Below are 70,811 nucleotides of genomic sequence, written 5' to 3'. Positions count from 1 at the left end.
GCAGCAAGCGACCCACCAAATGTTGAATGCTGAAAATGCTCTTCACCAGCAGCAATTGCAGCTCCAGCAGCTCCAGCAGCAGCAACAGCAGCAGCAGCAGCAGCAGCAACACCAGCAGCAGCAGCAGCAGCTGAGTGATCAGAAACAGAAAACACAGCAATCACCACAAGCTTACCAGGTGCAGGTTCCCCCTCACTTGCGTGAGAAATTTGGATTCACAGATACCAGCATGAGCACTTCCTCATATCTCACTTCCAGTGGGGACCACCAGCAGAGTGTGCTAGACTGCAGCTTTCTCGAAGGCACTTCAAAGCAAGCTGCTGACTATTCTCGGTTCCAACAAACCCAGTGGGACCAGAAGCTTATGGGTGCACAGATGGGTACATATGGTAACTCCAGCATGATGTCGTCACTTGCTGGCAAGGAAAATTGCATGGGAAATGAGAGTAATCGTGGAGGTGCAGGTGACTTGCAGAATAATGCAATTTTTGGTGCAAATGTGGATGCATCATCACTTTTGTATAACTTGGTTCCCAATATGAGTTCTAGTGCCTCTGAGAGCGATGTTTCCGGGTTTGCAGGCCCGTCTGCGTATGCTCCTCAACAGTCCCTGTATGGTTGCATGGACGAATCGTCAAGCTTGTTGCAACCTACAGGAGAGAATGAATCCACCGCCAGGACATTTGTCAAGGTAAAAAATAAATGTTTGTCCATATATACTTTCCCTTCTCACATTTGACCTTTTTGGGTGTCAGTCAAAACCTTCCCCAAATTCTTTGTTGCATTTTAAGTTCTAAATGCTGTATTATCTGATATACTCTTAAATGTTTGATCCTCACCCTATTAAACCTCTTGTCGTGCATGACATGTCCACTAGGTTGTTTTGTCCACAGTAACATGTTCTTTTGCATACCTATGATCGCCTGGAGCAACCGTAGATGGGTGAAACTAGAAAAAAAAAAATAGATTTGTGTGGGGGGGGGGGGGGGGGGGGGGGTGGAGGGGTTGTTGAAACGTAAAATGTATAATATGTGCCAGCTGGGATTTGAATCCAAGTCTCCACAATTACAATGTGGAACTCTTAACTGCCATACTACAAATATACATTTGATATTTCATAAGAGGGGGGGGGGGATGAACTATATGAAAACTTAAAAGAATGATATTCAGGTGTCTGGAACATTTTTTTCCCACTCTTTTTTTGGCTGGTGTCTGAATTTGAACCAATATATGATGAATGCAGGTGTACAAGTCGGGGTCGGTGGGTAGGTCACTGGACATCAGCAGGTTCAGCAACTACGCAGAGTTGAGGGAGGAACTGGGACAGATGTTTGGTATAAAGGGTCAGTTGGATGACCCGGATAGATCAGGCTGGCAGCTTGTATTCGTCGACCGAGAGAATGATATTCTTCTCCTCGGCGATGACCCTTGGGAGTACGCCCCCCATCTTCTCTCTCTCTCTCTCTTGAAACCTTGGCAGCGGCTGCCAAGAGTAATTTTTATTAAGAAGTGAGGCTATGGTACAATGCATAGTCCAAATAGTCTAAATAGTCTATCTGAACCAAATTTTATATTTTTTAGAATTTTTTTTACTGTTTTTTAGGTAGATATGAATCACTACTTTTGAATGGTCTAGAATATTTAGATCAAGCGATTTTCTACCAATCTAAAAAATAGTAAAAAAAAATATGAAATTTGGTCTAACACTAAGTACATTTTTGAAAGGAGATCCTATTGAGCGGTTCAGATCGATTGTTTGGACTTTGAAAATGCAGATATCCTTAGTACAGAGTACAGACCAATATGCACTGTACCATAGCCTCACACTTTTCAGTAAATAAAACACATCATCCACATCGAATCAAATATCTTTCTCTCTTGTAGTTGCTGAGCTAGAATCATATTAAATTTGCAGGTCATTTGTGAATAGTGTGTGGTACATCAAGATACTTTCGCCGACGGATGTGCAGAAGATGGGTAAGCAAGGAAACAATCCCCGTTAGTCACGACAAATCCAAGATGCCTTTCGATAAGGTAAAGATTGTGCTTTAAAATAAAGGTGGGATGTGCGTCTTCTGATAATACCCCTTGTTTATGTTTTATTGATTTAATTAAATATTGTTACTTTCGTTGCAGATTCTACGACATTGATGTCAGGATACTAGCAGTTTGATATTTTGATAAGAGTTGTGGAATCTGCTTGTATGTGTTGGTGGCCATATGCGTTCTCGCAAAATGCTCCCTTTTACTTTTTTTGGATGTTATATTTTGTCCGTGAGATCACATGAAATTATGATTTTTATGTTGTTAGCGATTATTATTAGCTTCTTGACAGATATGATCTTTATATTTAGGTGCTCCTATTAACTCTGCGTATTTTGGAGGCCCGGACTCGTTGTTTGTCTACTATGATTATGTAGTATATATTTGTTCACGGACCATTGATAATGGTTTTATATTTTTCTGGAATTATGTTGCTAAATGCAATGCTATCATGATGCATCCTCTTTGAATATTAGCAAGTCCGATATGAATTGCAAGAGTGCAAGACAAATCAGAGTTCAACTGAAAAAGCTTTCCAAAACTTTTGTGAGCCATATTCTTTTGTTGTTTGAATGAGATTATCAGTATAGGGTGCATTATAAAGTCATCAAATTTGGTTTGATGTACGGTCAGAATTGTTTGATTGGTATTAAGATTCGTTCGGACAATTTGAGAATTTAGGCATATCTAATGTGTACAAGTTTTGATGTAGATCGAACGGTTCTGACTTAACATCGGACTGAATTTGCTTCGATATCCTCGGACCACCCCACTCGTGGAAATTTACTGTAACCGTTTCTCCTCTTCCCCTTTCTGTTTATAATAGGTATAACTTTCTATATAGTCGGTCATTTACCTATGTAGCGTATTGTGTTCTTCTAGTTGGTTTGTATCAGCCACGCTGGATCCGAAACAAAGTTATTGTTTTTCTTCAAATTTATATATGCTAATAAACCACGAAAACGTTCAACATTTCATTTCTAGAAGAGATGAAGAAAGAAGGGCGGTTGAGTTCATAAAAAACTTGGAAATATATTGCGGGACCCAGTTTCAGAGAGTTTCTCTCGGTGTACGTTGTAGAAGAACTGAGCAGGCCAGTTCAGGGGAGATTCAGACTTGCTTGTTATACGAAGGACGGTGCTTCTTACAATTCTGGAGCTCTTGAGCGCTTTATATTGTAAGCCATGAAATTCAAACCTCAAGTTTTATCCCTTTCTGCTTCTAAGCCAGGACTCTCAAGTTTTGAGACCAATCTAATTTTCACATGATGTTGTATTGAAGCAAGATTGTTGGAGACATGATTATCTCAAAATTGCACCTATCACAGTTCACCTTCTGTGTCTCAAAAAATTGCATCTCACTCGTGTAACAGTGAATGATGCTTTTGTGGATAAGCTTTTCTTTGGTTGTCCCATGTATCCTTGAAGAATTGTTTCTACACAATTGTAATTTGAACATCGATCTACAAGGTTTATTCTGGCAAATCGAAGAAGTTGGTTCTCCTTGATTGTGGGAAAACATGCCACCAATGAGAACATTTTCATGGAAAAATATGGCATCTCTAATGAATACAAGAGTTGAACTTCCCACTTCTTATTATGATGATGATTTAATTGATGTTGGGTTCAAGCTCCTCACCAATCTTTCAAATATTACCAACCTAGATCTTCAATTAAGCGATTCTCAGGTTAGGCCGTTAGGGTACTTCTTTTCCTACCACTATTTTTAGTCATAGTTAATAGTTTATATTTCATTGATTGATTACTCAGTTATGGGACCTTTTAAGATGACAAAAATATAATTTGAGACAGAATGGACCGTGTTATGTATAATTCATTAATCAAGGAATGATGTTTTAGTCTTGTCATTGCAAAAGGAATTGGGTTTTCCTAACCAAATGGAAAACTAAAGATAATCTATTTATTTTGCTTATGGCCCATGCTATTCTGTTTTGTATTTAGATATTTTTTTTCCAGCATCAGGTGACCTGCAGAATCTTGAGATTGTTTTGTTTCAAATTTTCATTTGTTTAAAAGGATACAATTGTTCAAAAGATTCAGTTTATTTGGTTTTTAACCGAACCAAAATATTTTGGTTTAAATGGATCATTTTGGTTTAGACTTTTTAAAGCCGACTAAACCGAACCGACCAATTTATATTGGTTCGACTCTAATATTATTGGTGTTATAATGATTTCATTAAACCAAATCGAACTTCAATTGTTGTGTATGACAATGTATTATTTTCGTTAATAATAGTACAAATAGGTTTATTTCGGTTTGAACCGAACAAATCAAAATTTACCTTGGTTTGTTCGGTTTGGTTCTTAATCGGTTGATAGGTTTAATCGGTTCAGTTCGGTTCGGTTCTATTTTTGAAAATAAAAAAAGTTTAATTTGATCATTTTACTTCGATTTGAACCTAATAGACCGTATGAACAGCCATAGATACAACAAATTATATATGTACTATTGGAGTTGATGTTTCTCCAAGACATAGTTTTATTAGGTTTTTTTTATTGGTTCCTTCTGATAAGATTGAACTTTTATTCATAGGGGTGTTCATCGGTTCGGTTCGGTTAAAATCAAATTAAATTAGGCAAACTAAAGTTATAATTCAGTTTCAAAAATAGAACCGAACCTAACCGATTTAGCATTGCAACCGAACTGAACTGAACCGAACCAAAGTTTTATTTCAGTTTGGTTTGTTCGGTTCAAACCAAAACATATTAATTTTTTAATTTAAAGCAATTGATTTATAATAAACCGAAGTATATTAAGAAATAAACCGGGGTATTAAGAAATAAACCGGGATATTGAGAAATAAACCGAATTGTTTAAATAATTGATTCAGGATTAAACTGGGGGTATCAAGAAATAAACTGGTATAGTCCATATCAAATTCATAATATATAAAAGTTTGGTCGAGTTAGGTTATTTTGGTTTTGAAAATTTCCAAACCGAACTGAAGCTAAGTTATAATTCGGTTTTAAAAAACAAACCAATCCAAATCATTAAACCAAAAAATCCGAACCATTTGATCCAAACTAATTCGGTTCGGTTCAAAACCGATTAAACCGGATCCAATGAACACCCTACTTAATTATATATTGCTATTTTGTATGAAGGGATTGCTTGAGAAAGAAATTCCTAATTGCCCAAGCCCAATCTTAAACAACTTGAAGACCTTGACACTCGGGGGTTGGTGTATGAGTAGTGACTTTGAGTTGGTTGTTTTTTTCCTCCGTTCGCCAAATCTACAGAGGCTCACGATATACAACTACGATGTAATTTATGTTGCATGTACACATGCACAAGAGCTCAATGAGATACATTCACACAAACCCACACGCAACCACACATACTCTCAAATATTTTATAGTTTTTTTCAGAGATAAAGAATAAACACTTTTTTTTTTTTTTTTTAATTATCACTGCCCGTAGGCTAGAATAAACACTTGATAGCAATACAGAGTTCAAGGTTAAAAATATGGTTAAAATTAGATATGAACATAAATACTTTTTGTCAGGTTTTTGTACGAAACAGACGCATTATTAGGGATGGATGCAGGATTTTTACGTGGGTAGAGCAAGAGTTAATAATCGAGTTTAAATAGATAATCATATTCAAATTCATTAGATAATCGGGTACTAGGTTATAGGCTGTCTAAAAGAAAGAAATAGCTACAAGAGCTACAGGCCATCGAATATCGGCAATGCATTTCTCCTACTTTTTTTTTGCATTCTTTAATCAAATCAATGGGCCAAAAGTCCAGAATAGTCGAGATTTTTTAAAATGTCACGCAAGTATGAGATATCACAGAGGATGCGAATTGGATTTTAATTGAGCCAAATTTTTATATAATATACAAAATTTGATATACAATGGGCTATATCTCTTTTAATTGGGCTGTCCAAACAGATTTGAATTATTCAGAGTAGAGCAATATTAATTTTTAAGGTAGAACAAAGACTCAAAACTCAGTCTTTGTAAACTTGTTTTGAATTTTTAAGAAGAGCAGTTGCTCTACCTTGCACTAAAATAGATCCAACACTGCACATTATTATGTGATACCTACATTATTTGAGACCTTCTATGATCAGGATCCAGTAACTAATTTTTTTTTTCGGGTTTTCTTCATATATGCTAAAGCCAATAAGGAAATGGAGCCAATACTCCAATGGGAGCAGCTTGAGTTTGTGAAGATCATAAAATGGATGAAGAACAATGAGATGGTTGATCAACTGGTCAACAAATTGCATGACCATGTGAAGACCATTGGAAAAATTATAATAACAAATTGGAATCCGAGTTTTGAAGGTTATGTTGGCTGAATAGCTGCTTTTTATTTTTTATTTTCATTTTGTTGTCGTTGTTTATAAAGAGAAGGGCTAAAATACTCCATTGTTTCATGCTTCAATCATACTCCAATATTTTTAAATTTGATTTTAAAGCTCAAATAAAAGATCTGAACCACTCAACATGATATTCGTGTTAAAATGTGATTAGAGATCAAATTTATATATTTTTTTTGAAACTAGATATAAAATCAATGTTTTCGGAAAATTTTAGAGCACATTGCTGGTGTCATTGAAGAACAATCTAGAGCAGCAAATATTGAAGAACAATCTGCTACACCCGTCGTTCCTCCTCTCTCTTCTCGTACGAACTTTGATGTAGATCAGACGGTTTTGATCGGACATCAGACCGCACTCAATTCTCGGTCCGTGTTGATGTATTTTGCTTTTTAAAAAAAAATAAATTAAAGGATAAAGGTGCACAATCAAATTCGGTATGATGCATGGTTGGCTTCGTCCGATCAGAATCAAAATTCGTGCATACTTTATCAGCACGATTCTTAATGTTGTTCGTACGAATTGATGCAGACCAGACTGTTCTAATTGGACATCAGATCGCCCCCGGATTCTGATTTCGTGATGTATTTATTTTATTTTTTTTACCAAAGGATAAAGATACACAATCTAACTAGCATTTGAATCTAAGCGGCTTCTTGTAATTTCTTCTTTGGAGCGAATCTACAGATACGGGAACATCAAGTTGGCAAGTTTGTAAGTTGAACGAGTACATTTTGTCGGAAAAATGATAGATAACTTGCTCCAATTCCTGATCAACTCAGACACTTGCCTCGCTGGTCCCAAATTGTAGGTGTCATTTGTCAATTCTACCCTTGCATGTGGAAGAAATCAAGAAATTAATACACTGTATACTGATCAATCAATTAAAATGATGAAACAATTATCAGCATCTAGCTGCTCAACAGTTTCACTTAATAAGAAAGTGCAAAATTTATTTGTTGGTCCAAAAATCTGCTTTACAAAATAATTATGTCTAATATGACTAAAATAATGTTTATTTTGGAAAAATTTGCACATGCAGTACCAATTGAAATTTTAAAAAAGAGAATCCTAAATTTATAAAAATCGTATGCATTTCAAATTGAAAATAGTTTATATGAGCAGTGCCCAGTACTAGTGTACTTCTGTATGGCTCTTTTTGTCTTTCTGTTTTTTTTGTACTTGTATGTTGCTCGCATTAATTGTATGGTTCCTTTATTTTAATGGCATGGAAATGCATCTTGTTTGCATTAATTAAATATACGGGTATTTTAGTAAGGGTAGATGATAACAGTACCTCCGCTACAGTATCTACAGGGGGACCATCGAAAATTAAATATGAAAAAATAATTTTTTGCGGGGATCGCAAAAACTCTACAATTCGATTTTTTTCCCTAAAATATTAATATCTATGCATAGAAGTATTTATACCTATGTACGAAAATATTTATAGCTATGAGGTGAACAATTATTTATTGTGCGGGTACTGTAGTGCGAAGATAATAGTACCCGCATCACTGTACCCGCACTGTACTCGGGGGGGGGGCACCGAAAATTAAATGCAGAAAGATAACTTCCTACAGGGACTACAAAATATCCACAATTTTAATTTTTTTTCCATATTATTAATATCTACGTAATATTTTCTTTCAAATGAGATCCATGATGACATACTTTCAGACTCGTCGTCGTGCAAGTATTTATATCTCGCCGTACAAGTATTTATACTTATACTTGCAAGTATTTTTTACATATGACATTGAAAGTATTAATATCTAAGTATTGAAAGTATTTATACTTATACATTGAAGTATATATACGTATGAGGTAAACTATGTTTGTTAGAGGAAGGCTGACACGGGGATGATTGAAGAACTCCAAAAAGGATAATCATAACAAGTCACGCATCAAAGTATTAATTTTTTTTAAGTGTTAATATGTTATTTTCTAAGTATTTATGACTACGATTTTATATATGACACTAAAAGTATTAATATTTAAATACTAAAAGTATTTATATATATGCATTGAAGTATTTATTCCTATGAAGTCAACTATTTTTATTAGAGAAAAGTTGACGCGAGAATGAGTGCGGGGATTGTAAAAGGAAAACTATATAATTATTGGGGACCATAGATAAATGATGCTGCTGTAATTTTAGAATAATAATTAGTTGAGACTATAATTAGTGGGGACCATAATATATTATTTTTCTAAGTGCGGGTACTGTAGCACGTTACTATAGTGCGGATACTGTAGTGCGGGTACTAAAATGATTATTCTTTAGTAAATATACAAATTATTTAGTATGAAATGCAAATTGACATTTCAGGTCTTAAATAAAAAAAAATCAACAACTATGATGATGAAAAATACCATAAAAAAAAGCAACCTTAAGGATATATTTTTTTTGTAAATATACAAAAATGCAAGAAGAGAGATTGTGGTGACAGAATCTAAGAAAAGGTATAGATAGCTAAGTGCAGTTCAATTTAGGTGAATTTAGAAGAAGTGCATTAGAAAACTACATCTAACTTTCCCATATAATGATTGGTATTGCTGTTAGAAAACACTTGCTATTTTCATAAGAGGAGGGTTCAAATGCACCCAAATTTTTGTGCATCCAAATGCACCCTATCTTTCAAAAAAAATTTCTCCGTTTTCAAAGTCCGAATAGTCAATCCGAACCGTTAGATGCGATCTATATATTAAGATGTGCTTGGAGACCAAATTTTACATTTTTTTAGAATTTTTTTACTATTTATTAAGCCACTTTGAAAAATCGCTAATCCAATGGTCCATAAAATGTAAAATCAGCGATTTTCAAAGTGGCTTAATAAATAGTAAAAAAATTTCAAAAAATGTAAAATTTGGTCTCCAAGCACATCTTAATATATAGATCGCATCTAACGGTTTGGATTGACTATTCGGACTTTGAAAACGGAGAAAAAGGATTTGAAAGATAGGATGCATTTGGATGCACAAAAATTTGGGTGCATTTGAACCCTCCTCTTTTCATAAAACCGAGCAATATGCAGAGAAATGTTTGTTTTCCCTTTGTACTACTCACTTATACTTTATTCCACCGTACCGATATTTGCTCATGAATCACGTGAAGTATATATATATACTACGACCTTCAAAAAAAAAAAAGTATAAATATATTAACAGAGGTATTTTAGCTTCATGCAGCATATGAACAATGAAGTCAAAATGAAAAAAACAAATGATATATGCTGCATGAAGTCAACAGCACTATCAATATTTTTATTGTCTTTGTCAAATGCCAATTGGATCCCTGCTCCTGATTGAGACTTGCTCCTTTTTTTTATGATATAATGATGAATAATTCTTTTTACATCATGCAACTTCATAGTGGGAATAGGATAACGCATATTATTTTTATAATGAGTTTAGTGATTTTATTCTCCGAGGAACTAAGAAAAGAAGAAATTCAAGAAAAGGAGAAGAGAAAGAGAGATTCGGACCTTGGGCTAAATTTGGGCTTGGGCCTTGGATTGAGATTTTAATGAAGAAATGAAAGTGAAAAGTAAGATCAAATTGAATTAGTCTTGGGCTGATGTTGTTGTTATGCAGCTAGAATATGATTAATGGATAAGCCGATTGTATAAATTTAAAAAAAAATTAAGTGATTAATAAAAGACTAAATAAAAGTGTGGCTCGAATAGTCGGATTAAAATTTAAAACATACGGCAGAATATAAAAAAGGATTATGGAAAATAATCGTTCCAAATTCCAATTGATTTGACGTTGATAAAGCCCAAATTAAAAATATTGCATGTATTTCTATTTTTATGAATTTGTAAAAGATAGTTGTTCCAGTATCCTTGTATGAAACTTTTAGTTGGTGCAAATGATTATTAAAAAAAAATTCTATTTTTATAAAAGGTTCTATAATTATATTGTCTCGTGTTTTATTTTAATTATAAATTAGGAAGATAGGTATGAGTGTGTTATTCGTGAAATTGACTCAGCACTACATAGCTTTTGTTATATTACGAAATCGTTACTATAAAATTTAAATGATTTAAAAGCAAGAATCAAAAATCGTGTTAACAAAATAGAAGTTTAAACCTTAATTAATGCCTCTCTAAATAAGTAAGTCAAGTGTGAATCAAAACCGCGTTGAAATTTCGAGATTTTGAGACTTTATAGGCTCAGTGCGTCCGCACTGGTGGTGAGTGCGGGTGACTGACCCGCACTAGCCTCTGTTTGCCTTAGATTGTTTTCTGAATTTCTCCTCAGCGCGTCCGCACTGGTGTGAGTGCGGATGGGTGATCCGCACTGACTCCAATTTCTCTTTTTCTCCAATTCTGATCAAGTCCCGAGTGCGGGTGACCGACCCGCACTGAAATTGAGTGCGTCCGCATTACACTCAGACTTTTCCTTGTTCAGTGTCGTTTTCATGAATATTTGACTAAGTACTGAGTGCGTCCGCACTGGGGTATTCTTTTATGTGTTTTCCAAGCTGCCGAAATTATGCCAAGTGTTGAGTGCGGGTGATCGACCCGCACTAAAAATGAGTGCATCCGCACTCGTGTATATTTCTGTGTATTTTCAACTGCTGAAAATCTGTCCAAGTACTGAGTGCGGGTGGCCGACCCGCACTGAATTGAGTGCATCCGCACTGGAGGTGTCTTTTTAACCAATACCAGATTTTCTTTCCTTTCTCTCTCTTCCCCTTCGCCCCTTTTCTCCATTTTTGGTGATTTTCACCCAAGATAGAAGAAAAAGAGTGAGAGAGTTTCCTTTCCCTCTCAAACCCCCGATTGTTGCGAGAAATCGAAGTTGGAACCGAGCAAGCGACCGTAGATCTCTCCTAGCTCTCCTATTCGGTATTCCTTTCTCTTTCCGTTTCTCTCTAAAATCTCGGATTTCTCGATTTCTCGGGTTTTCATTTTAAACCCGAGATTTGTGTTTGAATTGCTTGTAGACTAGCTCCTTGAGCTTCTTTGATTGTTTATTTACCGATTCTTTCCCCGATTTCACCCCGGTTGCAGATTTTGATTTCTAGGGTTTCGTGCCAAAACTGAAATTGGGCATAATCGTGAATTGATTAGTTTAATCCAACCGATTAGACTTGTAATCGGTAGGGTTACCTCTTGATCTTGAATTGCTAGAACGTTTAACGGCTAATTTGAGGTTTTGACCAAATTAGGGTTAACCACTCGGTAAATTGAATTGTTGCGGAAACCAAAATAGAGAACCGGTACCTAAATTGTTACCAAATTGGATTGTATATGGTTTAGAGGACCTAGATGCAAATATGAAATTCTTAAGTGGAAAAAGAGGTATAAGAAAGATCGGTACCAAAGTATACGGTATGGATTAAGGGAAGTATAAGCCCTAATATAACTCGAGTAAACATCTCGATTGTGAACCGATGTTAAACCAACTATATGTGTAATATAGGCGTAGGCTCGGTTGAGCAAGACCTTGCAGGACATTTCGAGACGTCTGAACCATAACTAAGCGGTACGCTCGTCGTAATCAGGTGTGGGATTCTTGGACTTGTTTGATATTTCATTTTCAGGAATTAAATTGTTATTCGTTTGTCATGTTAAATGTCTGATTGTTGCATCATTGAATTGCATAAATCATTTGCATAGCCCAATCAAATTGAACTTGAATTATTGTGAATGAAATGATTTGCATGCTTGTATGGTTGCCATTTGTGTCGATCTATTATGATCTGATTTTGATTGAAAGTCACCACGGACTATGTATGTGAGCGAATTTACGAAGTTGAGCTGTATAGCTGACTTGGATCCGACGAATTGTGTGTGTGAGCGGATTTACGAAGTTGAGCTGTATAACTGACTTGGATTCGACGAATTTGCAAGGTTGAGCTGTATATCTGACCTTGAGCCCCGGATCCTTCTAGCGCTTTAGGTGAACGACACTCAGTTTTCCCAGTACCGGTTGGGACGAGGGGTGAGTGATTGTATTGATGTGTGATTTGGAGTCGTGGGGTGACATGTGTAACGTCTGTGGCTCGGTGGCATTCTTCTACGTGTTAATGCATTTGGACGGTCAATTGAATGTTACGAACATTGGAATGATTCCAAAGGGGATTTTCTTTATATGACTTGAACCAGACCTTAGTAAACGGTTAAGCCAAGCGATTACAGATGAGTGTCAGATAAAGGGTCCAGCTCGGTGGAACGTCTGTAGGTGTCAGTAACCCTACGGACGAGGGTTTGATAAAGGGTCCAGCTCGAAAGAACATCTGTAGTTGTTACAAGCCCTAATGAGTCGAGTTAAGCCAAATATGTGTTGTGTTTGAAATTCATCTTGGAAATTCCGTTAATTGTGGTTCATTTGGTTGAATTGTTGTCGAACATATGCATTCTTTTATTTATGAATATATATCTGTTTGAATTGCTTTTGTATGAATTTCATTTCTGAATATGGAGCTTGATTGCAAGTCCAATAATCTAACTGTGGCAAATTGGCACTGAGAATTTATTCTCACCCCCACCCTTCGGGTTACCTTACAGGTTCTGGTGCGTTTGATTTCAGAGAGACACGCGAGTAGCAGGACGTTGGTAGTTTACCTTATATGACCCTAGAGATATTTTGTTGTATAATTCTAGGTTTAGCCATTTGGTTGGTATCCGGATGAGATACTTTGTTGTATTATACTCTGACCAGACTGTATACTCTGATTATATTTAGAAACTTGTTTTATATTGCTTATTGTCTGAATTGAATTGTTAATTGCCTTGTAAGTATACACGGTATTGTATGCTTACGGCGGGTACTGTTACGACCCGTGGCCGCGGGGTGTGACAGCTTTCCTTCAATATATATAATATATCTACGTGGGTCTCTTTATTTTTTTGTTTGATAAGTGTTTTTATATATATTATCTGTAGGGGTTAAAATGGATAAGTGGGTTCCATGAATAAGTTTAAACCCGATTCCTGTCATTTTCTGACATAAATTCTGCCCCTGACAGCACATCCTCTCCTTTCTCAGTACTAAAGAAACCATGGGGGCTGTTCAGCTAGACGGGATTAAGCCTCCTTAAGGCTAAACGAGCCTCCTTTAGCTTTCTTAGCCGCTTAATCCTGCCGAACACCGGTTCCTTAGCACGGATTAAACTTACCTCCTTTAGCTTCCTTTTGCCCAGATCTTAATCCGCTGCCCATTTCTTAAGGCACCATCCCCCATCCTTTAGCTTTCTTAATCCGTTGCCCCTTCCTTTAACTTACCGAACACCGGTTCCTTAAGCTTCCTTAGAACTTAATCCTAACTAGGATTAAGGGGTGTTGCCGAACAGCCCCATGGAGACATGCGTGTTGTCCAAAAGATGAAAATACACATGGGCCTGTGTACCGGTTTTAGACGTGAACTTAGAAGAGTTTAGAGGAAATTCAGACTTATTTGTTATACGAAAGACGGTGCTTCTTACAATTCTCGAGCTATTGGTCGCTTTATATAGGAAGCCATGAAATTCAAACCTCAAGTTTTTTCCATTTGTTTCTAAGCCAGAACTCTCAAGTTTTGATACCAATCCAATTTTCACATGTGCATCACTGCATGATGTTGTATTCAAGCAAGATTGTTGGAGACATGATTATCTCAAAATTGCACCTAGCACAGTTTACCTTCTGTGTCTCAAAAAATTGCATCTCATTTGTGTAACAGTGAATGATGATTTTGTGGATAAGCTTTTCTTTAGCTGTCCCATGTATCCTTGAAGAATTGTTTCTACACAAACACAATTGTAATTTGAACATCTACAAGATTTATTCTGGCAAATTGAAGAAGTTGGTTCTCCTTGATTGTTGTCTGAAACAGTGCTTGAAGACTTCTACTCCTGTCCTGCTTGATTTGGAGATCAGGGGCTGCGGGCGAGTGTTACCAGTTGCATTGGTATGGGAAAACATGCCACCAATGAGAACATTTTCATGGGAAAATACGACATCTCTAAAAAAATGCAAGAGTTGAACTTCCCACTTCTTATTATGATGATAATTTGAGTGATGTTGGGTTCAAGCTCCTCACCAATCTTTCAAATGTTACCAACCTAGATTTTCAATTAAGCGAAATTAAGCGATCCTGAGGTTAGAGCAATGTTTTAAAATGCAGTTTTTATGTGGTATGCAACTGCATATGCGGGAATTAAATATGCATATTTTAAATGAGAATTCATATATAAGGAGGGATCCAATTATATCTTTTTTTTTTGTGACACCGAATTACATTATCTATTTTTAAAGTTTTCAAATTCCAAATAGTCAATCTAAACCGTTCAACATGATAAATATATTAAATTGTGCCTGTAGATCAAATTTTATATTTTTTTGATTTTTTTATTATTTATTAAGTATTTTATAAAATCGTTGTTTTTCATACCATTGAATTTTTGTACTCATCTTAATAAATAGTAAAAAAAAATTCAAAAAAAATAATAAAATTTGATCCGCAAGTACATTTTAACATATCCATTATGTTGAACAGTTTGGATCAATTGTTTGGACTTCAAAAATAAAGGGTGTAATCTGGTGTTACCAAAAAAGGGTATAAGTGGATCCTCCTCTTCATGTCTCTCTCTCTATATATATAGGAAAATGCTAATATGTTACGCGTAGCATAGAGGGCCCCTGTGCAACGGCTTAATATTGGAGTTTTCAAAATCCTAACGGTCGATCCGAACCATTGAACATGATCTCCATATGAATATGTACTTGCAAATCAAATTTTATATTTTTTTAGAATTTTTTTTTTACTATTTTTTTAGATAGGTATAGAAAACCAAATTTTCTATTTTATATTTTTTTTACTATTTTTTTAGATAGGTATAGATATGTAATTGCATTTTGCGGATTAGACTAGCATTATTAGATCTAGTTCTCCAAATTAGTATTCATATTCCAATCTTTATTTTATTTATTTAGTTCGACAATGAACATATGTGTGAGATATTTTGACTCAATAAATACATGTTATCTTTATTTATTATAGAGTTTATGAAAAGATATTAATTTTGCAATAATAATAAATTATATTAGTACTTGCTGGTAGGTATTCTGCCCACTTGGTAATTAAACAGATCATTAGAGCGGTGCAAACGGATCGGATATTATCCGACCGTATCCGAATTTGTATTCAAAAATTTGATGCAGATATCCTATATTTGAATATTCGTACGGATATGGATACAGATATGATTTTAAATTTTAATTACTCGTATCTGAATAATAGATATATACTATATAATTTAATATATATTATGAAAAAAATTATGTTATTTACTATTATAAAAGCGGATATTCGTGTCCGTATTCAATTAATATCTATATCCGTTTAATATCCGATCTTTATCCGTATCTAGAAAATAAAAACGGATACGGATATGATTTTACCACTATCCGATCCGTTTGCACCCCTAAAACATGATGATTAATTATTGATGGCCAAGTTCACTCTCCAGATTTGTTTTCCTCTGGTCTCTCGTCTACTTCTTTCCGTGTACCTCTTTCCTACCTTATACATCCCCATTGACGCAGGACTATCCCTCAATTCTTTCTCTCTCTTTTTCTCTTAAAATGCCAGGGGTGGAGTTGACGACGGGAGGGTGGATCGCATCTGCCGTAATTGGCAAGGTGGTCGATCTGGGCCGCTCCTACCTCAGTGACAACTATGATCTACACACCGGGACCAAAGTGATGCTCGAAAAGTTGGTATTTCAACTTTCCAATATCCAATGTGTGATTGAAAAAGCCGAGAAGCGAAAGCTTACTAACAAGGGTCTGGTGAATTCACTGGAGCAGCTCAAAGATGCGGCGTATGTGGCAGAAGATGTTTTCGATGACTTTGAGGGGCAGAGGATTCGTGAGAGTATCAAGGGAAAGGGTAAGGTTAGTGAAATTGCTTCCTCATCTGTTAAGATCGTAAAAACTCTTATTTTTTCTGATAAAGATTTGAAGAAGCTCAAATCTGTTGTGAAGAAGCTCAAATCTGTTGTGAAGAAGCTTGATGAGCTGGGCATGGGGGATTACGTTAAAACTGCACAATTAATTAATAGTGTTGAAAATAATGAATATATGGATAATAGTGGTAGGGAAACAAGCTCCAAATTAGCCCCTGATGTAGTCATATTTGGCCGGAATAAAGAAATAGAGTTGATCTTGGACATGATATTCAATGTTCTATATGGAGATTTTTACCGCCATCAGGCTTTGGATGATCCTCAATCACAACACGGAGATGGAGAAGGGAGCAGTAGTTTTTGGGTGTGGGATAGGATGAAGAGTTTTTTAGGCTGGACTATACCTGGGAAACCAATGGATATTCAGACAATTGAAAAGGGTGATGCGCCAGAACAAAGTAGAAATAGATTAACAACGATCAAGAGTTTTTTAGCAGAACCTCATTCCATCTATGGAAAACTAGCAGTCATTCCCATTGTTGGTGTAGGTGGAGTTGGGAAAACTGTTGTTGCTAAAACGATCTACAACGCTGAGAGAGTGAAAGAGCATTTTGCTTTAAGGGCTTGGGTCTATGTCTCAGAAAATTGTGATGCTAAGAAAATTATGCGAGATATATTACATTCTTTGGCAGGTGGTATCACTGACCCATCGATGAATTTGGAAAATGTTGGAAATAAGCTTCAAGAAACTATCACAAATCATAGAATCTTACTTGTCATAGATGACTTGAGGGACCTGACAAAGCTCGAATGGAGTGAGCTGGTGTCTGTGCTAGTTTATGGGGAGGTAGGAAGTGTTGTTATTGTAACCACCCAGAGCAGAATCATTGCAAACACAATAAGAACTTTGCCTGACATAACATTGGATGTTTTACAACCAGAATCATTTTGGGAACTTTTTCAATATTACGCGTTTGGTGGTTCCAAATTAGGGGAATTACTGTCAAAACAACAGGAAGTGTATAACTTGAACCTTATTGGTAAAAAGATAGCTAAAAAGTTGCATGGATTGCCTCTAGCAGGCAAGGTTATTGGGACCTTGTTGAGTAACAAGTTAGAAATAGAATTTTGGAAAGATATTCTTGGAAGCGATTGGTGGAACATTGAAGGTGCACGTGAGAACATCCTTCCATCTATTGGTGTTGGCTATAATTATTTGGATCCTGAGCTAAAACAATGCTTTTTATTTTGTTCCATATTTCCCAAACAGTATGTATTTGAAAGGGAAAGATTAATTCAGATGTGGATTGCACAGGGCTTTATTCAACCCTGTAAAGAAGAGACCGGTAGGCTAGACAAAGGGGAAATCAGATTAGAAGATATAGGAAGGGAGTGGTTTGGTAAACTGGTTGACAGATCCTTATTTCAGCCAACATTCAGTGATGGCAAGTACCTCATGCATGATCTAGTGCGGGAATTAGCAATTGCTCTTTCTTCTAGTGAATTTTGTTTCGTTAAAAGTGACGATCAGCATTTCCCATCTTTAGCCCGCCACTTGGGCATAGATTGTGATAGTTTAAAGGTAGAGTGGAACTGCAAGGAAAGAACAAGAGTACGGACTGTGATTTTATTTGGTAATTGGGTAAACTGCAGTGACAAATCAATTAGCAATATCTTTGCCAAATACAATGGTCTACGTTTGTTGGATATATCTTATATTGAGCTTGAAAAAACTACACCTATTGATGTCGCTTGTCAACTATCACACCTCCGATTTGTGGATCTCTCCTTCACGGGTATTAAAATGATTCCTGAGAAATTTTGTGAGTTATTCCATCTTCAGGTGCTAGATGTGCGAGGCTGTAAATTTAAAAAGTTACCTGAAGGAATGAATCAACTTGTAAACTTGCGGCATTTGTATGCGAGCTGTGATACTATTTCTCAAATATCCTGTATAGGGAAACTAACCAAGCTCCAAGAGCTTGAGGAATTCCGTATAGAAAAGCACAAGGGGCACAGGATCAGTGAGTTGATGGACATGAATGAAATCAGCGGGCACCTTCTTCTAAGTAATCTCAACAATGTAACTAGCAAAGACGAAGCAACTAAATCTCAATTAGAAAAGAAAAAGTACCTCAAGAGTTTAGAGTTGAGATTTGAGTATGATGGCTGTGGACCAAGAACCGAGGTGAATATGGAGGTTCTTGATGCCCTAAAGCTAGCCTGCAGTATAGAAATTCTAAAAGTTGGGGGATGCATGTGGGAATCTTTTCCACGTTGGATGTTCTCACGTCATCGTGATTTTTGCAATATGAAGGTTATTCATGTATATTCTTTTTCGTTAAGCAGCCTTCCTTCTTTTGGAGAGCTTCATTTTCTCGAAATTCTCAGCTTTGATGATTTACCATTGATTGAAAAGGTCGGGTCGGTAGTGAATTTTATGGCCGCTCTGATGTGGCATTTCCATCTTTAAAGGAGTTGTCATTCTCTAGAATGTCATCATGGAGAGACTGGTTGGATACAGAGGATGGAAAGATGAAATTTCCGCACCTTAAAAAGCTCCACTTGAAGAAGTGCAGTCTACTGGAGAAACTGCCTCCGGATACCTTTACTTCATCAGTTGTAGAGCTTATATTGTCAAAGTGTCCTTGCCTTTATAATATTGAAGCAGTATTGGTACAGATGCCCTCCCTTGCTCACATGAGCATAACTCAAGTCCAATCCAGCCGTTTGTCTATAGATTGTACTCCCTTAAATTCCCTTGAGGTTATGCACCTTACAGATATCGAAGAACTTTGCTTTGATGGAGGATTAAAGTCCCTTGTTAACCTGAGAAAGTTAGTAATAATAAGTTTTGTAATTTTGAACTCCTATGAAGTTATACAAGAAGAAAATGATGAGATTTCTCAAGAAATTGATAAGCAACACTTGCAATTTCTAACTTACCTGCACCTGAGCTATAAAAAATCTTTGCGGTTCCACCCATTAACATCCCAGAGACTTCCAAGAGTACTAGGAAGGTTGTCATCACTGCGTACCCTTTTGATAGAATACTTACCTACAAATATATATACGAGTGATGAAGAAAGTTGGTTCAACCAATTAGCATCCATGGAAAAGCTTGAGTTTCGTAATTGTTCGTGGCTGAGACGGCTTCCTTCCCAATTACATTTGCTCACTTCCTTGAAGAAGCTACGCATTTATGATTGCCCTATGATGTCTTTATTACCGGAAAATGGTTTACCACAAAACCTTGCAGCACTATACATCGACAAATGCCGTAATCTAATAAGACAATGCCAACCCAATCATGGGATTGAGTGGCATAAGATATCTCACATTCCATTCCTCTACTTCGATGGAGAGCTGGTAACAATATAAGTACGGGAGCAGGGGGTTCGGATAATTAATCGATGCACACAGACCAAGTTTGGTGCTATGGGCATCTAGATCGCCCGATCCTGCATCAAGGGATCAGAGATGTCGGATTTTAACTAGATGAAGCGCTTCTGTAAAATTAAAAAATAGCCGTCAGCAAAGGGAGCCCCATCTCTCGTTATTACCTCTGCTCTCATCCTAAAGATCCGCCTCTGCGTCTTCTCCTTCGACTATGTTTCGTCCACCAGTGAAGATGCCTCCATCCCTGTCCAGCCTGTTCTCCGTCTCATTCCTAATTCCATCGACTCTTCTCCGCAAAGAACCCTATGTGGTGAAGGCGACGGCCGTTTATCCATGCACCAGGTATCCTTCTCCCTCTCTTTTCCTTGACCTTCTCCCTCCCCTCCTTTGGAGTTTAATTTTCTTCTTAATTTCTTCTCTTTTGGATTTGGAAATAAGGAAATCAATATTTCTTTCTCTTTGTCGGTAGTCACTGAATATTAGTATTTTTGTAAAAATTAATGTTGACATTTGATCTTACTTGACTTTTGGCCTGCTTGAAATTATTTAGAATGAAACAAAGCTATATGAGCCATGCTCTCTTCTGTATGGATTTTCTTTCATCATGTCATCAAATACTGCAGGTATAATTGAACTCCGGTATAAAACCATTCTTTTATTAGCCTTTAAGGTTTCACAGTTGCAACTTGTTTTCCTTGTGAAAATTAACTTAATCATTTTGATCAAGTTTGTTTATAACAAAGTTTGCTGATATGACCTATTTCAGTGCTTGTGAGACATGGCTAAGGTGAAGATAAAGCAAGAGGATGATCAAGTCAGAAACGGAGGATTTGGAATCAATTGCCGGTTTATTTGGTTAATTTTAGGTCACTTCGTTTAATGGCTGCTAGGTCCAGGTTTTATTGTTTAACCATATCAGATATATTTCCGGGAGTAATGTGTTCAACTATATTATTTGTTGTTTAAGTCTGGTTCACAATTTTTGTTTTAACTTTTGTTCAGTGTTTCTGTTGATTTAGGGTTTTAGTTTGTCTCATGGATTTGGTCGGACTGGTACTCTTTACTGTGTCCTGAGAAGTTGAAACTAGACTTCTGTTTAATTTTGATTAATAATCAAAATTAGAAGTTGAAACTAGACTTCTGTTTAATATTGATTATTAATATAATGTTTACAGCATTGATTCCAGGGGTGAATCAATTTGCATTCACTTTGTCAAAGCATTAGTTTGCACAAATTCTATAACTTTACATGGTAAGATAAAGCTTTGCTGCCTTATCTTACTACCTGACATACGAATCAATTTCCTCTCTCTTTGCTGATACTTGGCAGAATAAAGCTTGATACTATTTTTTATTCTGGTGTTGCCTTGTGTGCTTGCCAATTGTCGTAATCGTGCAAGTGTTTCCCTCTTCACTTAAATTTATGGTTTCCTTTCCTTACCCTTCTACTGCTTATTGAATTTGATTGATATTTAACAGGCCTAATCAGTTTGAACCCGATTAACATTAGCAATCATCCCATCCCCGATTTTGCTTGCTTTAACTGATTTGAGTTGATCTCAGCTATGGGTGTTGAATTCAAACCTTTCCAAATATCAATTGATACCCTTGCTACCTTCTAGCCTGACACCAGTTCTAAACTGTACTATACCAATAATGTTATCATTCTCACTGGTACCACTGCTCTGATAGTTCAGTATGCTATCTTTGCTGCCTTACGACTTGATACCTTAGTCTAAGCCCTTTTGGGACCTCTTTGTACATTCACATCAGCATTTACTGAGATACTGGTCTACTGTTACGTTTTTAGGGAATAATTTGTAAAACAGTCTTAACTTAATGGTCTGTTCTATAAAATCCTGTGCTGATAGTCATTTACCTTTGTCAGAGGGTTTAATTTGAAAGGTTACATAAACACTTATGCTTCCGGGCTCAGATGGAAAAATTTGGGAAATCTTTAATGTGCCTTGCCTTTTTCTGTGGAAGCCTTTTCTGTTGGGCCAGGGCTCTCTTGGACTCTTGGTAAATTTAAAGTAAAAGACATATAAAGAAAACTAGACTTGGGCCTTTGTTTTCCGGGGTCTCGGAAATAATTGTTTGAGGCCGAGATTAGATTTGTGAAATTTTGTGAAACTAGACAGTTAAATATTTGATTAAAACTCAAGTGGATAATTAGATAATTTATAAATTATGTCATTTACTAAATGGGTCCAACAAAATACAAACAAAATTTCATCAAATTATTATATAAATGTTGAATAGATTTGCATATCATCTAGAATAACTAAAAGTTATTCTAAATAAATTTAAATTGATAATACATACGCACATCTAGGACATTGAAAAATACATCTGAACCTGATGAAATGGTTTTTTTTCAAAAGTAGCAGATTACTCATGAGAGTAAAACAATTTGGTTTGATTAAATTAGTTTAAAAAATATCTACCAGTCTCAAATTCATTCACTCCACTTGGGATAGAACTCTCCGATCCTACCATGCTCCTACCATACCTATTTGCTCGGTATGAAAAGTTTCTTAGTCGAAACCAATATTCTTGGGAGATGGTAATGAAAAAAGCTAATCCCATTATCGTAGAAGAGAAAAACAAATAGATTGAATCTTCTACGATATGTCATGAAGTATGTTATTTCCTAAAAAAAAAAATTAATTGAATATATATATATATATATACACATATATACATACAGAAGTTGGCTAAGATCAAAGTGGTAGTTCTTGAGCTTTGATGCTACCAATTCGTTTTTTAATTTTTAAAGTTCAAAATGTCAATTTGAACCGTTCAAGTTGTTCTCCATATTAAATTGTTCTTGGAGACCAAATTTTATATTTTTCTGAATTTTTTTACTATTTATTAAGTCACTTTGAAAATTGTTGATCTAACGGTGGCTTAACAAAACAGTAAAATCAGAAGCCACTGTTGGATCAGCGATTTTCAAAGTGGCTTAATAAATAGTAAAAAAATTTAGAAAAATATAAAATTTGGTCTCCAAGCACATATTAATATGGAGAACAAGATGAACGGTTCAGATCGACTTTTTAGATTTTGAAATTTTAAATTTGAACCAGTAGCACTTCGGTCCATATGCCACCGAAAGCATATTAGTCACTATATATATATATAGAGAGAGAGAGAGAGGTTGGCTACTCTACTTCCATAAGCATATGAGGGTATATGCTTACAAGTCATTTTTTCGTTTTCAAAATCCAAAAAGTCGATCTGAACCGTTAGATGTGATATCTATATTGAAATGTGCTCGGAGACCAAATTTTCTATTTTTCTGAATTTTTTTACTATTTATTAAGCCATTTTGAAAATCGTTGATCCAACAGTGGCTTCTGATTATATGAGTAAGGCTACCATACATTGCAATGCATAAGTATTTTTGTACATTGGACTATAAGTCACCGGATTCAAAATCCAAATAACTGATCCAAACCGTTTATCTTGTTCTCCATATTAATATGTGCTTGAAATCAAATTTTATATTTTTTGGAAATTTTTTAATATTTTTTTAGATTTATTGAAAATCGCTGTTTTTTATGGTCCATATTTGTCTGAAAAACAATGATTTTCAATAAATCTAAAAAAATAGTAAAAAATTTCCAAAAAATGAAAAATTTGCTCTCCAAACACATATTAATATGGAGAACAAGATGAATAGTTTGGATCGGTCATTTGGATTTTGAATCCGGTAATTTATAGTCCAGTGTACAAAGATACCTATGCATTGCAATGTATGGTAGCCTTACTCTATATATATCTCTTCTCTATATTATGCATCTTAAATTAAATTGGCTGTCCAGAAACTGCAATGGCTGTGATTGATTAATCTAAATTCGAATTGAATCTGAATCCTCCAATCAAATAATCTGTCTCATTTTGATTAAATACATTCTTTATATGTGTAGAAGTCTAAATTTAGTTAAAATTGTACTCGCCACATGTAGCGCCACACATATTAGCACATATATTTCTATTCTGCAACGTCAAATTTGGATAAAAGATCGTGCAGATGAAATCTAACGTGTAATTTTTTCGCTGGAAATCGAGCGCTGTGCCTCCTCTTCTTCGAGTGCGTATACTCTGAGATATCTGAATTTTTGCGTGACCGACATGTCCGGTGCCTATTCGGTAAGGTCATGTTTGGTTGTGGAGTAAATTTAATCCGGATTAAATTTCTTACTCCAAGCTAAGGTGGATTAAAATAATCATGTTTGATTGGAGTTTGGTAGAGTACGCTCATGAAGAGAGAGAAAATTATAACATTGGATTCTGCAGGAACTACAGGTGGAGTAAGTTACTCCACCTAGAGAGGTGAAGTAACTTAATCCGGATTAACTCAAATGTTACTCCATCTTATTCTTTCAAATTTACTCCTTATATTTGATTTCTTAATGATGGAGTAAAGAGTTTACTCCACCACTTACTCCACAACCAAACATGACCTAATAGCGTAGGGGATGAATTCGGATCCAGTGTAGTACCGCACAAGGGAATCTTTTAGAATGATTCCCTAATTGATGGATCCGGACCGTTTTTTTAACTTGGCACAAATCTCAAAGCTCAAAAATACTGCCCTCTATTACGACCCGAATCTCAAACCGTAAAGTGATGGTGATCCTCTATAGTACTACAGAGGATACGGATTCGTAGGGGATTGTATTATTTGTGCTTTGTGATTCGTGTAGAACTTATTTAAACAGTCACAATTTTTCGTAAAGTCACGCAAAGTATGAGATATCCCAGAGGATATGAATTCCTCTTCTTCACATCCCTTCTCTTCGTTGCGCCTCTTTCTCCTATGTTGCTTTTTTTCCTCCCTTAGCACCTCCTTATTTCTCTCATGCGCCTCCTGCTCCGTTGACAAGTCAGAAGAAGTCATACTGACGCCTCTTTTTTCTCTTACCTTCCAATCCCTCCTGCCTCTCTGCCTCTCTGCCTCCCGAGTCCCGAGTCCCGAGTCCCGACCCAAACCCTCTTTGCCTCCCCGTCTCACCGCCTCTCTGCTCACCTCAGAGAAGTCTCCTCTCCAATCCCTCTCTCCGCTATTCTCTGATCAGACCACCACGCTGGTGGCACTTGCTCTGATAGGAACGAACGGAGCGCTCTTCGATTCCGTCTTGTTGTCGCTGCCGGCACGGTCTCCGCTCGGGAGAGGAGACCACTGAACGTGGAAGGGAACTTCTTCGTGGTGAGAAGAGCATAATCTGTCTTCTCTGCTTATTCTTTCAACAAATACTGGTATACCAGTAAGACGAGCAGAACCCTAATCTCAGTCTTACTGATGGATGTCTCATGTATGTACTTTTCTCTCATTTTTATCAAGATGAATTGTTTCTAGACATTCAAATTGATAAATGTTTCTTGGTAAAAGTATGGCGCTATCATAGGTACTATGAAGAGGCGGTTATTGAAAGATGAAAGAGAAAATGGAAGTACACCAAAGATTGTGTGACTTTTACCAAAATTACTGTCAACTAATGATTCTTACCTCTTAAATTCTAAGGTAACTTCTCAATTCCTTTTTTTTTCTATTGCACTGTGTTGTAGTCAGCGGTGGCCCGACTGGGGTTGAATTTACTGGTGAATTGAGTGATTTTATCATGTGTGATGTGTGCGAAAAATACCCACATATCAAAGAGCATATCAAGATTACTCCTATTGAGGTACATGCATTGATTTGCTCATTTCTCTCTTGTACCTTGTTTATGTTTCTCAAATGTTTTGGTAATCCAAAATTATTATTTTACTCAGGCAAATGAGTTGTTGGCACCGTTTACCCCAAAACTAAGGCAATACGCAACGAACCACTTGAGTAAGGTAATCAATTATATATGATACTTTTTGTTGCCAATTTTTGTTATTAAAATTAATATCATAGTATTATGTGATATGACTGTGCTAATAAAATATATCGTGATATGAAAGAGTCTGGTGTTACCATTATGAAAGAGATAGTCAAGGAAGTGCAAGAGGAGAAAATACTTCTAAAGGATGGAACAGAAATACCGTATGGTCTACTGGTGTGGTCCACTGGCATGGGGCCATCTGAATTTGTGAACAACCTTAATCTCCCAAAATCTCGTGGAAGGTTTGTGCAATAGCATGATAATGCAAAGAGTTATCAAATATTGAAAGATTTACATATGATCTTAATTATTATATAAAATCTCATGATGCATACAGGGTTGGAATAGATAAGTGGCTGTGTACCGTCAGCAGAAGATGTATTTTCAATTGGAGATTGTGCCGGTTACGTTGAACAAACTGGCAAGCAAGTTCTTCCTGCTCTTTCTCAGGTTTGTTGTTATCCATTTGCTCTGTCATTAATTTACAAATATACATTAATCTTTACCCCTTCAATCGGCAACTATAACAGATTACTACATTTATGCCCTAATTTTTTTTTTCGAAACTGAAGGGTTTAATCTTTTATAGTTTTCCACAATTTAACACACACACTTTAAATTTACAAATTAAGGCAATCAAAATATCTATTTTATGAGTATATAAACAAAATATATGTTTACTGAAATAAAAAATTATAGGTGGCTGAGCGACAAGGATTTTGTGCCAGATGAGTCTGTGATGAAGGTTAATGAGATCTTGATCGATAGGGAGACGATATAGATGCTTACTGCACTCGGCATGACAGATCTTCCAGGGGTGGAAAAACAATAGGTGGTTCAAGCTGCGCCAAGTACGGTGATGGTGGTGGCTGCAGAGACGGGAATTGAAGAAAGACTGATGAATTAACGGTAGGCTATTTCAGTCGTGTTTTATTTTTAATTCAGTTTTGGTTAAAACCTGAAAGTCATTTGATAGACTCTGTTTTTATTAAGATTTTATTTTTGTGAGTTTTGCTTGTTTAGACCTTGCTGTTAATTGGGATAAGAAATCTTTGTTATAAACAAAAGCAAAAAAATTGGTAGATGATAAAAGGGGATTTCTATTGTTTAGGTATTGTCCTTTTCGTTTCATGGGTTGCCTTTTCTTATTTATTCTGTTTATTACCTGTTATTTAGATTTAATGCTACATTGATAAATTGTAGATTTTGAATCTTTGCAGTGTATGAACACGTTAATTTATATTCTATGGCATCATTAATTCAGTTTCAGAATTAAAGCATGTCTTCTAAACTAAACATTTTGGATTAAAAGATACGGATACATGGAAATTGTTGTCAATAGTGCATGGCTTTTATCAAGTAATTGTAAAAATTAAATCTCTTTAAGATTTAACATAGAGAAATTGGATAATTTACTTATATGTATCTTTACTATCTTATAGGGTTCCAGAACAAAGCTGAAGGATATCCCGAATGGTACGGAGTTGTCTCCTGTTTAAAAATACACATTTAGATCACTTTTTATGATAACCTAATTTGCATGCAATTGGAAAGACATAGTTTCATGAATTTTTGATATTACCTAATTTAATTTGTTTCATTTCTATTTGGCGCTTTACCTTAAGTTTCTGAGTAGGAAATTTATTGTGAATTTTTATCAGTTTCTTTCAAGTTGTAAAAAAGAAAGGCCGACGAGACACTCCATAATCGTTATTCCTTATTTGCCTTAAAATTGACATTTTTATAAATAATTTTCCTACATTTCATAATATATAGCTTGCTCTCTTAGTCCATTCTAACATGGGTTATAATAGCAGTAAAGGGGTTTCTTACATTACTATGTAATATGTACCCATGATGCATGTAATATGTACTCCCTTGCTATGGAAACTGGGGCCAAGCAATTCAAGCTTGTACAAAAGCTGGGGTATTGTGATAAAGATGAAACATTGTGACTGATATATATGCAGCAATTCATCATTATTGATTCTCGCTTAAGAACTGATCCTGGAATTATTATGCTTATGCTCTTTGTGAGGGCTTTACTATCCGGATTAAGAAGACGCTTAAATTTGTTAAGTTGCTTTTGACAATTCAATGTGACTACAGTTGTACTGTGCCTTTTGTTTTCCTAAAACTAGAAGGATGAAGCTGCTTTGGGCATACATGCTGCTATTTTTTTTTCTGACAAATTATTCTGAAGCTTAAAAGAGTTTAGTCGTGATTGCTTGTACAAAAATGGTTCTATGTTGGTACCATGAGACATCTTTTCCTTTTTTCTTTTTTTCTTTGTTTTTGTGTTTCTGTATTGTCAGAGTTATATGTGTAGAGGTGTTTTTTTTCCTGATATTTAGTTCGTATTATTTACTACAATTCATTCAAAGTTGGCAAAGACTTCTTAAAAAATGCATCTTTAATTATTTATCAGATTTTGCTCCGTGTATATAATTTTTAAGTAATATGGACTATTAGGACCTACATAATGAAGATTCAGTTTTCATTTGCATGATAATTGTGGTTGTAGTGTCAAATTTCTTAATTCTTCATATTACCTATATATATGCTTCAACATGCAACAGAAAGAGAGCATTATGTAAATATGCAGTTGAAAACAACATATCATCAGAATACATGGCTATACTCCCCAAATAAAAACATCAAATATAAGAATTTAATTGTGTACTACAAGTCTACCCTTCAAAACTGTTGTACATCCGATTCGTCAATGTTGAAGAAAGCTACGGTCAAATATCACAAAACTTAAAAAAATTAATATAAATAAAAAGGTTTTTTCATATTCTATTCAATCTTATAACATATTCCCGTTGCAACACACGGGTACGATATTAGTGTGTGTGTGTATAAAGAGAGATAAGTATGCGGTAATATGCGGCCGTATATAGATCAAATTTTAATACACTTGGTTAGGGTACTTCTTTCCTACCACTTTTTTAAGTCATACTTAATACTTTATATTTGATTGATTGATTACTCAGTTATGAGACATTTTAAGATGACTAAAATGTAATTTGAGGCATAATGGACCGTGTTATGTATAATTCAGGAATGATGTTTTAGGGTATTTTGGCTGTCTCTGTGTCTGTGGGAAAAAAAATTTACTCAGAGTGAATTTTTTTTTCCACGCGCACAGTGTTTTACCCATTCAAATTGAATCTGAACTCAAACACATTCCCGTTTCTGCCTGACAGCCAAATAGACTCTTAGTGTTGTCATTGCAAAAGGAATTGGGTTTTCCTTACCAGATGAAAATCAAAGAGTATCTATTCATTTTGCTTATGGCCCATGCTATTCTGTTTTGTATTTAGATTTTTTTTCCCAAGCATCAAGTGACCTGCAGAATCTTTAGATTGTTTTGTTTCAAATTTTCATTTGTTTAAAAGGATATAACTAAGGGGTGTTCAAACGGTTTGGTTTGTTTGGTTTTTAACTAAACCGGAATAATTCAGTGTAAATGGACCGGTTTTTGGGTTTAAATGGATTAGTTCGGTTTAGACTTTTCAAAACCGACTAAACCGAACTGATTCATTTATTTGGTTCGGCTCTAATTTTATTGGTGTTATAATGATTTCATTAAATCAAATCAGACCAAACCAAACCAAATTTCAATTGTTGTGTATGACAATGTATTCTTTTCGTTAATAATAGTACCAATAGGTTTACTTTGATTTGAACTGAACAAATCAAAATTTACTTCGGTTTGTTCGGTTCATTTCTTAATTTGTTGATAGATTTAATCGGTTCGATTCGGTTCTATTTTGAAAACTGAAAAAAAATCAATTTGATAATTTTACTTCGGTTTGAACCGAACCGACCGTTTGAATAGCCCTAGATACAACAAATTATATATTGGAATTAATGTTTCTCCACTGCATAGATTTATTAGATTTTTTTATTGGTTCCTTCTGATAAGGTTGAACTTTTATATATTGCTATTTTTTTATGATGGTGCTAGAGAAAGAAATTCCTAATTGCTCGATCTTCAGGATCCGATAACTTTTTATGTGATACCTGCATTATTTGAGACCTGTTTCTATGATTAGGATCCGGTAACCTTTTTTTTTTTTCTTCAGGTTTTCTTCATACTAAAGCTAATAAGGAAATGGGGCCAATACTCCAAAGAAAAGTCAAGACACAAGGAATAAAAGGTGCTTTGTTCCAGCGGGAGCAGCTTGAGTTTGTGAAGATCATAAAATGGATGAAGAACAATGAGATGGTTGATAGATTGGTCGACAAATTGCATGACCATGTGAAGACCATTGGAAAAATTATAATAACAAATTGGAATGTGAGTTTTGAAGGTTATGTTGGCTGAATAGCGCCTTTTTTTGTTTTTAATTTTGTTGTTGATGTTTTATATCTGACCAAAACTCTTTGAAATGTTATATCTTGGTACATTTAATTCGATAGAGCTAGAATCATTATTGTTGTACTAAATGTTTGGTGATTATTAGTCAGCATATTTTGAAATTTTTACAAATAATATAAAGGTAATGGAGGATGAATGAAAAATTAAAACAATAGAATCGTAATAAGAGTGGAGAAAATACAAATGATGGAATATTCTCAAAACTCGAAAAGCGGATTAGACAAGCATTATTTAGATTTTCAATCACTAGTCACTATGGAGCCTAAGTGAATCCAAATAAAATTTAGGGACATAATTGAAAAAATGATTCTCGTTTGAAATACAAAAAAGAGTAAAGATGTTGTCCCCCTTGAATCTGTTCCCTATCTGTTCCCCTAACAACCTTTCTTTTTTGTTCTCTCATGTGGTCAAAACCCACCCTCTTTAATTTTCTCTTAGAAAGAAAAAAAAATTCAACACAACTCAAAACTCACCCTGTTCTTCTCCTCTACTGCTCGCCACCATCTACCCACGCCGACAGTTGTGATGGCAGTCGAGATCCGGGGAGGCGAGCGTGGTGCACCGTCAAGATCCGGCGAGGAGAGCGTGGTGCACCGTCGAGATCCGGCGAGGAGAGCGTGGTGCACCATTGGAGGAGGTTTATGCTAGCCCAGCGAAGGTTGTCACAGTGCAACATATGAATACTTCATTAGTTAGATATGAATACTTCAGTTGTTAGATATGCATACTTCATGTTACATATGAATACTTCTTGGAAGAGGTGGGATGAGAGAGATGAATCTGACTTTGAATTTTGAATTGTATAAATTATTTCGAAAATGTATGAATACTTTGTAATCGTCAGTATGAATAATTCTTTAGTTAGATATGAATACTTCATTGTTTTAGATATGCATACTAGTCTGTTGAGAATATTTCTTGGTCCTAATCTGGGCAGGTGTGAATATTATTAGTGTCAGATGTGAATATTGTTAGTGTCATGTGTGAATACTTCATTAGTTAGATATGAATAGTTATATATATGAATATTTTATTTGTTAGATATTGAGTACTTCATTAGTTAGATATGAATACTTCATTTGTTAGATATGCATACTTCATGTTAGATATGAATACTTCTTGGAAGAGATGGGTGAGAGAGATGAATTTGACAATGAATTTTGAATTGTATAAATTATTTTGAACATGTATGAATACTTCGTAATCGTCAGTATGAATACTTCTTGGAAGAGGTGGGGTGAGAGAGATGAATCTGACTTTGAATTTTGAATTGTATAAATTATTTCAAACATGTATGAATACTTCGTAATCGTCAGTATGAATACTTCATTTGTTTAGATATGAATAATATATAGTTTCGCTGTAGTGGTCCCCAATCTTGGCAAATGTCGCTTTCAGACGATTGCGGTCCCCAATCCAGGCTATCACAAGACGTCAATGGTCCCCCTGGTCGTTACTGGTCACCTCTAGCTTGTGTTTACATATGATGAATGGTTCTGATAATAAGTATGAATACTATAAATTCGTAGGTATTAATACTATACGTTTTGACTATTAATAAAATAACATTAATCTTGCTCTTTGGTGGTAGTTAGCACGTTTTAACTATTTTTTTGTCTTTTAGTGCGGGAGACAGATAGGGGACTGAAGTAGGGGGACTGTTAGTCGATCCCTACAAAAAAAAGTAATTAATTTCATGTTCCGTAACCCGATTGATCAGGTCAGTTCAACAGAATTCGCATCCTCTGAGATACCTCATATTTTGCGTGACTTGTTGGAAAATATCAACCAGTCAAATACGTTTTGTACGAATCTCAAAGCTCAAATAATTCTGGCTCCGCGCTATCCCCGAGTAGCGTAAAATATGAGTATCACAGAGGAAACACACTCAGTTCAACAGGTAATACACCATCCGGACCAACACCCAAAGCAGGAAATATATTCACTAATTCAGAGTTTCGGTGTACATAAGCCGAGTCTTTTTAAAGGTTCTCGATTATCTCTCAATCTCCACCCTTGTTCTACTCTCTCCCTATCCGGCCGCCCCTTTGTTATATTTTCCATTTTTCCGATCTGCTTTCTCTCTCCCCCATCTCTCGACCTAATTTGGGGATCCATTGAGGAATTGTTTTCTTCTCAGGAGTAATTGTACACGATCTGTCGGAGACCTAAATAAAGATTGAAGGGGCGTGCTCGGAACCGATGGAATCAGGCGGAATCCGGCCTCCAGCAGCGGCTGCGGCTGCAGCTGCGGCGGTGCCGGTGCAATTGACGGCCGAGGAGGAGGCGCTCAAGAGAAACACGGACTGTGTTTATTTCCTCGCTTCGCCTCTCACATGCAAGAAGGTTTTTATCTTTTTCTCTTGTTCAGTTTTTTTTTGTTATCCAGATTCTTCATTACTACTAGGGTTTGCCTCTTTCTACTTGGTTTGTAAAATATGTTATTTGCTTTAATTACTTCAGATTTGTTAAATTTCAGCTGTCTTGATTAGTATTAGGGTTTCTTTTAACTTTTTTGTAGCTATGTTAACCTTTTATATGATCGATGAGTAGTCAACTGGAGATGAATCCAGTTAGAAATTAGAGGTATAGAAATAAACTTTTAGGAAGGAGATAAATCAGCTTCTAGCCCTCACATAGAATGATTTTCCTGGGGTTCTTCAGTTCAGTTAGGTTTTATTTGACAATTGGTCTGTTTTTAGTTCTCTCTCGATGTGCTTTTCATTTCATTCATGTATGTAGCACAGCTTGAACAACTACAACCTTTAGCATATTGCTAAATTAGTTGTTTGAAACAGTGATGGATCATATTATCAGCTCAAAATTTTGATACCTTTATCCTATTGCTTTCTGTGTTAATAATAAATCTCTGTGATAGATTTTTATTAGCTGTCAGATAGTAATCGATTTTAACAAAGGTTAGATATTAAGAGATTTATGAGATAATGAAAAGATTTAGTCTTTTCTCCCCTTATTCCTCTCCTCTCTTCCTCATTCCCTATAATTCGAACACCTATATTTCTCCTCTCTTCTGTCTCTCTACCCTCTACCAACTCTCGCTCCTGTACCTGTTTGGACATTAGTTCCTCCCTCCTCCTTTGTAGTTATCTCTGCCAATACATCTCACCTCTCTTCGTCCTCCAACAAGAACCTAACAGTGACAATCTCTCTCTCCACCCACTGGTTCTCTCTCACCCCTCCAACTCTCTCTAAGCATGGGGTTCTATGTGTCTCTCTCTAAAGATTATCTTGCGTGACAGGTCATTTCTGAGATGGGTTTATTTTGTTATTTGGGTGGGTTCTTATCTGATGTGGATCAGATCAGAGGGTAGATCAATTTAGATGATAGTTTGGACGGCAGTAATTGCTAACAGTTATGGTTCTTACTGGCAGCATTCTTAATTAACAGCTGAACTGCATGGGGTAGACTACACTACTGCACCAGCGTTTATTTTTCTAGAATCAGGGATTGATTTACAATTTTCTGCGTTTCATAATTTGTTCTTTCTTTATAAAAACCTGTTTCCTATTTTCTTTCATATGGAAAATATAGTAGGCATTTCACCTGCTATCCAAAAAAAAGGAAATTAAGAGATTTATAGTTGAGATTCTGATAGAATCTGTGGAATTAATTTTTTTTTGTTGCATCATTTGTGGCAACATTTACAACTGGATTGCAATTTATTCAACAAGATTTATTAATATTTATGATTGTCCTCTGAACTTATATCTACCTTGTCACTTTTTTTTGCCCCCCCTCAGGGAAGTGAATGTGAGTACCGACACAGCGAAGGAGCAAGGATGAACCCAAGAGATTGTTATTATTGGCTCCATGGTCATTGCACGAACCAAGCATGTGCCTTTCGCCATCCAGTAAGCCTCTTTCTTGCCCACTTTGCTTTTACATTTAATAATCAATGAGGAAATAATTATATTCCTAGTTACTGTTATATAATCTTACTCTTTAATTTTCAGCCGCTCGAAGGTCTATTTGGGGCCGTGCCAACTCCAGCAGCACTACCTCCAGCTACTGGATATAACCCACCGACCAAGCAGGGCACCCCTTGCTATTACTTCCTTAAAGGCAACTGCCTAAAGGGTGACCGATGCCCTTTCATGCACGGGCCACCTTCATCAGGCACAAATGCTGTCCAACGACAGCCTGCTAAAGTCTCTGCCGCCCCTCCTATTGTCCCGTCTCTTGGGACCCACAGAAAAGAACCATCAAATCCTTCTGTCATTGCCAGGCATAATGCAAATAACACCAAATTCACACAAGGAAACCCAGTATCCAATGCCTCTAAGCCTGTTTTGAATTTTAATGGACCCAATGGGGCAGCACCAGCTATTACAAAACCAAGGGCTGCTGTTAATTTATCAGTAAATAATACACCCCAGCTTCCTAATAAAACATCAGATGAGGACCAGCTCAACTACCCTCATCCTTCGAGTAGAGGGACCCCAGTGCAAAACAATGACAGGTCTGACGATGGGCCCCAGGATAGCAGGGAAGGTGATGAGTTTCTGGGTGAGTCATCTCCAGGCTTTGATGTTATTGTGGATCATGATGAGGAAGGTTCTAGATACATGCCTCCAAGTGAAGATGATTTCCGGAGGGCATATGCTGAGATGTACCCTTTAGATGATTATGAGATGATGTCCAGGTATGAGAGGGACCGACATGGACATGGAGTTATGTCAGAGCAGGAGTACGAGCCTGAGTTTGATCCTGAGGCGGATCGTTTTGTCGGTGGATACAAGGGAAATAATGATCAGTATGATAGGAAGCGCCGCAGGAGGGATTCCTCTTCTGAGCGTGCTCTGGATCAGCAGCCTATAAGAAGACGGTCCCAGTCCCAGAGAGAGGATGCTGCTGGAATAATAGGTGCAGAAACTGGGGGGATCAATGGCCCAGATTTACGCAGCCGACTAATGAATAAACAAAGAAGGCTCAATGGCTCCAGATCAAGATCCGATGTGAGCCCTGACCAGCGAGACGATGAGCATCACCGCAGTAGCCACCACCGGCAAGATGAGAGAGAGAGACATCTGGAAGAGCGAGACCGGTACAGAACTCGAGGTTCAGACCGTGCTGATCTACTTGACCGGGGAGCAGCTGTACATGGAAGGAGCCGCTTGGAGGGCAGGATAAAGATGCCTCTGAGACCTCCGGTTGAAAGGTCTGATTTTATGCATGAGGACACGGCAATGGAGCGAAGGAGGCACCTGAGAGGCACTGCTAGGGTTTCACCCGTGCCGGTCGATATTTCCTCGAGGCGTCCCCATGACAGAATTGGACGGCGATCGAGTGATCGTGAATTTGTTGGTGGCCGGCTGGGCTCGAGGAGGGATAGGGATGAGGTTAATTTTTCTGGACCAAAGAGTTTAGCTGAACTCAGGAATGCAAAAGCTCCTACTGATAATAAAGTGTCAGAAGGGGGGGTGAAGGACAGTGCTGTGGATTTTGAAGGCCCAATACCATTCAGTGAAATTCTTAAGAGGAAGAGAAAGGTGACCGGCAATGGTTCATCATCAGAGAATAAAACCCTCAATGACGGTTCTAGCCCTAAAGGTGGTCCTAAAACTGATGTAGAGGTAGAAGAAGGGATGATCTCTGAAGCCAATGACACGAAGGACGAGGTTCAATTCACATCTAAAGTGGACGGTGTAGATGAAAAAGAGCTTGAGTTGGATCAAGAGATGGAGGAGCCATCAAATTATTACGAGAGGGAGGAAGGAGAAGAGTACAGGATGGAGGATGAAAATGCATATCAAGAGGAAGGAGAAGAAGAAGCAAATGAATTTCCCGAGGGAGAAGAGGAATTAGAGGATGATGATGAGCAAGCTTTTGCTAGAAAAGTTGGTGTCCTGCTATCTTAGATATTAACTTTTTTATTTCCATCTTCCTTTTTAATTTTTCAGTTATAGGTGTAGAACTTATGCTGTGTTTGGTGTGCGTGCATTTGCTCGGGGAACAATTATTTGGCTTATTTATAAGGGAGCACTTGAGGGCATTTTCGTCCTTCTCAACATTCTCTTTTCTATAGCCTCCCGTCTATCTTCATTTTTTTTCTTAAGATTTCAAGTGCTTATTTATTCCCTTGATTGACAAGGTTATGTTTTTCTCCAAGTAGGCTAATTGCCAAATAAATAATTTTATTAAGGAAAAAGAAATTGAAAATACGAAATTAAATAATCCCGATCTATTTATATATCGATAAAACTTAAAAGTCATCTCTTTTTTTGATATTTTATTTATTTATTTTCTATTAATAAAAAATTCGGGGTGTTTTATCCTAGTCATAAGTCTTCTAAGAGTTATCGGTACAAGTCTTTTTGGTGCAATTGAGGAGTGTTCAGAGCTTGAGATTAACTGAACGACTTCTAATTGCGACTTAATTTAGGAATAATCATTAAAAGTTTTAGAGTATAATCAGTACGACTGTACGAGATAGAAGTTCGATGGTTACATATTGATGTTTAGTGCCGGCATTGTCGTGTTAATGAATAGAGTCGGATGAATGTACTTTTTGTATGGTTGCGTTTGGATGGAGCAAGAATAGTACTAGCACGAGAATATCATTATTTTTTTGAGCTATTCGATATTTGAATGAAGCAAGAGTAGCATTAACTCACTATTCTTTGTTTGTCTTATATGGATTAACTCACTATTTTACTAATCTAATTAAAAATTAGGTTAGCCACTAATCTCAAACTTGAAATTAGCTCTATTATTGTTCTATTTGTTTAAAATTAATTTTATTCATACTTTATTTTATTCATTGTATTAATCTTACCATTTTATCCGTTAAAATTAACAAATAGAAACAAATACCAAATAACAGTGAGGCTATGGTACTCTGCAATGTGCGGATGAATCCGTAATATGGATTCATATTTATCATTTGAAAGTCTAAACAGTCGATCCGAACATTCAACATCATCTTCATATCAAATGTATTTAGACATCAAATTTTACATTTTTTAAAGAGGTAGAAATCACTACTTTTTTATGGTTCAAAATTTTTATATCAGGGGATTTTTTACCATTTAAAAAATAGTAAAAAATAATCTAAAAAATGTGAAATTTGGTCTTGAAGTACATTTTTATATGGAGATTATATTGAACGGTTTGGATTGATCATTTGAACTTTGTAAACAATAATATTGATGCATAGCGCAGACTGTTATGCCAATGTAAAATACCAAAGCCTCACTCAACAAATAATTATCAAATAAATTGATAATTTATATAATCTAATCCAAATATAGCAATAAATAAATTATTTGAAGGACATCATATGCATAATATAATACAATATATAAATATAATTATTAATTCATTATTTTTAAAAGAATATAAAGTACTTTTAAATAAATTATATAAATGTTGTACACATCAATCTCGTCATAAATTATTAATTAAATAACATTATATAAAATATTGTATATAAATCAATATCATCATACCGAAGACGACAACAATATATTGCATAGTTGAATGTGAATAGCAATTATTAAAAATAATTTATATACAGGAATCATCCTATAAAGTAAAAGTAATGAATATGAAATAACTTTTATATATACGTTTACCTGATAAGCCAATAATACTTTTCTTATCCATACTCTTATCTCTTTATTTTTATTTCATCAACTCTCACGAAGAGAAAAACTTTAGCGTCCTTGAAGCCAATTGCTAGAAACGCAACTCAATTTCAACGATAAACACAAGAATCAAATCAATTTTATTAAGGGTTAATTTCTCATGTATCCTTCAAAAATTGTTGAATTTCTTATTTATCCCTCTACTCTTAGTTATATCTCACATATTCCTCAATTCTTATTTTTCTTTTCTATTTACCCTTTGAATTAATAGCCCACAATCAAATACTATTTTATTTATTTATTTTTCATTATACCCTTATTCTTTTCCTTTGATTTAAATTTTGCAAAGGGCACCATTGTTGTGCATACTCTTCATTTCATCTAAAATTTTACTATTGAGTTTTTGACACTGAGATATGTTCATAAGGATTTTTGACACTGAGATTTGAATGCACAGAGATATATTTTGGTGCTTAATCATTAATTCATTTATGTTCATTATAAAGCAGTGGTGGAGCTGGAATCATACAACAGATGCAGCCAATGTTTCAATTTGAATTCCCTTGTTTTTCTTCACACACACACACAAAAAAAAAGTGCTGAAATATACCACAGCACTGCATTCACCCCGCCACTGTTTGGATGGTTCCAGTTTTCTTCACCATTAATTGTGAATTTTTTTGTTATCAATTCATTTTTGTGTGATTATGTTTTTTACTTTTTTTTTTTTTTTGCTTTTCCTTGTACGATTTGTGAAATATATTTTGTAAGATTTTGTAAACGAAGCATTGGTTGAAATTTGAGAAACCCAGTTGCAAGCATAGTGACAAATAAATTATCCGGGTTCAATTCGGCGAGATCAAAAATTCGTGATTCGGGTATAATTCGGGTATAATTCGGGAATGATTCGGAATTATCCGGATCAGAAATCTCAGTCCTGCAAGGGAGCAAAAAAATAAAAAACCAAAAAAATAATTGTTCTTGGAAAAATTCAGGAAAAATTTGTGAATAATTCGTAAAATTCGAGAAAAGTTCGTAAAATTCGGGAATTATTCGGGTTTAATTCGGTCAAAGTTCGGTCAACCAAATAATTCGGTGTTCGGTTCGGCATCACCCTAATAAAGAATTAAACGGATATAATTCAGATATAATTCGAGTATTTTGTCACTATGGTTGCAAGTTGACTGAAAATGCCATGTGGAACTTTTTTGTGTGTTTCTTTTATCTGTAATTAAATTGTAATTGTCTTGATGAATAGTGTAGCTGTATGATATGGTATCTTGTTTTTTTTTTGTTTTTTTTCTAATTCTCTGTTTATTTCCACATGAACACAACAACTTGTAATTTTCAGACAATTATTATGAATGCAGTGCTGTTAGGGGTGAAAATGGAGCGGATAATGCTGATATCATATATTAATATCCACATCCGTCGGATAATGAGCAGATACGAATACGGATAGTAAACGGATATCAAAATTCAAAACCAAATCCGCCTTAAACGGATACGGATACGGAATGATAGTCCACGGATACGGATTCGAATACGGATATAAAACGAATAATGGTCGGATAATTAAGATACATGAACTTCTAAGATACAAATATTAATGACAACTATAAGTTAAGATATATGAATTATGGCTGTTCTTATTGTTTATTTAATAATTAATATATTGTTTTGAACAACTATAACAAAAAATGTTTCTGCATTACAAAACTCTTCACACACTATAACATAGAAGATACACAAGAATAAAAAACAATTAATAAAAGCCTAACGGCAAGTGTAAATTGATGGGCCATGAGCCCATCAACATTCCAATAAAAAAGAATAGAATATATTCAAAATATTTCGGACTGTGCGGACTACAATACTTAGTCCCACAAAAAAAAAAAACAGCTTGAGGGAGCACTATATAAAGTCATCCACGTGCTTACTATTAAATAGTTGGAGAGAACAGAGGACGATAGATTGCGCTTTTGAAAGGCAAAGCGGATCCGAAATGGGAGGTAGCACAATTGGCGAGTTGTTATACTCAAAGGTCGAGAATTCAATTCTCTCTCACGAACTTTGGTAGCTACTACCAAGTTTTCAAAAAAAAAAAGGCAAAACGGATCCGGGTACATCAACTCAACTCTGCTTCACAGATTCGCGGATAATGCGGATATCCGCTCCATTTGTGGCGTCGGATCCATATCCGGATACTATCCAAATCCGTTTATCCGTATCCGGATCTCAACCGGATTAGGAGCGGATACGGATAGGATAATCCGGTTCTGTTTTCACCCGTATTCGGATTAGGAGCGGATATGGATAGGATAATCCGGTTTTCACCCCTAATTGCTGTGGTATTTCAACAATTTGTTTTTTTTGAAGAAAAATAAGGGAATTCAAATTGAACCATTGGCTTCATCTGTTGTATGATTCCAGCTCCACCACCGCTTTATAATGAACATAAATGAATTAATAATTAAGCATCAAAATATCTCTACGTGCACTCAAATCTCAGTGTCAAAAACCCTTACGACCATATCGTGTTAAAAACTCAATAGTGAAATTTTAGATGAAATGAAGTCGTGAGGATGCAGAACAATGGTGTCATTTGCAAAATTTAAATCAAAGAGAAATAATAAGGATATAATGAGAAATAAATAAATTGGATAGTATTTAGTTGTGGACTATTAATTCAAAGGGTAAATAGAAAAAAAAAAAGATTTGAGGGATATGTGAGATATACCTAAGAGTAGAAGGGTAAATAAAAAATTTAACAATTTTTGAAGGGTACATAAGAAATTAACCCGTTTTTAGTAATATCTTAGCAAACGGATACAAATGGCAAAAGCCACAACTGTGTAGAAAGTAGAAATCAAGAAATCACAATACACTAACCCAATACAACTGGTTGACAATAATCTAATCTCGCTATTCAATCTGGTGACGACAAATCAGCAGCTATGTCATCGATCTGTGACTGGTCTGGATTAAATAATTCTCTTCTTTTCTCCAGTCCTACTCTACTTGTATTCTCCCGTTCTGACGTGCTGGTCCCAGTATGCAGAAAATAGCTTGAGAGGTCTGATTTATTGAGGGGGTCCCATTATACAGAGGTGGATGTATTAATTCTGCTTGCCCGTTCTTCCTGCCCGATTTGATATTTGTTGCTGTTCTTTGATTGATTACTCGAGAAGCTTATATTTTCCGTAAACAAAATCATTTAATTTAATTTTCTTTGATTTTTATTTCTGTTCCTTTTCTTTGTTGTACTGTTGTTTACTCTATCTAAGATATTATTACACTAAGCATAGGCAGATTTGAAGAAAAACGTAGACTTAAGTATGATTTAGAACTAAATCAACCAGATATCGTAATGTTTAATTTTAATTAGGTTGAATTAATTTTGGGATTACTTAAGGCAGTACATGAAAAAAAATGAAACATGAATTTCATCATCATCTTTTTAAAAAAATTAAAACAAAAAATTGGATCCGTACTCTATTGCACTTTCATATAATTTTGGCTGGTATGTGTGTAGTGGTACCACAATCAGTTCAACTAAGTTAAAAAAAAAAAAAAAAAAAGTGTTTGCATGAACTATACAATTCAACTAAGTTAGCAGCAGTAATGAATGCCAAAAAAACAATTTAAGCGATGCCTTAAGCCATCCAATTCCAATCAAACAAGGAATAACTTAGGCCGGCATAAGCTGGAATAACCAGCTAAACTAGTAGGCTTTGCAGTTTTGCACTATTATTTTGTTAAGCGACTTGGTCACCACTGTTTCTCTTCCTTTATCCTAAAACCCTAGCACACCAGTCCGGAAAAGTTTCTTTCTTTCCGTGAACCGAATGGAGGCAGTGAAATTGGTCTTCTCCTCCGATACACCGCCACTATCGGTCCTTGCCGCTGCAAAGGTTGCCGGAGTTAATATCTCTGTCGATGCCGGGGCTGTCCCTTCTGGCTCTCCGCCTGAACTGCGCTTGTCATCTGGGTTGGTTTTCCTTCCATTGAGCTATCTTGATCTTGTCTTTCAATTGCTAAAACAACATTTCTTATGTTCTTAATCTTGTATTAATTTGAGGATTTGCAGAGTGAGTTTGCATGGAGTGAATACACTTCTGCGTTACATTGGGAGGGTTTCATCTCTTCCCAATCTGTACGGGACTGATGCTGTCCAATCTGGACAGGTTAGGTTATTCCATCTTTACCCAATTGTTACAATTTAAACATCACTGATTTAATCCATTCATTAAGTAACTTACTAATTAATGTCAACTGTTGTAGATTGACCAATGGCTCGATTATGCACCAATCTTCTCAATAGGTTCTGAATTTGAGAATGCATGTGCATATGTCAACAATTACCTGTCACACCGTACTTTTTTGGTTGGGTTCAATTTCACTATTGCTGATGTTGTGATTTGGACTGCTCTTGCTGGTACTTGATTCTCTTTTGGCATCAATACATTGCTTACTTTGTTTGTATGCCATACAATTTTAAAGATGTTTGACCAGATGTGATACTTGATTATCTTTAAATCAGGTATCGGTCAGAGATGGGAGAGCCTGAGGAAGTTGAATAAGTATGAAAACCTGGTGCGCTGGTTTAATTCCATAGCAGCAGAGCATAGTATCTTAAATGAAACAGTAGCTGCTTTTGTAGGAAAAAGAGGCATTGGCAAATCACCTGCACCAAGCCTTAAATCAAAAGAGCATCCCCCGAAGCCGTTAACTGATACGATCAATTATAACAGCAATTCATCCTTTGAGGTTGACCTACCTGGTGCAGAAGTTGGGAAAGTTTGTGTGCGATTTGCTCCTGAGCCAAGTGGCTACCTCCACATAGGCCACTCGAAAGCCGCACTTCTAAACAAATACTTTGCTGAACGGTACAATGGCCGGTTGATTGTGCGGTTTGATGACACCAACCCTTCTAAAGAGAGTGAGGAGTTTGTCGACAATCTTTTGAAAGATATAGAAACCCTTGGAGTCAAGTATGACAGAGTGACCTACACATCAGACTACTTCGACGCTCTTATGGCCATGGTTGAAAAAATGATTAAGCAAGGGAAAGCTTATGTTGATGACACGCCGAGGGAGCAGATGCAGAAGGAGAGAATGGACGGTATTGAGTCGGCTTGTAGAAATAACACGGTAGAACAAAATTTTGCAATGTGGAATGAGATGTTACGAGGAACTGAGAGAGGCAAGCAATGCTGCGTCAGGGGAAAGCTTGACATGAAAGACCCAAACAAGTCAATGTGTGACCCAGTTTACTACAGGTGTAATGCAGACCCGCATCATCGGGTCGGGTCAAAGTACAAGGTGTACCCAACGTATGACTTTGCATGCCCATTTGTGGATGCGACCGAGGGAATAACTCATGCATTGAGGTCGAGTGAATACCATGACAGGAACGCTCAATACTACAGAATTCTAGATGATATGGAGCTAAGGAGGGTGCAGATATATGAGTTTAGCCGGCTGAACATGGTGTACACGCTTCTCAGTAAACGCAAACTTCTCTGGTTTGTGCAAAATGGTAAGGTTGATGGCTGGGATGACCCCCGTTTCCCTACTGTACAAGGTATTGTCCGAAGGGGCCTTAAAATTGAGGCACTCATCCAGTTCATTCTTCAGCAGGTCAGCTTCACTTCAGAAATCTGTCTGTTTCAATGAAAAAGATGCTATTGTTTATTTATTTTATTAATTTTTTGCATTTTAGGGTGCTTCTAAAAATCTAAATTTGATGGAATGGGACAAGCTGTGGACTATAAACAAGAAGATAATAGACCCAGTTTGTGCCCGACACACAGCCGTGATCGGGCAAGACCGGGTCTTACTGACCCTGACAAATGGTCCTGACAAGCCATTCGTACGTATCATACCGAGACACAAGAAGTATGAGCCCGCCGGCAAAAAGGCAACAACCTTCACGAACAAAATATGGCTGGACTATACTGATGCGGCAAACATTTCTCAAGGGGAGGAGGTAACTCTAATGGACTGGGGCAATGCTATTGTGAAGGAAATAAAGAAGGATAGTAATAATAAAATTGTGGGTCTGATTGGAGAGTTGCACCTGGAGGGTTCTGTGAAGAGTACCAAGTGGAAGCTAACATGGCTTCCTGATACTGAGGAGCTGGTGCACCTTTCATTGGTCGACTTTGACTATTTAATAAAGAAGAAGAAGGTACCTTTCAATTTTTGACAGTGTTGGTTATTTATTTATAAATCATATGCAACATTTTGCAGTATTTGCAAACAACATTCAACATCTCTTGTATTTGCAAACAACATTCAACATCTCTTGTATTTGCAATTGTTAAGTGTAGGAAATTTACTGCTACCGTAGCAGGGTGTCCAAATTAAAAGTTCAATTTGCTTATTTTTTTTTTATATCTGTTTGTAAAAGAACATGTTAAAGTTTGCAACATAACCGTTAATATTTTGTGAATTTGTCTGAATATTGTTTCCTAAGCCAATGCTTCAGTGGTAGCTGCAATTACTTTTGAAATGTATGTTTAGAAGAAGTATGAGGAATTTTTATTATTGTTTGGAAGCGCAATAAAGTAGAGCATTCTATTAGCCAGAAAAAAAAAGAGAACTAATTTATTCTTTTATTATAGTCTATGAGATTCTTTAATTATTGTTTATTGACAGCTGGAGGAAGGGGAAGATTTCTTGGATAACCTCAACCCAGTGACACGCAAGGAGACCTTTGCACTGGGGGATTCCAACATGAGAAACCTCAAGCAAGGAGAGGTTATCCAACTGGAGAGGAAGGGCTACTACCGTTGCGACTCCCCTTTCCTCCGCAATTCCAAGTCCATTGTACTCTTTGCAATTCCTGATGGAAGGCTGCAAACTTCTCTTAATAACTAATCAGATTGGTTAACTAACTCTTCACTTAATTTTGTTTGTTTCTGTTGTTCATGATTTTTGAGGATAGCACAATCTGTATTTGAGTTGTAAGTTTTGTTCAAGTTATAATTAATGATGACTGTTCTTGTTGTTGAAAAAGTACTTGGGATATATATGTGAATGCATGTAGTCCTAAGTGGATGTGAATGGATGTGTGTGATATGTATGCATATAACAACATACTAGATCAATGCAAGACCTACGGGCATTTCATCAAAAAAAAAAAAAAAGGAAAAAAAGAAAGAAAGAAAGAAAGAAAGAAAGGAATATACTATATAGTCAAGTGCTGCTTCTGAAATCTGAGAACATTACATTTTAGGTTTATTAAAAATTCTTGTTTCTTTTCTTTCAGCTTGACATGCATGTTCAGTAAACAATTTAAGTATATACTAAATGGGAGCCTCGCATTGCTTTGGAGGTGAATGGAAATATCTGTATGCAAGTTATATACAACAAAAATTAATAAGTTGTATCGGCAATTGCTTTGGAGGTGAACGGATACATTTTTTCAAGGAAAAAGGAAAAACATAATGCATCCTTGTGAACAAATAATTCAGGCATCAGATACTCGGCATCAGTTCATGGGCAAAACCAACTTTTCAAGTCGAAGAGCAAGGTACAGTTTTTTCTGTCACAAATCTCTACTTTTTTGTTTTCATTAGGAACAAAACCAACTTTTCTTCAATTTTACAACTTATCTCTATTTATACGTATAATGTATACAAGCAATTGACTAAAATTTCATCTCATTTACTAGATTTATTTGAAACTCCATTATTACAAGAAATACCTTTCCAGGGGTAAATGAATAATGAGAAACCAATGGTGGTATGCAGACACAAATTTAACTAATTTATAAATTAGAAAACATGAAGTTCAGATCAAGATTACAATATGAAATGGAAATGAGATCACAACACAGTATTCTATATGAAAAGGGTACATGAAACTAAACATGTTTGGCGATATATGTAACGACTAATTTACCAATGTGCCAAACAAGGTCCATTATTACGGGAACCACAGCTGTAATCAGAATCGGACAGAGCAAATCTGCGTAGTACATTATATAGGAGAGTGCATATGGTAACCATGCTGCCAGACTCTTCCTAAGTGAAGTCTCTGGTAGTTTATTTGGAAATAGTTGCTTCCAACCTTGCCTTCCAGATATTACCCGAGTAGTTAATAAATGATCTCGACCAACTCCATCGTATTGAAATACAGCCGCTCCAACAATAATAATTCCAAGCAACTTGTTGACAGGAGCTAGGACAACAAAAATTGCAAGTGTAAATGATATAACAGTGCACCTCGATGCCCAAATCATAAACCGTAGAGATGTAGACACAAATTGCTTCTTCAAATGAGGTTTGGATGAAGTTACTCCGCGGTTGAGGAGTCTCATTGTGCTATGAAAGGCACAAATAAAGGCTATGGTATCTGAGACGAGAAATGCTTTGAAAGCATATTTGTCTGCTAGAGTTGGCGTGCCAGATTTGTGGTGATTGTCAGATCGATAACCTCCTGGCAAGGTAAACGCAGCAGCGAATGTTGCTGTAGCAATGAGTACGGAGCCTAAACCAATGGTTTGGATTGCATTTGTGAGTTTTAGATCCTCCTTTTCTTCATCTTCTTTTGTAGTATGATTATCAACGAACTGGTCCCACCGCCGTGCACCATAATAAGCTCCTAACATTTCCGTGGACTTCTCTATCCAGAAGTTTTCTTTCTGAAATTAATTAAATGTTAGAAATAATCTAGGGATAAAAAATGGGCGACTAAGAAAAAAATTGGAAAGTTAACAATTATTACAATCCAAGCAATTAGATTTGTTAACAAAGAAAAAGGTTAAATTCAATAGTGACCTCTCCATATTGCAGCAGTTTATCGAACATCTGAAATGAAATCTATATATATTTTTACATTAACAAGCTAGTTATGTATTTGAACAAACTTCATAATTTAACATGCATTGGCCACACCACATATTGTTTCTTAGTTTATATTGCTGGAATAATAATTTTCTGGTAATTTAATTATAGACGGGAAAATACATTAGAAGCATTTATAGTTACATGTGCAATATTTCACCTGGAATATCGGAGAAATTGTGTTGTCATTGAAAGTAGCAATTGCCGAGTGATCCCGGAGTGTTAAGCCCTTCTTGTTGAATATATTTATGGACACTTCTTTGTCTTCCATTAGCTGTTTAACAACAATTTCATGCCCGGAATCAATTGCTAAATGGAGAGGAGTATTTCCATCATTGTCTCTAGCATTCTTCATGTTTTTATGCTTTGAAGTAATGCGACAAATCAATCGAACTACAGGAGACCGCCCGTTTTGAGCCGCCACATGAAGAAAGTTTCTTCTTTCAGCATCTAGAAGCTCATCAGAATCAGGGCAATGATCCATGATTGCTCTAATTACCCCAACATGACCCATTTTTGCAGCAACGTGCACGGGAAAAGATCCAAACGAGTCGTGGAAATATGCCAGTGAATGATCACACTTCAATAGAACTCTGGCAACTTTATCATAACCGTATGAAGCAGCAAAGTGAAGGGGAGTACTTCCACTGTTATCTGGCATTTTTGCTAGTAACGGCTTCCATGTTAATAGTTTTTCGGTCATTTCTAGAAATAAAAAAATGCAAAAGGATTAGTTTATTATTATGTATTATGTTATTCACATATGTTTATGGTAATTATATGCAAACTTGATTCCAAATTCAAATATCTAATCCTTTTGTATAATCTAATTTTCTTCCATATGTTTGTGAAATATCTTTTAATTGATATATAGCTGTATAAATATAATCCTCCAGAAATCGCAGCAAATGGGGCAAACTGTTTGAATATTTGTTAGTTCCTAAGAGTCTTTCTTAAACATATATAATTGAGATGAACTTAACAAAAGAATTTTTTTTTCTACCTTTGCTTCTCAAGACTGCAGCATGAAGCACGGTTTGCCCATCAGGTCCAGCGTAATTCGCTTTAGAGACTTCCATTCCAATCAAACCTTGCACCATTTCATGCACCACATCCAGATGACCTGATGTGGTTGCTAAGTAAAATGGCGACATCCCTTGGTCGTCCATTACACTTGCCAACCCCGGATCAGCAGTAATTAATAAATGTGCCACTGCTGCATGGCTGTTCCGGGCTGCCTCATGTAATGCAGTCTCCCCATCCTTGTTCTGAGCCCTCAGTACCTTCTCCATTATGTCTTCATCACCCATCTCGTATGCGAAACCGATAAGCAATGAAACCATTTCACGGTTTCCAGTCTTTGCAGCACAGTGCAGAGGAGTTTCAAGCACCTTGTTACGAGACATCAAAAGAGATGTCTCCCTACGCCAGATTTTTTCTGCGAGATGCAAGAAGTTGGAGCTAACTGCTAGGTGTAGAAGTGAGTTACCCGGGTATGTTACTCCTAGAAAAAAGTCTGGCTCATCTCTTGCAATGCACCGGTTATCTGTACCAATGGTAATCTCACAATTATTTTCTTCAAGTCCTAAAAGGCATGCAAAACGAGATTCATCACCTTGTTGTGCCGCAGTTAGCAGCTCGGTATCCATGAGTATCCGTTGATGGCTCTCTGTCATCTTTGTTTAAATTCTATGGGAAACTGTTGCAGGAACTTAAATTGAAATATAACAAAGTGAATTGAAATTCTTTTAAGAATTCTATTCATCTATGACAAGTGTGTGTTTATGAAGTCTACATATATACACAATTCAGCTAGCTAGAATAGTGCTTTACTTTCCCTGTTTCCCATTAACTTTTTTGAGAAAATAATGGTGCCACTGTCAACCCTCTGAACTTTTAAATATCCATAACAAATATCTCTCAACTTGATTATAAATGTTCACTTTCCTACAAAAGATAATCCTCGCTTAAATCATGGATCAACAAAAGTAACCAACATTCCTGTTCATTGTCCCGCTCCTGCTTTGCTCTTTCTCGTACTTCTATAAAAAGAAAAATTTGAAAAAAAAAAAAAAAATCCTATGGCAAGTGATTTTTTTGTGAAAAAGTGACTATAAACTCGTTTTGTGAAATGTCATCAACAAGACAACAACTCGTACATGTCTACATAAGTAAATTTTTCAAGTTTCCTTTGCCACTGCACACACATATATATATATGAGTGATCTAAAATAAGAAACTGTAATAATCTATTCATATTTGGGCTGTTTAATTTGTAGAAATTAAAGAACTCCAAAAGTTACAAACTTGAACGCAGACAATTAATTAATCATATAGATTTTGGACTTCTATTATAATATATCCATGAGGAAGAGAAATTATTGTGACAAATATATAGCACAAAAATAACATTGTGGTACCACAACTTACCTTGTGTACTATGTTTTCATTTGATAAGTAACACTAATTTAAACAATTATGATTTTTTTTGCTTTTTATTTATTTTTCTTCCGTAGCCAATTATCTATTGGGAAGGATAATTAAATAGAAGGCTGGTATCTACATGGAGGAGTTTCACACTAGATCAATTTGAATGCGCAAAATGCTAAGTTAATTTGTTCTTGTTTGCTTGCTACTACCTGTGTTTACTTTTGAATCAATGATTGATCTGCTTCTTTCAATCATATAAATCTGCCGCTTTATTTTTTTTTTTTTTTTGCAGTCAAAATTATTTTCTTTTTGAGACAACTTGCATCCTGATTTCGGAACAACTGGAAGCTTTAAAAAGCAAAGCTAAAAGCTGTGTGGGGCTAGAAATTGACTAATGTGTTTAGTATTTTAGGCATTGATTTCCGTTTACTTTAACCTTTTTCCAAATTAGGATGGTTATGTTAGCGTATTCATTTAGAAGCCAAGCATTTCATGTTTATGTTATATGTATGGTTCATGAAATTAAATGCGGAATAAAATATTTGTTTTTTGCGTATTTTATTATTTATATGGATTATTTGAGTTGAAGACTTAAATTATGGAAGTCTATAATAAAATTAATAAATATTCTAAAGGTCTAGATTCTTGGTAATTAACATAACCACTAATTCAACAAGTATATAAAGATTACTATATGCGGATTAAATGATGTTTGTGTTCTACATATTATATAACAGTGAGTTATCAATTTAATTACATAGATACAATTAAGTTGGAAAACTTAGTATTGAACATATCCTAAATGAAATATAAGATAGATTGTGTTTAGTGTCTTGGATTTTGTAGTATGAGATGATTAGTTTTCCTACATAAGATATACATAAGATATATATATATATATATATATATATATATATATATGTATATGTATCTGTAGATATTGCCTAATGTTGTCCATAATTTGTTGTTATAAAGATGGTGTCTGAGTATGTTTATTTTTTGTGGAGGGAAATTATTCATCAAGAATACTCATGTCTCTCGTCCTTGTCACATGAGTGATAATATCTCTAGGACCCTTGATAAAATAATAAAGTATGCATTCAATTGTAAATAAAAAGTTAATCATATTTATTGAATTATTTGGAATCTTGAAAATAATAGTATTGCAATAATGATACACTCATACTTCAATGATGACACACTCAAAATTTGAATTTATTCATGATATCATGTGTGTCACGGCCTAATCATCAGGCTCAGAGTCGCGGCAAGAGAGGCACCCTCGCATTCATTTATCGTCTCGTCAATCTACGTCGCAAACAAAAGAGACAACAAAAATAATACGGAGTCAACTACAAAGCTCAGTAACCGGTTATTTAATGACATGCTTCTCTATAATTTGTTTATTTAAACAACTATTCAAACAAACTGGATTAATCAACACAATTTCAAATCAAATTATATTTGCAAATTTAATCAGCAATAGCACTTGGGTCTAGTTTATCAGTAAAACAAGTCACATAATATCTGTATCATTTCATTTCACACAATTATATAATTTCACAATTTCTCAGAACACAATCATATCATTTCACAAATCAAATTCGAACCTCATACATGCTATCCCGTTAAATATGCATCGACTAGTGGAAAAAATAGCATCAGGATCGGTTATATACCCATATTAGTAACGGAATACAACCGTTCCTGACCAGGGCGATACAGATACAAAGCTTAATCTGGATCGGTTATTCAACCGATCCTAAAAGTTAGTATCTGGATCGGTTGTTGTCAAAAACCGATCCAGATAGCGCTTTTTAGGATCGGTTCTACAGGACAACCGATCCAGATAATTGATTATCTGGATCGGTGCTTAGTTTAGAACCGTTCCAGATAATCAATTACCTGGATCGGTTCTCCTTTAGAACCGATCTTGATATATATTTTTGATTAATTGTTTTTTAAAAATTCAGAAAATAACTATCAGGATCAGTTCTTACATAAGAACCGATCCAGATAATTGATTAGCTGGAACGGTTCTAAACTAAGCACCGATCCAGATAATCAATTATCTGGATCGGTTGTCCTGTAGAACTGATCTTGATATATATTTTTGATTAATTGTTTTTTAAAATTCAGAATATAACTATCAGGATCGGTTCTTATTTAAGAACCGATCCAGATAGTACCTATCAGGATCGGTTATCACGTAACATTTGATCAAAATTATCACATTTATCTACCACTGTATCATCATTTTCTTCGGTATGATACTCCTGTTGCTCAGTACGAGTACCTACATCGGTTTCCAATCCCCGTAAGTCATTCCCCTCATCTCCAACAGTATGGTATTCCTGAGGCTCAGTACCACCACCTATGTCGGTTGGAAAACTCTCACCATGCCATATCCAACACTTATATCCTTGCTTGAATCCACGACGGATTAAATGGCTCCTCACTTGGTTCGGGTTGGAAAATTTTTGACCATTGTTACAATCACGACAAGGACACGACATCATTCTACTCCCCTTATTCGCCATATCTTCCATAGCAACTCTGATAAATTCCTCGACACCTGTCGTATATTCATCTGATAGACGTGATGTTTCGTACATCCAACTGCGGTCCATCTGCAATTATAGTAGAACACAATTAATTTAGAACAAGCATGGGGTACTAAATTCTATTCACAATAGGGCTTACATGGGGCCTGGTTACCATCCTATCTCACTCTTTGAATACTTCGTCTCAGTAGTGACCACGTGTTAGTCGTGTTTTAGTATTTAAGAAAATTTCGGCAGCATTTCCCCTCAGTTCCCCGAGTATTCGGGGAACTAATAAGGAGAAATGCTGCAGAAATTTTCTTAAATACTAAAACACAACTAACACGTGGTCACATCCTAATTGAGACAAAGTATTCAAAGAGCAGTCCCAAAACGGGGACTATTCAAAATTAATCCCTAATGGATTAATTTTGAACGGGTATCATGACCTAAAGGCATTAATCATTCGGTTATGGCTCTTAAGACAATACTCTAGCTACATACTTAATACAAATCTATTTAGTCTAGCTATCAAAATACACATTCATGCATAAAACTAATTAAAAATGAGTTTTATGTTTTACTTACAACTTTTTCAGATGCCGTACCGAGTGAGATGAAAATCGCTGCACCAAATCTCTCAATAATAGCCAAACTACAAAATTATACCATCGGAACCTAATTAAGGGATGTATATATATATAACATATATATGATGCATATATGCTAGCTAGGGTATAGGGTATAGGGGTTAGGGTTTAGGGTTTAGATGGGTATATATGAAAAGCTCATATATAGAATGCACATGCAAATATAATTATGTCAAAAGCTCATATATCTCAAAATTAATTTGCTAATCTCCATATATATACCCAAGCTTGAAATAGAAAATGTATAAAAACCTAAAAGAGAGATTTAGGGTTTACAAAATGAGCCGAATTAGAGTCTAAATGGTGCACCATCTAACATCAAACTTGAGAAAAAAGATGAATAAACCTGAGAAAAAAGGAGAGATAGCTTATTAATGACCAGTAATTAAGACAGCTGCTGCGCTAGGAAATGGGGGCGAGGTCTGAGGATGAAAGAAAGGCGATTCTGTGATGAATCTGATTCAGTCAGAGCCTTTAAATGAAGTATCAGGATCGGTTCCTAGCTTAGAACCGATCCTGATACTATCAGGATCGGTTCTAATCTAGGAACCGATCTTGATACTTATAATTAGTATCGGTTCCTAAATTACAACCGATCCAGATAGTATCAGAATCGGTTCTAAGCTAGGAACCGATCCTGATACTTCATAATCAAGATCGGTTCCTAGCTTAGAACCGATCCTGATACTATCAGGATCGGTTCTAAGCTAGGAACCGATCTTGATAGTGCATGACCTGTGATTTTATTAGTTTTTAGTATCGGTTTTAGTTTTAAAACCGATCCAGATAGGTATTAGTATCGGTTGGTTAGTACAACCGATACAGATAGACCGATCCTGATTCCAGTTTTTCCACTAGTGATCATAATTCAAAACCCAATTCAAAATCTAATTCAACCATACAAATCGAAAACACAGATTATAGAGAAGTTCGGCTACCTGATAGCAATCAATCCAGAATCCAATTCGAACTGCAACAACTTTTCAGAATAATCGCAACATAGTCATAATTCCAATCAAATATAAAATAAAATAATAATCTATATCAAAATATTTACAAAATATTTCTTCTAATTTCTTTCTCTATCCTCTCATTTTTGTTTCTTCCGTTTCTCACAAAATTTCTAACTTTACATAATGGTAAAAAAATTTAGAGATGATAAATAGAGTTACAAATAGCATTTTGTAACTCTATTTATCGTCTCTAATTTTTTTTACCATTATGTAAAGTTAGAAATTTTTATGGAGTATTAAGGTGTCGATGAAGGTAAGAATTTTTATCTGGTTAATGTTGGACCGGAAAATTCTAACTCATGATGTATTGATACACAAAGGGTGTCATGTACAGACAGGATGCCAATTATGCTAAACACAGATTGTAGAGACGAGAGATCATATCATGTGGGATTGTGTATATGCCACGAGATTCTGGAGGGAATGCTGGCACAATACAACATCTCCCCGGGGGGGAGAAGACATAAAATGATTTTGGCTGGAGACCAGAAAGACACTGTCATCACAACAACGTAAAATGCAGTGGAACGTCATATGGACTGCAGGAACATGAGCACTATGAAGAGAAAGAGAAATAGAAGACTATCTCTAACAAGAGTAGAGTGATTCATCGTCTCATAAATGACACCACATTCGAAATTGAGAGATGAGGGAATGGTATATAAGAGAATAAATGATTCATATCACAATAGGGGATCATTTTTATTTTTATTTTTGTTTTTAAGGTTATCAGGGTCTGCCTGTTGTATTTAGGTGGTAGACCTTCTAATCTGCTGGTATTGACTCTTAGTAAATTAACTCTTTTTTTATCAATATAATTGTTGATGACTTTGCTGTCAACCATAAAAAAAAAAGATAAATAGAGTTACAAAGAAAGTGGAAAATAGAGTGTTCAAACATGTATGTTGCCGCGTGGCCATAGTGCCACATTGGCAAAAAAAATTTAAGTTTTGTATTTTTACAATTCAATCCTTTAAGTTTATAATATTATATATAAGTCCAAAATAAATAAAATAATATATATTACCGGGTTGTTACAATGTGAGATGAGAATTGACACAAGACAATATTGCTTAAGGATCATGATGTTGTAGTAGACATCATTTTTTTTTAATAAAGGTTGGAGGTCAAGGCACCAAACTATTTAGTATATATTGCCCCTTCTTGGTTCCAAACATGCGATCTCCCACATGAAGATCATTGCCATTGCCTTTGACATTAGACTAAAGACTCATTCTCGTAGATATATCATATGTGTTATTTGAATAATTATAATGCACTGCTAGGTGGCACTTATAATTTATAATATAAAAAAGAGAATTTTGATTCTACTGCCAACATAACATGGATCTCAATGGATCACACCAAAATGGAAAAAAAAAAGACTATAAAAGAATTAATTAGGCATATCATATGTTGATATGAATATTTGTTGATTAAATTCATTACAAGAGTTGTAATTTATTTAATTATTAGCATATGATGCAAAAATAAAGGTCATGTGATGAAATATATAATTAAAAAATATATATATTTGATAAAGAATGCGACAAGCTGTGGACTATAAACAAGAAGATAGTAGACCCAGTTTGCGCCAGACACACGGCTGTGATCGAGCAAGACCGGACTGACTCTGACAAATGACCATAAAGCTATTTGTATACGTATCATACCGAGACACACGAAGTGTGAGCCTACCAGCAAAAAAGGCAAAAACCTTAACAAAAAAAATTATGGCTGGACCATGCTGGTGCAGCAAGCATTTCTCAAGGGGAGGAGGTAACTCTAATGGACTGGGGCAATGCTACTGTGAAGGAAATAAAGAAGGATAGTAATAATAAAATTGTGGATCTGATTGGAGAGTTGCATGCCTGGAGGGTTCTGTGAAGGGATATTTTGTATTCATAGTAATTATAAAATTCAGATGTACGAAAACAGATAGAGTATCTCGTTTTCAACTAATATAGTAAGATCGTTAGCACGGATCACGATCCACATTTTATGGATCTAAGGCAATACCCACCATCCATCTTTCTTTTTAAAAAAAAAACTTAGACTGCAGTTTTAAACCATTTTACAAAAAAAAAGATGGATCGTGGGCATTGCCTTAGATCCATAAAATGTGGATCGTGATCCGTGTTGTCGATCTTACTATATTGATTGAAAACGAGGTACTCTATCTGTTTCGTTAGATCTGAATTTTATAATTACTATGAATATAAAATTCTGTCTTTGAAGAGTACCAAGTGGAAGCTAACATGGCTTCCTGATACTGGGAAGCTGGTGCACCTTTCATTGGTCAACTTCGACTATTTAATAAACAACAACAAGATACTGAGAAGCTGACGACACACGTGATCAGTTATGTTGGTCACAGCATGACCATTCATATATCATGACCATCTTTTTTCTAAATTTGATCACGGCAAGACAAATATATATAGATCTAACTTGGTCACGACTCACGACACAACATGACATTGAACAATAAGGGCCTGTTCGGCCGACAAATGAGAATGGGCATGGGCACAGGAATTGAACTGAAAAACACTGTTTCCGTGGGAAAAAAAAATTCAGTTCAACTGAATTTTTTTTTTCCCACGTGAACAGTAATTCACCCGAACAAGCCCTAAGTATTTAGATGCCTAATTCCCTACCTACTTCTCTTTGGCATTCTATAAATGAAGCGACTATACAGCAAGGATTTATTTTTGGAAGACGAGAAAGGCATATAATTAATTAATTAGCTTTCACAGTTTATACATCATGAGAAGCAAAAATGGAATAACCCATAATTAGAAATGTTGAAATATGGTTAAAATTGCACCGGCCTTTAACCTGCCTAATTTAGTATTTGAATCTAGTTAATTAGGTCTTAAGGGTCCAGAATTTATTATATTATTTTCGTACATTCCAAAATTGTATTAAAAAGGTGGATGGTTAAAAGAGGCAAGATACTTAGATATATATTAACCAGCTTATATAGTTATATGACATTGGCAATGCAAAATAATCATTATCTTTTTGCTCTTTTGTCATTGATCTGAAGGTCCTCCCTCCCAACACACACACACACACACACAGACGAACTTGTGCGCACAAGGCAAGAACACACACACATGGAAAACTCAAGAAACTCCTGTTGGTCTATGCGAACAACCAAAGGGTATTTTTTTTTCTTGTCTTTTTAATCTGTAGCTTTTTTTTTCGCTCTTTAGCTCAGGGCCTGAGAATTATATATTTTCTAGTTTCAAATTTTTTTTTTCTTCTATATGTTTGCATTGTGATTAATATTTAAATTTTTTACAAGAATCTGACATGTTAGCCTTACAATATTGACAACAAGCTCATAGAGTCAATAATTGACAGCTTTCTTAATTTGTCTCTTAATTTTTAGTATTGAAGTTCTGTACGTAGTAGTGCTCCTTTTGGGTTAATATTTAAGAAGGTTATAATTACTAATAAGCATTTTGACTTGCAAAGAAGGAAAGAAAATATAAGAAAGCTCGTGAATAAATTGCTAGCAATTTATTACTTGACATTACTGAATTTAAACTGATCTGGTTTATATATGTGATTTCATATAGAGACCATGCATGCACAAATAAACATATATCTATTATGTCATTTTCTTGAATCAGTCAATATATGTAAGCATAAGAGTTCTGCATAAAGGTCTAACATCCTTATAATAATTTTGTTTTGCATAATTTGCTGCGAGTAAAGCACGCGAGAAATAGATTCAATAAGTCAGGTGCGTACTGTATCTGGAAGTCACAATTTCGAAGTTCAGAACTATGCACTCACTAAGGCGCGTGGTGTAGGGATGTCCGTCATATCAACAACCTTCTTTGTCGGAGGATATGAATGGCAAATCCATATATTTCTACCCTCATGGAACCAATAAGTTGTCTTCAGAGTACATGTCTGTCTACATTCGATTTAAATCCAAAGTAGGTGAACCGAGAACCAACTACAGCTTATCTCTTCTAGACTACTGTTCTGGAGAAGCCGTGTACACAAAAAAGGGTGACCTGCAAATCTTCAAGAGCTCTCGGGATGGTGGGGGTTTTCCGTTTTTCTTGGAAAGGAAGATTTTTGAAGCTTCAAAATGTCTTAGACATGATAGTCTCATGATAATTTGTAATCTAACAGTTATTAAAGAACCAGAGACTTGTAGTAATAATGTTCCCTTTCCAGTTCCAATTCCACCTTCTGATATCCATGAGCGACTTGGTGGTCTCCTTTTCAATAAAAAGGGTGTTGACATAACTGTTGAAGTAGGTGATACGAGCTTTCATGCGCATAAATGTGTGTTGGCTGCCAGCTCACCAGTGTTCGAGGCACAACTATTCGGTCAGATGAAAGGGCTGACAAATAACAAGATCAAGATAACAGACATAGAGGCTTCAGTATTTGATGCTATGCTTCATTTCATTTATAAAGACACCTTGCCAGGGATTGATAAGGATGCTGATACAGCGATGACTCAACACCTGCTCGTGGCAGCTGATAAGTACTTGTTAGAGAGGTTGAGATTAACTTGTGAACAAAAGCTATGTAATAATCTCGATGCAAGTAATGTCGGTACGATACTTGCACTGGCGGAGCAGCACAATTTACCTCATCTCAAAGCTGAATGCCTCAGACATCTTGCCTCCCCGAAAGCCTTGAGATTGGCCATGGAAACAGATGGCTTTGAGCATTTGTTAAAGAGTTGCCCAAGTGTTGTCAAGGAAATCATAACCAGAATTATTTGAATTAGTCATGGTTTCTTGACTACATGCATGATTTCAATTTGTAAATTAACCTCTTACTCTGAATATACATCGATTTGTCTTCTTTTTTTTTTTTCATAAATAGTTAATATGAATGACTAAAGCTATGCGTTATATACTTCGGCTTTGTTAATGTAATGAGAAAATTAATCTAATTCTTTGCTTAGGATAACTCATTTTTTTTTCTTGCTAAAAGTTCTTAAATACACTAAACAAATTCTAAACATAAATTAATACGTTAACATGCCAACTGACATGTAGATAATTAATTTATTTTCCGTGTGAATGCATTTCGTGTAATATTTTGATAATGTGTTAATTAAACTCTACCATGGATTAGGATTGTCTAGCATATTTTGTGATGATGATGATTATCATTATTAAAATCCTTGCATTATTACAGTGTTAATATTGCATTTGTATTCTATAATTATCACATATGCAAACAATTCTATGTTAAAAATTATTGAGAATTGTTGAGAATTATATATGAATTGATACTTGAAAATTAAAACAAAATAAGGTTTGCATGGAGAAATTACAACTTCAACAATTGCATATCACTACAAAAATAGATCACTATCTGCGAGGGTAATTTTTTTTGTAGTGACACGTTATTTGAGCAAATCCAAGAAATTTTTTGTACAAAGACGAGCATTTTTCAATTCAAATTAAAGTTCAAATAGCACTAACTTTTCAGTTTTTATAAAGAGTTGAAATGTCTAGTTTTTATAAAAAAAAATAATATATTAAGTATAAAGACTTGATATATTATATAGTATAAAAATAATACATGCGTATAAAACTTGCACCCGCCAACTTGCTTCAACCATAAATGCACGGACGACTTTGTAGATTTTAACCAGAGATTGAATTTAGAGGGCATTATAACGTCCCAAAAAATAAACATTGATTACTTATATTGTTCTTTTACCTTTGATCTTGTAAGCATTTGAACTTCTCGTGAAAATTTAGATTTCGGAAAAGAAATAATTTGCAATTCTTTTAATTCGTTCTTCTCTAGCTTCTCTCTTTCAGGCCCATATAGAAATAGCATCCATCTTCCTTTTCAAGCCCACAATGAATCCTGGGACATGAGAGTAGTGCACTTAATATACCTCAAAAATGATTTTTACCGCATTTCATGAAAATAACATATTTTATATTTCTACTTGGTACTTACTATTCTCGGTTGAAAACAATTAAACAACTAAAAAGATAAAAAAAAAAAAGTTGTAATTCAAATATCAAACTGTCAATTGACGATTCTGCCCGCCTGCTCACCTGCCCGCAGCAACCCTTGACAACGGTTAATGCAGATGTCCCGCGTTTTGCAGTCAACAGTCACTCAGGCTGGTAAATATCTCCATTCAAAACAACCCCATATGTAACTTGTGACTCTATTATGAATTCAAAAACTTCAAGAAATGTGTAAAAAATAAAATACTCTATAAATGGAAGAAATTATATATTTGATTTCTCTATATGTAAACGCAAATTTTGATCTCTGTAAATATGCCTTTTTATTAATAATCAATTTCATCAGATTAAATTCACAGGATATATCCATTACGACGAACCGGAGATGGAAATCGGAAATATATACTGAGATCATTTTCGGGGTAAAGATTATAACAGAGTATTTTTTCCTATATACAGCGCACTAACTATATGTACCTATGCTTTAATTGTATAGTCCGTGCTCTTCATGAAGCTAACACTGATCTGTTAAAATCATTACCCCATTTTCGCCCCCCTCCAATTTACAAAGCTAGTCGGTGGAAAAGGAAAGGAAAGGAAAAGGAAAAGGAAGCAAAAACAGTATCAACAGAGAAATATCCCTCACCCCCTTCTAGAAGCAAAGATCAAATTATATCTTACTTTATTGCGGAAATATAAATTGATTAACAGAGGAAGCAAACACCTCGATTTGATCGCGTCCATGGAGGAAGAGCCTGGTACACCTTCGAAGAGGAAGCAAACCGGGAGAGATGGAGTGGTATCTCGATTTTTGAAAGGAATATTTGGAGGCGATGACTTGGAGAATCAGCTCCAGGTTCTCTCCAAAGAGGAGGCATCCGTACGCGCCAGGATGAAGAAACGGGCGCGATCCTCCCGCCACGTGGCGCGCAATGTCATCGCGGTTTCCACGTCTCTTGAGGTACTTCCTTTCTTGCTTTTGTCAGCCTCAATTTTAATTTTGTTTTTTCATGCTATTGATTTTTGAAAACATGATATTTGTAGGTTTTTGTGGTTTTATGTGCAATTGTTGTTGGAAGAAAACCTGAATTGAGCTGGCAGGCCAGGTCTATGAGATTTCTTTCTGTGGTGGTTGTTCCTGCATTTGCTGCTCTTGTTTATTACTTGCTTACACGCCTCGTAAAATTATGTAATTCTCATCTTTTCTACTGATAGCTAATTATATTAGAAAACATGATAATAACCGAAATGGAAGAGTAGTTTAATTGAGCTTTGTTCGGTTGTTCAGTTAATGAGCGAGACAAGAACACATTGGAGAGGTTGCGAGAAGATAGACAAGCCAAAATAGACCAGTTAAAGGAGAAAACAAATTATTACGCAACCCAACAATTAATTCAGGTTAGGTAACTGAACCATCTTATTTTGAGAAGTTAAAATCTTTGATATGATCTGGCAATAACAGAGTCAACCAGATGTAATACCAGTAGCTGGTATATAATGGTATGAGGTCTGAACACCAATGTAGCCTGGCACTCCGGTACACTACCAGCTGAAATTAGGTCAACAAAAGCCCTTAATTTAAACTGTGATGCCATAAATTAGAAGAAAAGACGAACCAAAATAAATAATATTGGTTTCAATTGCCAGTACTATCCAATTGCAGTATATTCTAGTACATGTATAAACTGGCCAAGATATCACTATTTTAGGCTTAACTGGACACGAGATATCAAGACATGACACTTAGCAAAAAAAAAGCTCACAAAACCAGCATCCTACTTTACCACTAGGGTTATCAATGGTACCCTTTTATCCGATCAGTATCATATTCGATAAGACGGGTACGGGTAAAGTTCTTTTCGTTAACATAATGGGTAAGGGTACGGGTAAAGACTATTTTGTACCCGTTACTCTATACAGTAATTTTTTAAAATAAAATTATATATATAGATATATATTTATATGGGTATGATGCATAATATGATATGATATAGTTTTATTTATGGCCCATGTATATCTATTCAATGGCACCCTTTTATCCGTTTATCCGACCCGTACCGTATTCAATAAGAACGGGTATGGGTAAGGTTTTTTTTCGTTAGCTTATCGGGAATGGGTAAGGGTAATTGTTTTTTTCTCTTTAAATTAATGGATATGGGTTGAAAATAATTCCACCCGACCCATTTCATACCTGTTGACACCCCTGGTACTGTACCACTAAGGTTTGGAGAGGTATTGATTCGTACCAGGTGAATATTTTGCAACCCGTTCTAATACAAAATCTTCATTGTGCCAGAGATACGACCTTGATCCGGCTGAAAAGGCTGCTGCTGCAGCTGTACTCGCTTCCAAACTCGGGGCCCACATAGGGGATCAACCGAATCCATTATCTAGCCTCAAGCTCCACCGTAAAAGATCGATCAGTCCAGTTTTGGATGTAATTGAAGAGTCATTAAATGAGTTTAGTGAGAATGATGATATTGAAGAAACAAATCAGAAGGGTTTGGAGAAATATAAAATTTCGGGGGGCTATAGCGAGGGGTGGTTGGCTCAGATAGCCGCTTTGCTGGTAGGAGAGCATCCGTCTCAGTGTTATGCACTGATTTGCAACAAGTGTCATATGCATAATGGTACGTTCGATATGTTTTTGCCTTTAATTTTTCTATTATTGTGCTTATTTTTAGTGGAGCAAGGTTCAAACTCTATTTTGTAGCTTTCCAAGTTTTCCCATCTTGCAAAAAAGTTCGCATAGATTTGATATGATTTGATGTCTTTTTTGTTTATGGATTTAAACAGGAAAAGTTTTTTTTTTACACCATTCATTATAAGCTGCTAATTACTCTAATGAAAAAATTTAGTTGTAAAATGTAGTCTTTGGATTACAAGCATTTTATTTATAATAATAGAAATGCACGCCAAATAATAAGAAATAATAGAAGGATCTGCTTTTGCAAAGGTTAATTTAGGAAAGGAAGTCCGGATATCTAGTGAATTGAAGCAAAGCACTGTAATTCTTTGTTGCAAATTTAGAGAAAAACCTGTTCAATAATTTCTCTCTAAACGAGTGCATGTACAGGACTTGCAAGAAAAGAGGATGTTCCTTTTATTACATACTACTGCCCGCACTGCCATGCACTAAACGGGGCCCGACAAAATGAGGAGCAGGAAGCAAGTACTGGTACTGACAAGGAGATTCCTGCAACTCCACCTGCTGAAAATGCAGCTACTACTAGTTCTCCTGTGGAAGAAATACATGAAAACGGTTTTCAGGAAGAAAAGGACCGTGATGAGCTGCCCAGTACTTGACTTTTTTGTTGATATGAAATGCTTGTATGTTTTTTTTCTTTTTTTCTTGTCTTACAGCAGTCTAATGAAAAAATGAAATTGATTTTTATTCCATGATATTGGTCAGATGATTTTGTAAATAAGAAAATATTTACGATTGTTGCTTGTAAAGATCTTTTGTCGAGTATGTCTCTTGTTTAGAGGAAGTGCCATGTGGTGATCAAAACACGATGTGACCATTCAAACAAAATGAATCACACGTACTCGCACAAGCTGACAAAGTGTTCTCCTTTTCCTCTTTTTGTGTTTCTTTTATTGTGTTTTGTTGTTGTTACTAATAGCGTATTCAAGCCTATATCATAATACAAAACAAGCAAGGACATAATCCACTAACTCCATGATGTGTGAGTATCAGGAATTTTTTGTTTAAATAGAACTAATTTTAATGGAACAAGCACAGAGGAGTTGGATTTTATAAAAAACAATTCTACCGAAACAAGGGATCGGTGGAGGGAGAAACAAGGACATAATCCACTGCTGCTCTGCTAACTCCATGATGTGAGTATCAGGAATTTTTTGTTTAAATAGAACTAATTTTAATGATTTTAATGGAACAAGCATAGATGAGTTGGATTTTATAAAAAACAATTCTACCGAAACAAGGGATCGGTGGAGGGAGAAACAAGGACATAATCCACTACTGCTCTGCTAACTCCATGATGTGAGTATCAGTAATTTTTTTGTTTAAATAGAACTAATTTTAATGATTTTAATGGAACAAGCACGGAAGAGTTGGATTTTATAAAAAACAATTCCACCGAGACAAGGGATCGGTGGAGGGAGAAATGCATTTGCAGATCAATGAAGCTATTTTATGTGAAATGATACTAAATAAACTTCACAAACTTTATGTGAAATAGCTCCACCAATCTGCAGGATCAATGGAGCAAGCACGTTTCTCCCTCCACCATGGCAAGGAATCGGTGAAGGTATTTTTTTATAAAATCCAACTCCTCTGTGCTTGTTTCGTTAAAAACGTTAAAATTAGTTATATTTAAAAAAGCACAAAAATTATAATGCAATCAAAATTAGAAAAAATGCATTTCTAATTTTAGAAATGCAATCATAATGCAAGAGCATAAAAAAAAAAAATCACTGCTACAAGAGCATCATAATGGAATCAAAATTAGAAATGCCAATCTACAGAGAGAATTAGATATGTGATGAGAAAAAACTAAGCATATTCGATCTTAAGATTAAACCCCGCTTGTGGTACTAGATTTCCATATATACACACTCTTGCATAGTTGCAGATTGCTCATCTATCATCCAACTCTCGTGTATATCATGCATATTACAAAGCAATAATGGAAAATTACAAATCTAGTCCCTAAAATTTTGACATCTCTAATAAAAGCTCCATTCAGTTATAAGAACTAGGTGCTGCTTGTAAGTTGCATAATGTTCAAAGCATCTATTAAATTCAACCGCCTAGATGCAAAAACAAAAATCTGAAAGTTAGGGGGGGAAGTACCAAGGAGTCAAGGTCAAATTATAGGGACCAAATTTGTAATTTAACCAATAACAATGCACAGAATATTTATTATGGTACATAAACAACCATCATAAAGAAAACTCGCGTTGCAAAAAAGAGGCTCATATAGAAAAAGAAATCAGAAAAGAAAACTACATCACGCTGTCGTGCCTGGAAACAGCTACTATGTAACTTTCTCATTTGCTGTAAGTGGATCTACTGCAGATTCACCTGTACATCTTGTAGAAGAACAGCCCAAATGTTCTTAAGAACATCAACTTCTCGGTTCCTGCTTCATGTGCATTATGCTTTGCCCTCCATACGAAACCTTCAAAATAAAATAAAAATAATTAAACCAATTATTAACCTTTTATCTTCTTTTTCTTTTATTATTTTCTTAGTTTGTTTTTTTTACTTGCTGTACAATATAAATGTCATTTTTTGACTTGCCAATTTATGTTGGTAGCATTTATGATATACAGTCTGCCATGTACTTTCTCATTATTAGAATTAATAATGACTGTCAAAACAAATAAAAAAGAATAGAAAAGAAAGAAAGATAAGGAAAGGAAGTACAAAGGACGATCTTCCAATTTAACTTAGGTTAAATATTGTACATGGAAAAAAGAACTTACCATCCTATTGAGTTGAAAAACTGAATTGAGGTTCTCTTCATTGATATTGACAGATACAGGATATGGAGGCATCCGGCACATTACCCCAGGCATCTCACTCATTCTGTATAATAATTGAATGTATTTCATTATCAACATTAGAGAAATGTCACATAAGAAAGAGCTATTTCCAATAAATATGCTAATTTTGTCTGTTTCTTCTCAAGACCATTACACTTTTTTTAATGAGATCAGTGAAGTGATCCCAATTTTTACCATCATATGAGAGAAGTTACTAAAAAGGGTAAAAAGGCAGATGAATACCTATTCAAAACTGTCATGATGTTGTTACTTGTGCGAACAAACAGATCCGGATTCTCTTGTAACTGTAATGAAGTCAAAATGTTAAATGAAAAGTAAAGAAGGAAAACAATCTCAGCTTTATTTTATTTTTTTTAATTCAAGTAGAACAGTAAGATTTTACAGACATCAGATACAACAACAAAAAGAAGTTGGGGTAGGCTAGAAGCGAAAACCAACCTGAGATCATTATTGAAAAGTGTACTGTTGCACAAATTATTTGCAAGATGGATCTATGTAATGGAAACACCTAAAACTTGTGGTGCCTTTTCTTTTAAAAAAAATTGTCTGAGAAGATATTTGTGCCCATTTTTCAACAAGAATCACTTCTACCCCAGAAAACCATACAAGATAACAAAATAACATTATCGTATTGTCAATGAAAATACAGAAATAAATATATATGTACGTAAATGCATACCTTAAATGTCTCAATATTAGCTGCTATCTGGCTGAGTAAGGTATTGTTTTCCTCCATGAGACGCTGAGTTGCACTATCTATTACCGGGCCTGCTAGAAAGGAGGGTTCTTCTCTCAATAAACTATTGTGTTATTATGAAAGTTAGACCTATTTTAGACTTAAAAAGAGGATTCATCAGAAATTACAAAACAATAACCTTCACTGGCGGGATATTGGTTGGAGGGAAGCATCAAGAGAGAAAAAGGTGCCAATTCATTCAAAGAAACCATGTTACCATTAGAGGTAGAGGCCATCATTTTTTCCTGAAATAAGAGTTCAAATAAAAAAAAAATAGAAGTTAATGGATGAAAGGATCATCCTTCCTAAAAAATGGGTCTTGCAGAGTGAAAAATTACCTTCATGTCCCGCATCTTTTTCCCTGTGTAATGATCTTCAGGTTTTCGTCTTTTATTGCCTTCTTTGCTCTGATGAAAATATAAACAGCATAACAAACAAAAATAATGGTATACTTTTAAATAAAAACAGAGAGAAAACTTGTCTAATTTCTGGGAAAAAAAAGGGCATACAACAATCTGTGATAGTAATGTGATTAGAAATTTATATTCTATTTAGTAGAAGATAGCTGATCAGGACGAGGCCTTTTTTATGTGCAACTGAAGCACCATTTAGAAAAATGTAGGCTAAAATCATTAAATCGGAAGTTTATAAGAAATTATTTACCATATTCCACCAGCACCTCAATGCGACATCCCTTATGGTCTTTGTAGGAAGCATGGCTGCTATTTTTATGTACTTCATTATTATTGGCTCATGTGCATATCTGAAAACATTTATCGTTTTTCTAAAATAAGTAATATTCATCTGAATAACATTTGACGCTTCATATCAGAGACATAGCTTCTAGACTATTTTAAGTTCTAAGCTAATGCATCCCTAACAATTCTTTTCCTTGTGACTTCATATAAAATTTCTAGTTCGATCATATCTCAAGTGTCAAACTGAATATAACCAAATTCTTTCCATGTCATATCCCTATCCACATTGGTATCCATGTTGATAATATGCGCCAAAGCATGAAAAGTTAAAAAGCATACAAAATATCCTTATTCCAAATTTACTTTAACAAATTTAATGGATTTTTCTACTTTTTCCTTGGATAATCTTTCATACCTTAAAGCCAACAAAACAAGATAACAAAATAATACCATAGGAACAGGTACGCACCTGAGAAGTCCTTCTTTAAGTATGGCCAATTCACTGAGAGACCAATCAGCTGGTGAACCTGAAACAAACTTGAATTTCGGCATGGGCCCACAAAACGGGTCACTTGAGGAACTGCCCGCTTGAACAATAGTGGGACCCGGCATGTTGCTGATGAGGTTGGATGGAGAATTAGGAGAGAGAAACAAACCCGCGTTACTACTGGTACCAACTGCACCAGTGCCACTCAATCCTCTAGAATTGTTATTCATGGTACCTGACTGAAATGACACCATGTGTTGATTGTAGAAAGAAGGGATAATCCCCTGGTGAAACCCCATGCTAGAATCAGCCGCCATGAGTTATCAATTTATTGCTTAATATGTTATTTCTCCTCTTTTGGGAGAGAATTTAGCTAACAATACCATCAATCAAGATTATAAATATCTTCACTCGAGATCGAAATTGAACTTCAAATTTGGCCAAAGCAACAACTGAATTGATGTAAACCCTAGAGATCCCGTTGGCCCCCTGGATGAGCAAAAGGGAAGATAAATCAGACAAGAAAAGGTCAGATCATTAAAATTGAGTGTCAAATCAAGCAACTCAATAAAAGCCAATAAATAAATTAAACTGAATTAAACTCTTGAATAACTAGTATTAAAAAAACCACTGGCAAGGCGACCAAAGATCGCATTTTTACACACCAATTAGAATAAACAAAGGAATATGGCAAAGGGCTTAAAAAGGAAACAATAAACCATTCCTTACTGCGAAAGCTAACCTGTATACAGTACTTCCTCTCTTTCTCCAATTTCGTTCAATTCCCCGCTGTAGAAGGCTCCAAACGAAAGGCCTTGCCTTTCAGAGAGGAAGAGAGGAGAGAGAGAGAGAGGAGAATAAAATAATCCAGCAACTATTATTGGCTGATTGGCTCTCGTGTTGGAATCCCAATACTAGCATTAGATGCTCAAGCTGACAATTTGATCCTTTTTTTTCTTGTCGATTTTACCCTAATTTTGCTTCAATTTTTCCTCATCAGCCGAGCTTCATCCATCCTCATTCATTCCTCCTCCCCCTCTCTTTTTATTTTACCTCTCTCTTTGTCGATTTCTTCGTCCTTTCTTACTGTTTTGTTTTGTTCCTGCTATCTTCGCTGGAACTATCCTTTGCGTAGACTTGGTGCACCGTGAACTCGCTTAATAAGATACTATAATAGTGTTATTCAATTTTCATTTCATATGATGCGGTTTTTTTTTGTGTTAAAATATTATATGGCATAAAATTTATCAAACATTTTTTTCATATCGCGGATCTTTGTGAATTAGTAAATTGCTATTTATAATTAAGTACGAAAGTTTTGTATTCCTCACGACATAAAAATAATATTATGTAAACCTGTAGTCTTGGTGTAGTGAAACAAGTTCTTGTTTCTCTTTCAAGACGATGTAGATTCAATTTTTGAGAATAACATTTAAAAGATATTAGAGTGTACTAGGACCCTTTAATTAAAATAAAATATTATGTATGATAATTGAGAAGGTATGTCTCATTGTATCTCATACATAGGTCTCTGTTTTCAAAGTCCAAACTGTCAATCCAAACTGCTCAATATGATTTCGATATTAAAATTTGCTTGGATATCAAATTTTATATTTTTTTAAATTCTTTTACAATTTTTTAAGATAGTACAAAATCATTGTTTCTGGACCATCAAAAAACAATGATTTTGTACATATCTAAAAGATATAAATTTTGATATCCAAGCATATTTTAATATGGATAGAATGTTGAGCAGTTCAGGTCGACAGATTTAACTTTGAAAACGGAAATATAGAATACGAGACACAATGAAGTATGAAAGCTTAAGGCATTTGCACCCTCATGATAATTAAAGTAAAGCTAGGGTGTGATGTGCTCACCAATAGAGTTTGGTGAGCACAACTCCAAAAGTTCATCGGATAGATTTCAAATGTCAAATTCAAACTTTTGAAATCCATGTGCTTCTGAGTGATGCATGTGCATGCAAAATTTTGAAAGTCTTGAGTTTATTTGCTACACGATCAAGCGGTTAAAGAAATAATAAAAATTGACTATATAAAACAACTTATAAATTAACTTAATAAAATGTTCATTTCTTTGACCGCTTGACCGTGTAGCAAATGAACTCGAAACTTTCAAAATTTTGCATGCACATGCATCACTCATGAAGCACATGGATTTCAACGGTTTGGATTCGACGCTTGAAGTCGATCTAATGAACTTTTGGAGTTGTGCTCACCAAACTCTCTTGATGAGCACATCACACCATAGGTTTACTCTAATAATTATACTATAAGAACTAATTTGTTTGACAATCTTTTATTTTAATTATTTGAAAATAATAATTAAGTCGAATAAATTATATTGACCAGTATAATTAACCTTGACAATTGATGCAATTATAACAAATTTTAATATTGAAATTATAGAAATATTTTAATGACCAAATAACTGGATACTATAACATTAATTACACTGTGAAACATAACGCACTCGACAATATCTTCTGAAATTTGACATGAGATCTATAATAAGAGCAAAGCTAGGGTGTGATGTGCTCAATAAGGGGTTTGGTGAGCACAACTCAAAAAGTATATCAAATCGGCTTCAAACAACGAATCCAAACCGTTGAAATCCATATACTTCATGAGCGATACATTTACATGCAAAATTTTAAAAGTTTAAAATTTATTTACTATAAGGTCAAACGGTCAAAGAAATAATGAGAAAATAAATATATAAACTTATAAAATAACTTATAAAAGATTCATTTTTTTGACACCTTGACCTTGTAGCAAATGAACCCGAAACTTTCATAATTTTACATGTACATGCATCACTTATGAAGTACATAGATTTCAGCGGTTTAAATTTGTCGTTTGAAGCTGATCCAATATATTTTTGGAATTGTGCTCACCAAATTCTCTTGTTGAGCACATCACACCCTAGCTTTGCTACTATAATAATTAATTATTGAGCGTGAAAAACTATTACAATACCGTTCACATCAGTTTCAATACACCAAGTCCAGGCAATTATTATAATAAAACTAGGGATGTGCCCATCCCGTTCCCACTCCACCAATCGCCTACTTTAAGTAGGGGCCTTAGAAACCAAATTACCCTCTTACTTTCATAAAATTACAAACTGCCATTTGGCGGCAAATGTCAGTTATAAAATGCATCACGGAGTCCGTAGTGGTTAATCCGCGCCGCTCATGATTTGACGGCTGTGATCTCTCGTACGAAGATCGGACGGTGAGAAAGGAGAAAGACAGGTTGGCGTGGGATTTACCTGTCGGCTAGTGGAGAACAAAGAACCTGGAATCTTTTCACTGTGCTCAAAGCCTCAAACAAAGAATCTTCTTTGGTGGTACAAAACAATAAAAGGTCGTCGATAATTGCGAACCCTTTTTGTGCACAGTTATTGGTTGTACATATCGATTTGACTGTTGACTGGATTGAGGTTTGAATAATTGCCTTACTATAATTTGAGCCTAAATTTTGAAAGAAAAAACAAATTGAGCCTAAAATTTGAAAATTAACCATTGGTCTGTGCTATGCTGGGGAATTTTTATCAGGCTATCTTCTGATCTTTGAAAAATAAAATATTATGGAGTTAGTACTCTGAAAATTATAGACAATCGTTATTAATTTTATTTAATAATCATGTGCAACAAAAAAGTTTTTTAATATGAGTATTATTCAATTATACATTTTATTACTATATCTGATCAGAAACAAATATTTTCTTTTCCCATTCTATTTGAGTGTCAAAAAAAATCAGTAATTAGAGGTGTAGTTAGAGTTTTTATTATGGGATGAAAAAAAGTTACAGATACAACTAGCGGGTTGTGGAGTGTCAAGAATTAACTAATTTATACTGTGGGTTATTAAGGTAATTATGGGTAGGAAAAAATTTCTCCAGGATAGACAATAGTCCTATTATGCATACACTTGTAATCGGTTTTCAAAATTCATAAGTAGGCAGTTGCCTACACTTGATTCCATGTGGCTCCACCACTGTCAATAATCTTTTAATAATTACAATAATTTATGAAATTTGTTATAAAAAAATCTATAATCATATTTAACTTTTCAATATAGTCCTTAATTTATTGGAAGACCAAAACTAATGTCATTCTTTTTTTTTCTCTAAAAGTTGTAATATGACTCACAAATTAAAACAAATGTATGACATTGCAATGTTATAGACATATTTCGTTCAATATTATTATGGGAAAACTCTTAATGCGATTTAACTAATTATTATTACGGAATTGGCCACGAAAAGAATGACAAAGCAGTTTAACTAATTAAT

General features: G+C 35.3%; 7 protein-coding genes and 2 pseudogenes across 13 annotated transcripts in view; 7 read left to right on the top strand and 2 right to left on the bottom strand.

The window, feature by feature from the left end:
- ARF8 (auxin response factor 8) overlaps positions 1-2,441 on the top strand; it is a 10,007-nt gene extending 7,566 nt beyond the window's left edge. Inside the window, exons 13-16 of the mRNA XM_078295009.1 lie at positions 1-691; positions 1,244-1,434; positions 1,916-2,034; positions 2,137-2,441. The exon at positions 1-691 is cut by the window's left edge and continues 274 nt beyond it. Of these exons, the coding sequence (XP_078151135.1) occupies positions 1-691; positions 1,244-1,434; positions 1,916-2,003 (970 nt within the window). The 3' untranslated portion in view covers positions 2,004-2,034; positions 2,137-2,441. The remainder of the gene's footprint in view (positions 692-1,243; positions 1,435-1,915; positions 2,035-2,136) is intronic.
- A 13,535-nt stretch (positions 2,442-15,976) lies between these two features.
- Positions 15,977-20,484, top strand: LOC144550651 (disease resistance protein RGA2-like; annotated as a pseudogene).
- Positions 20,485-24,472: 3,988 nt separating this feature from the next.
- LOC144546384 (internal alternative NAD(P)H-ubiquinone oxidoreductase A1, mitochondrial-like) lies at positions 24,473-27,691 on the top strand. Of its 4 annotated transcripts, none has more exons than XR_013508764.1 (7): positions 24,473-25,019; positions 25,113-25,388; positions 25,477-25,542; positions 25,651-25,813; positions 25,909-26,021; positions 26,271-26,480; positions 27,014-27,691. XR_013508764.1 is itself a non-coding variant. In XM_078294924.1 (6 exons), exons 1-5 carry the CDS (start codon positions 25,007-25,009, stop codon positions 25,982-25,984), a joined length of 432 nt encoding a protein of 143 aa, XP_078151050.1. In that variant the 5' UTR covers positions 24,473-25,006; the 3' UTR covers positions 25,985-26,021; positions 26,271-26,681. The 4 variants fall into 4 exon arrangements, 1 of the variants encoding a protein (XP_078151050.1); XR_013508761.1 differs by having other exon boundaries at positions 25,097-25,388; XM_078294924.1 differs by lacking the exon at positions 27,014-27,691 and having other exon boundaries at positions 25,273-25,388; positions 25,653-25,813; positions 26,271-26,681.
- A 4,290-nt stretch (positions 27,692-31,981) lies between these two features.
- Positions 31,982-35,990, top strand: LOC144546432 (CCCH-type zinc finger family protein). Its single transcript, XM_078294976.1, has 3 exons — positions 31,982-32,304; positions 33,721-33,831; positions 33,934-35,990. Exons 1-3 carry the CDS (start codon positions 32,161-32,163, stop codon positions 35,836-35,838), a joined length of 2,160 nt encoding a protein of 719 aa, XP_078151102.1. The 5' UTR covers positions 31,982-32,160; the 3' UTR covers positions 35,839-35,990.
- A 5,340-nt stretch (positions 35,991-41,330) lies between these two features.
- LOC144546424 (glutamate--tRNA ligase, cytoplasmic-like) lies at positions 41,331-45,018 on the top strand. The gene is made up of 6 exons (XM_078294964.1): positions 41,331-41,557; positions 41,657-41,753; positions 41,851-42,004; positions 42,110-43,209; positions 43,292-43,759; positions 44,230-45,018. Exons 1-6 carry the CDS (start codon positions 41,415-41,417, stop codon positions 44,449-44,451), a joined length of 2,184 nt encoding a protein of 727 aa, XP_078151090.1. The 5' UTR covers positions 41,331-41,414; the 3' UTR covers positions 44,452-45,018.
- A 276-nt stretch (positions 45,019-45,294) lies between these two features.
- On the bottom strand, positions 45,295-48,333 carry LOC144546441 (protein ACCELERATED CELL DEATH 6-like). Its single transcript, XM_078294984.1, has 3 exons — positions 47,425-48,333; positions 46,582-47,126; positions 45,295-46,219 (listed from the first exon to the last, which is right to left on the bottom strand). The coding sequence occupies exons 1-3, from the start codon at positions 48,095-48,097 to the stop codon at positions 45,440-45,442; spliced, it is 1,998 nt and encodes a 665-aa protein (XP_078151110.1). The 5' UTR covers positions 48,098-48,333; the 3' UTR covers positions 45,295-45,439.
- An 8,587-nt stretch (positions 48,334-56,920) lies between these two features.
- On the top strand, positions 56,921-57,817 carry LOC144548328 (BTB/POZ and MATH domain-containing protein 2 pseudogene; annotated as a pseudogene).
- Positions 57,818-59,636: 1,819 nt separating this feature from the next.
- LOC144546452 (uncharacterized protein At2g24330-like) lies at positions 59,637-62,507 on the top strand. The gene is made up of 5 exons (XM_078294993.1): positions 59,637-59,996; positions 60,080-60,224; positions 60,324-60,433; positions 61,332-61,665; positions 62,112-62,507. The coding sequence occupies exons 1-5, from the start codon at positions 59,778-59,780 to the stop codon at positions 62,339-62,341; spliced, it is 1,038 nt and encodes a 345-aa protein (XP_078151119.1). The 5' UTR covers positions 59,637-59,777; the 3' UTR covers positions 62,342-62,507.
- Positions 62,508-63,476: 969 nt separating this feature from the next.
- On the bottom strand, positions 63,477-67,574 carry LOC144546404 (uncharacterized). 4 transcript variants are annotated; one of them, XR_013508773.1, is made up of 10 exons: positions 67,234-67,574; positions 66,474-66,980; positions 65,970-66,069; positions 65,645-65,713; positions 65,446-65,551; positions 65,250-65,338; positions 64,793-64,854; positions 64,490-64,592; positions 64,011-64,182; positions 63,477-63,811 (listed from the first exon to the last, which is right to left on the bottom strand). XR_013508773.1 is itself a non-coding variant. In XM_078294955.1 (9 exons), the coding sequence occupies exons 2-9, from the start codon at positions 66,806-66,808 to the stop codon at positions 64,129-64,131; spliced, it is 918 nt and encodes a 305-aa protein (XP_078151081.1). In that variant the 5' UTR covers positions 66,809-66,980; positions 67,234-67,574; the 3' UTR covers positions 63,864-64,128. The 4 variants fall into 4 exon arrangements, 2 of the variants coding, with proteins under 2 accessions (XP_078151081.1, XP_078151069.1); XR_013508769.1 differs by having other exon boundaries at positions 65,250-65,341; positions 67,234-67,560; XM_078294955.1 differs by lacking the exon at positions 63,477-63,811 and having other exon boundaries at positions 63,864-64,182.
- Between the last annotated feature and the right edge of the window lie 3,237 nt (positions 67,575-70,811).

This window comes from Carex rostrata, chromosome 2, assembly GCF_964058835.1.
Source record: "Carex rostrata chromosome 2, lpCarRost1.2, whole genome shotgun sequence".
Classification (NCBI taxonomy): Eukaryota; Viridiplantae; Streptophyta; class Magnoliopsida; order Poales; family Cyperaceae; genus Carex; species Carex rostrata.
This window is presented reverse-complemented; position numbering and strand designations above follow the sequence as displayed.

Bases quoted from the DNA above. Each gene is read 5' to 3' on its own strand.
- LOC144546424 (XM_078294964.1), top strand. From the start codon at position 41,415: ATGGAGGCAGTGAAATTGGTCTTCTCCTCCGATACACCGCCACTATCG. The intron at 41,558-41,656 runs GTTGGTTTTCCT...GAGGATTTGCAG, and splicing joins GAACTGCGCTTGTCATCTGG to AGTGAGTTTGCATGGAGTGA. The intron at 42,005-42,109 runs GTACTTGATTCT...TCTTTAAATCAG, and splicing joins GATTTGGACTGCTCTTGCTG to GTATCGGTCAGAGATGGGAG.
- LOC144546432 (XM_078294976.1), top strand. From the start codon at position 32,161: ATGGAATCAGGCGGAATCCGGCCTCCAGCAGCGGCTGCGGCTGCAGCT. The intron at 32,305-33,720 runs GTTTTTATCTTT...GCCCCCCCTCAG, and splicing joins CGCCTCTCACATGCAAGAAG to GGAAGTGAATGTGAGTACCG. The intron at 33,832-33,933 runs GTAAGCCTCTTT...TTTAATTTTCAG, and splicing joins CATGTGCCTTTCGCCATCCA to CCGCTCGAAGGTCTATTTGG.
- LOC144546384 (XM_078294924.1), top strand. The intron at 25,543-25,652 runs GTAATCAATTAT...GATATGAAAGAG, and splicing joins CAACGAACCACTTGAGTAAG to TCTGGTGTTACCATTATGAA. The intron at 25,814-25,908 runs GTTTGTGCAATA...TGATGCATACAG, and splicing joins CTCCCAAAATCTCGTGGAAG to GGTTGGAATAGATAAGTGGC.
- LOC144546404 (XM_078294943.1), bottom strand. From the start codon at position 66,808: ATGGCGGCTGATTCTAGCATGGGGTTTCACCAGGGGATTATCCCTTCT. The intron at 65,552-65,644 runs GTAATTTTTCAC...CTCTTATTTCAG, and splicing joins AAAAGATGCGGGACATGAAG to GAAAAAATGATGGCCTCTAC. The intron at 64,593-64,792 runs GTATTCATCTGC...ATTATTATACAG, and splicing joins ATCATGACAGTTTTGAATAG to AATGAGTGAGATGCCTGGGG.
- LOC144546441 (XM_078294984.1), bottom strand. From the start codon at position 48,097: ATGACAGAGAGCCATCAACGGATACTCATGGATACCGAGCTGCTAACT. The intron at 47,127-47,424 runs GTAGAAAAAAAA...TTTTATTTCTAG, and splicing joins TGCAGTCTTGAGAAGCAAAG to AAATGACCGAAAAACTATTA. The intron at 46,220-46,581 runs GTGAAATATTGC...AATTAATTTCAG, and splicing joins CAATTTCTCCGATATTCCAG to AAAGAAAACTTCTGGATAGA.
- LOC144546452 (XM_078294993.1), top strand. From the start codon at position 59,778: ATGGAGGAAGAGCCTGGTACACCTTCGAAGAGGAAGCAAACCGGGAGA. The intron at 59,997-60,079 runs GTACTTCCTTTC...TGATATTTGTAG, and splicing joins CGGTTTCCACGTCTCTTGAG to GTTTTTGTGGTTTTATGTGC. The intron at 60,225-60,323 runs GTAATTCTCATC...TCGGTTGTTCAG, and splicing joins TACACGCCTCGTAAAATTAT to TTAATGAGCGAGACAAGAAC.